The following is a 72,089-nucleotide window of genomic DNA, read 5'->3' on the forward strand; positions in this document are numbered from 1 at the left end:
TTATTAAGATTTCGAGTTGAAATTCGAGCTATTTTATGTCTTTTTGAGTTCGTAATTACATTTTCTATCGCGGAACAAGGGCTTCTGCTCGGGCTTCCGAAAAGAGGTCTCCGGGATATGCATACTAAATAAACAATGTTGTCGTATACAAAACGCAACATAAGAGTTGAAATAAAGTTAGATGTGGTGTGATTGCCAATGAGACAACTATCCACCAGAGTTTAAATGCAGTGGATGTAAGAAATCATATCTAGGCAACCGTACAGCCTTCAACACTCCGTATAGTCATCTACAAAAGGCCACCAAGCACTATGTGAAAGAAAATTAAACGAAAAAACTAACGGTCTATTTTACAAAAAAAAACAAATATGACACATATGTATACAACGACAGCAATTGAACTTCATGCTGCTGACTTGGGGCAGGTACATAAAGAAAGTGCACGTAGCGGAGTTTAACATGTATGTGAGCGAACATCGGACTGTAACAGTAGTGTAACAGCACAACACAGGAAAAAAATGTAAACTAGACAAAGTGACGCCCACGCACTCAGCTCATTTAACCGCTTATACCCCAAAAAGGACAAAGTTCAATACATCAAAAGAGGAACAATAATAAAAAGAAAAAACCCTGACCACATGCACACCTTCAATACATGTACAAACAGCTAGTAGAGTGATAAATTCCTAGCATTCAAACTGTAGGAGTTATCTGGAAACGCCCTACTTATACAAGTAAAATTCCCAAAAATGAAAAAGTTCAACTTTCTCCCAAAAGAGCACATATTAATTAAAATTAAACCCTGACCACATACAGCACACCTTCAATATATGTACAAACAGACAGTAAAGAGAAAACTTTCTAGGATTCAAACTGTTGGAGGAGTTATGCGGAATAACTATATACCCATAATGGAACGGAAAGACGGACGGACGGACAGAGGTTAAACACTATGCCCCCAACTTTCAGTTTCGGTAAAGTTGCGGTGGCTTAAAAAACATTTTCAATTGGCTGACTCAATAGATCGGTATGACTGGGTAATTTAAATCCACCGGGGTGATCTCAGGTTCCCCAGAAAGGTAAGGAGATTCTGCTCAACGTGTGGCACCTGTCGTGTTATTCGCGCGCGAAATTACAAACCGAGTGATTTGGTTTTATTTGGAAGTTCACATTCGAGCAAAAGATGAAGGTATTGTGGTTACGACAACTGAAACATGTTCGTCGTCACATGTGAAACAGATATTCCAAAAAGTTTATTTTTCAATTAGTGCGAGATAGATCAGAGAATACAATTGATTAAAAGTAAAAGATTGATATTCGTATATATGTTCAAATGATCATTAACGCTAAAAACAAATCGGAGAATTCTTATTTTATAGTATTGATGCTTTGTCACTTAGTCCGAGCCCCCCTCCCCCGATTTTCCTGTGACTTAAGTGTGAGTTGATTTGAAGTGTCTCATTTGTTAACAAAAAAGTATTAGTCTTTTGATTTGTGTCGAGCCTGCGACATCAAAGTAGCGGCAGTGAGACACAACAACGTCGTCGAAAGTGGCGTCATTTCGGGACCTTTTATAGCTTACTATGGGGTATGGGTTTTGCTCATTGTTGAAAACCATACAGTTTTGTTTTAGTTAAATAAAACCGAATTAAACTGTTTTGACATGATAAATTTATTACCTCCATGAAGTGTTTTGAAACTTGTATAGGAGTTTTTCCTCAATATCAAGAAAAAGCATCTACAGAAAAACATTTTTTATTAATTTTTTTGACCGATGAATGTACAGCCGATCAACATTACGCTTTTACACTGAAAGCAGCAATATCAGGCGAGACACAGCGTTCCGTGGACTATTTTACAAATTTATTATAATACTGCTTCTATTTGAGAACTTCGGATCAAATAACAGGACCAAGTGGTTTGGGGATATCCCAATTATGTCCGAAATACTGTAAAATTTTTAGGATTTTATTTTTGTATTATTGTCTGCCGTTTCCCCTTTTCATACCAAATAACTCTGAACAACCACTCGAACTTTAATTTGAACTTTTTTTACCGGCGTCACACATCGGCGTATAGCTCCGACGTACACCGGGCGTGTTACAAAATCATGTACGCTGCAAACATGCTAGTAATTGTGGATGCATTCAACCTGTCAATCATATCTGTAACGTGTGCACAACGAGCTTTAATCGTGTATTTGGCGAACGATAAGCGTACCTAAGCGTTTATCGGGCGTTCATGAAACGTATGTTGGCGTATGCCTGGCGTTTGTCTAACGTAGATGGAATGCACGCTTTGAAGGAAAAAAGTTCCTTGAACGTATTTGAGACGCGTCCCGGTCGTATCTTGGACATTATAGGGTGTTTGTTACAAACACACCCGCATACGTTTTAGTTAAAGTCGAACGACTTTGAAGCGTATACAACGTGCCCTAAACGTGTCTCAAACTTATCTGTAGCGTTTTCAACGCGTTTGTATCGTATGTATTACGTGCGTGTAGCGTACAAGTATACGCTAGACACACGCTTGGGTTGGATGAAAATTGTTATGCTGCTTAAAAATTTCCTCGAGTTGTAACGTTCATCAAGCGTGTAACTTTGTATTTCGACGTACTTCAAACTTAAGCAACGCGCGATTGCTTAGCGTTCCTCTGGCGTGCAACTAATGTATACCGACATTGTCAATTTTCTCTGTACGTTTGGTGCACGCCGGTCTATACGCCAATGTGTGACGCCGGCATAACTTTGGCGATACCCATCCAAAGATGCATTAAACAAACCACATATTGAAATCTGTTAAAAAATAGATTTTTTTTCACATAGTGCATGATGGCCTTTTGTAGCTGACTATACGGAGTGCTGAAGGCTGTACGGTTGCCTATATATGATTTCTTAAATCCACTTCATTTAAACTCTGGTGGATAGTTGTCTCATTGGTAATCACACCACATCTAACTTTATTTCAACTCCTATGTTGCGCTTTGTATACGACAACATTGTTTATTTAGTACGCATATCCCAGAGCCCTCTTTTCTGAAGCCCGAGCAAAAGCCCTTGTTTCGCGTTAGAAAATTTAATTACGAACTCAAAAAGACATATAAAATATCTCGAATTTCAACTCGAAATCTTAATAAATCTAAATGAGACTTAAATTCGAATCTTACTCAAATTCTACCTCAAGAAGTGACTCAAATTTGTTTCTCAATCCGTTCATGTCCGTTAGACGTCCGTTCTTATCCGTTAGACGTCCGTCCATATCCGCATGTCCGTTTAGCGTACGTTTTATCCGTCGACGTTCGTTCTGTCCGGTGGGAAATTTTAAGCATGTTCAAAACTTTAAACAGACGTCCAACGGATAAAATGTCCGTTGAACGTCCCTTAGGTGTCCGTTTTGTACGGTTCTCGTCCGTTTCGTTTCCGTTTTGTATCCGTTACGTGTCCGTTATACATCCGTTGGAGGTCTGGCGGATAAATTCACCAACGGACGTCTAACGGATAAAACGGATGTTGCACGAATGTGAAACGGACTTCTACCAGACGTATAATGGATAGAACGGATAATGAACGGATCTGAAACGGATTGGTCCGAGTACACAGTTATCGTCCTTTGATTTTCGTTTTACGGGACAAATAATGTCCCTAGTGCGGACAGTGTGTTACTTGCCAATTTTTTGTATACCCCATCCAAATTTATTTTGTCATGTTGTGTACCTCAAATAGCAAGTAGGGGGATAAAATTACACTGTAAATAAATTTGGGTCATGAATTTGAAAGTCAAGTAGTGATTTGGTCCAGCTAAAAAGGTTTTAAAAATTAGCATTTCTGAAGCTGTCAAAAGATTTCAAGACCCCCATTAACATAAAATTGCCCATATTTTGAGTTAGTCATGATGAAGTTTTCTATGATTTTGATATAATTTCCTCAAAAGTAGTACAACATACTGTAAAAATATTATTCAGAAAGCGCAGGTGTGATTTTTTTAATTTTTATTTATTGTCTAAAGGAAATACACTACGAAATAACTGTGGTCTCGGACCTACCGATTGAAAATTTCGCGTCAGAAATGCCAATTAGATTTCTCAAGGTTCATGAATTCTTATTATTCATAATCTATCTTAGAGTAAGGGCACGTCTTCACAATCAAGCAGCTCTTAATCAGGCCAGACACTGCCCTTTGGCGGCATTTTGAAGAACAAACCAAAACCAGTTACACAGAAACATTTGAATATTTATGCGACTTACATGTATTATCATGAGGGTGGTAATGCCCTTTACCGTCAGGCGGCAAACGGTCATTTTCGGCTACCGTTAGCGTCAAATTGGTTAACATTTTACCGTGATTCGTCAAAATATCCTTATCGTGATTCGTCAGATGTCTCAAATAATTATCGTTACCGTTAATTTTGGAAACAAAATAGCGTGATTCGTCAAATTCAGCTGGGTTTTTTTTTTTTCGTCTTAAAGAAAATGTACATTTTATCGTCTTGCACTAAACATTACCGTTAACGTCATTTGGCAAGAATTTTTACCGTTATACATAACGAAGGTACCCCCATTACTACCCTCTATCATTGTCGCCTTTAATTTTTCCGTATATCTTGTTCATCCGTTTTATCCGGTACGCTTCCGTTAGGTGTCCGTTTTATGCGGTACTCGTCCGTTGGATGTACGTTCGACATCCGTTCTGTCCGTTACGTTTCCGTTTCTCGTACGTTGCATATCCGGTGTGTGTCTGTTATGCATTCGTTACGCGTCCGTTTTATTTGGTCAGTACATCAACGGACTCCCAACGGATAACAATTTTGTCAACGGACAACATCTATTTTCTTCCGTTAGGCGTCCGTTTGCGCTATCCGATAAGGTGTGACCGAGGCTTTTGTAGCTGAACAATACCTCTTAAATATGACATTATCAAGCATCTCTTGTATATGACCTCACATCTCTCGCTGTTTTGGCAGAACAAAAATAACAATTTATATATTCGTAGTAGGTTTTATCTTATCACATACGTGAGAGATGTGGTTCTGATAAGAATGCGAGTTTTTTTTTTTTTTTTGTGAAATAAGGCAAATGTTTTGTTTTGTCATATGAAAGGGAAATTTTGTTCTGTTCTGTGAAAGGGGTATTTTGTGCTTTTATATTATAACACAACTTCTAACTTAAATAACATACTTAACCTTTCGCTTACATGACTGAACTAGACCTCTCTCTTGTATAACAAAATATAATTCTCAATTACATGACAGAACAAAACCTGCCGAACCAAATCGCTCGCTTACATGACAACACACAAACCTCTCACTTTTATAATCTACTCCAGATTGTTCCATTTTGACTGAGTACGGATTCGCATGGCGCGTGATGCGTGCAAAGCAGGAGACGTTTAGTCTGTCAACGCACCGATGGGTATCCCTTTTGAACTGAACGCGATTCTCTCAGTGATTGTTTTTACCATGACTATAAAACCAGGTTAAATCCACCATTTTTTTTCTCAAGAAAATGTCTGTACCAAGACAGGAATATGACAGTTGTTATCCATTCGTTTGATGTGTTTGAGCTTTTGTTTTTGTCATTTGATTAGGTCCTTTCTGTTTTGAATTTTCCTCGGTTTTCATTATTTTTGTGAGTTTACTTTTTGTATCTTCTTAATATAATAAATATGAAATTTGATCATCTGTAAACAATTGATGCCTAAAATTTATTAGTGCAAACAACCTCACACTTAGATGACATAACAAAACCTAAAATGCATATGACAGTTGGAAGTGTTATTCTGTTTATAGTATATGAGTGATAGGTTATGTAATGTCATATCAGTAAGTGGTCTTGATCTTACATATAAGTTATAAACAAAAGACAAATTTGTTGAGTGAGGAGCACAGATGGTTCTTATTATAATACAATATTTCCTACCGTTCTGGATGCTAATTTTCAATATAATTAGTATCAATGCAATGACCTCACAGCTTTAACCCATTCGGAAAGAATGACTGTCTTCTTTTTTTCGTTTAGTTCAATGACGGAATAATTATCAACTGAATTAATTAGTATTTAGAAGATAGTTTGATTTCAAATTGATGAATTCAGGCGAACAATTATAGTTCTGGACTTTATATAACACATTTGCAGAGATATGTTATTTATGACAGACACATAACAAGATACAGGTGATAAACATGCTATGTTTGCTCAACCTTACACTGAGCTTAAACAGTGGAGTAATAACACATCATAAAAACTAAATTAAGTTGTACAAATCACTGTAAAAGAAATATGCTAGCACGATTGGCAATAAACACAAAACCAAATAAACAAAAGACAAACAATACAAAGTAATGACCCAAGAATATTGAAATTTAGAATGGTGATGTGGAATGTGTCAAAGAGACAACTACTGCAAAGAAGTTAATATACTGCAAGAAAATTATAAGCCCAATTTGACCTAAAAATAAATCATGTCACATTTAAGCTAAATTTAAAAGAACGTTTGTTAAATCAATAGCTTTCATCAGATACTAATATGTATGTACTAACGGTGAACGTACTAACATCAATAATTCGCAATAACTTTAAAGCAATTAGATATGAACATTATTATGTGCCTTTCATATTAAGCCGGTATCTGTTCTTCATCAGTTAAGTATCGTGTATTAAATAATGGTTAAAATAATGTCTTTTGTAACAATTTCTAATCTTTCATTATATCTTTCTCCTAAGAGAATGTTTAATGAGAACGTTCCTTTATTGATTAATAACGTATGTGTGTATCTTATACTGTATATTTACATTATTCAAGTGTTGATAATGTTTATTAAAATAAATAAGTTCTACAAAAAATGAGATGTCTGCGCTTTGTTCACAAGATATGATTATTTATCTTTGTGTGATTTATGTCAAAAAAAAAGGGGTAACGGCCTTGTCATCCTGCATCACTTTTTGTTATGGATTTATTTTAATTTAAGATATAAATGCAGACATTGTCTCATACAAACAATGCATCCACATATTAAACATGAAGAATAAGAATTGCGCCTTCAAGTACAAAATGTAAATGATTCAATAATGCAATGAACTTTCGAAGCTTGTATCACGTATTGATCAAAATTAGTGTGCAAGAATTACTGTCCATAAGTTTCCGTAAGAAAGGCATGTCCACAAAATAAATAAGCGCTGCGTATAGTTTGCGGATTTTACTTTTTCCATCGTAAATCTGCCCTTTAATTTTATTCTAGATGGCACACATAACCCCTAAATAAAGGCAGCAGTAGTATACCTCTGTTCGAAGTCGTAAATTGATTGCGATAAAACACATTCGGGTTACAAACTTAAACTGAGGGAAACACGTCAAATTTAAGAGGAAAATAACGAAACAACAGAAATACTTAAGTGCAACAAAAAACCAAATGACAATGCAACACACACAGAAACGAACCATAAGAAAACAATTGCCATTTTTCTGACTTGGTATCGGACATTTTAAGAAAAAAAATGGTGGGTTGAACCTCGTGGTGGGGCTGGCCAAAGCTCTCGCTTGTACAAAAGCACAAATACTCCCACTTATGTGACAGACAAGATTATCCCATTTTATGTGACAGCACAAATAAAGGCAACAGTAGTATGTCTTAAATCGATTGGAAGAAAACAATTCCGGGTGTCTATAACCGAGGGAACTTTGAAGTGCTATTAAAACAAACGCAAATATACATAGAAACGAAATATTTGATAACAACTGCCACGTTCCTGTCTTGGCACAAAAAAAGAGGTTTGAACCTGGTTTTATGGCCAGCCAAACAAAACCTCACTTTAATTATCGTACACAACAACTCACTTAGATTGCATAATATAACCTGCCAATTTGTATAATAGGACAAAACCTAATTATATGACAGCTTTCACTTTTATGACTGAACAATTTATACCTCTCTTTAATATGGCATTACCAAATATCTCGTACAAACGTCTTCACAACACCTCTCACTGTTTTGGCAGAACAAAAGTACAATTTATGTTATCGTTGGTGTTTGTTATTCTTTCACATACGTGAGAGGTTTTTTTGTTTTGTTATAAGGATATGAGTTTTTTTTTTTGTTCTGTAATATATATGCAATATTTTGTGCTTTTATACTAATATAACAACACAACCGTAAACTAATATAACATTCTAAACACTTCATTGTCATGACCTCTCTCATTTATTTTAAGACAAAATTACACGACAAAACAAAACCTGTCGCAACAAGCATCTCGCGTACATGACATCACAAAAACTTCTCACTTATATAATCTTTACCAGATTGTTCCATTTTGACTGAGTAGGAATTGGAATTGCGCATGATGCGTGCATAGCAAGAAACACTTAGTGTGTCAACGCACCTTTTGGCTATCCTTTTAGGAGTGTATGTGATTCCTTCAATGTTTGTTTTGCCATAATTTGTATCTCCTTAACAGAATTAATATGAAATTTTATTGTCTGTAAACAATTGTTGTCTCATCTATATGACCGCAAAAAAATCACACTTAGATGACAAAGCAAACCCTAAAATTTAGATGTAGGTTTTATCCTGTTCATAGTATGAGTGAGAAGTTAAGTAATGTCATATAAGTAAGTGGTCTTGATCTTAGATATAAGTGAGATGTTTTGTACTGTCTGAAAGGTGAGGTGTTTGATGCATTCGTATTAATGGAAGATTTTGTTCTGATATATATATATATAAGTTGGATTTTGATGTTTCATGTGAAATAACAAAACCTCGTTCATATGTGAAATACCAGGCCTCTCACTTATATAACTGATAAAACAAAATTATGTCTTATATTATAGAGAGGTTTCGCTAGCTATAAAACCAGGTTCAATCCACCATTTTCTACTTTAGAAAATGCCTGTACCAAGTAAGGAATATGACAGTTGTTAATCATTTGGTTGATGTGTTTGAGCTTTTGATTTTACCATTTGATTCGGTACTTTCAGTTTCAGTAATTTTGTGATTTTACTATTTATATTACAGCACTTTACCTCCCACCGTCATATGAATGAAAGTTTTTTGTTTTGTCATCTCAAAACTTTGTGGTCAAATAAATTAGGAGGAACATTAGTTTTCCTACGATCAAATATCACAAATCCATTAAGAATATGCAAATATCCCTCTAATATGACAGCACCAAAACTTTCCCTTATATTACACAAGAAAACGTCCAAATTATAAAGTAAAACATCTCAATTATATGACAAAACAAAACTTTTCACTTTTATAACCGAACAAAACCTCTCTCGCTTAATGTATTGGTTTTATCTGTAGTATGGTCGTCTCTAGTTCAACTAAATATATAACCAACAAATTTGTTGTGTGAGGAGCACAGATAGTTCTGAATATATTTCAATATTTCCTACAGTTCTGGATTCTGATCCCGTGGTAAAGTGAAAACGCTGTCATAAGTAGATTTTATTTTCCGTTAATTTCACATTAGTGAAACATACTAAGCCGGGTTTTGTCCCTCTAAAAACGAAAATTCAAATAAATTTTAACAAAATTTTCACAACAATTTTTATTGACATGTTTAAATATTTACATACATTTTAATGAAAAGAAAGTCATGATATACAAATAACATCAATAGTAAACATTGCCAAATTTGTTAAAAATCTATATACAAAACAAAAACAAAACAAACAGCACGTGTTGTAAAACAAATGTATATTGTAATATAATTATGCCCCGCGGAAGCAGTGAGGCCCTGTAAAATAAATAACTTACCATAAACAGACATACCAACTTATTAACAATTACAATCTCAGTGATTAAGTAGGAAGATTATTAATTGCGGAAGTGAACCAAATAATTATGACTTAACTCATTAAAATTCATAATGAACTTTGGGTTTAATTAACAAATCCAGGATGAACTTTAACAACACTTACTATATTCGAACCCAATTTGGGTGAGCACAAGTGGTGTTCAGCTATACATCTACTTAGTATCAGAGACACCAGGAGTAGCAAAAATGTAGACTCCACTTAAATAACAGACGTATGAGACATACACAGAAGGCATACAATGCATTTTGTATCGTAAAACTTTTTTCTGGACAAGGGGAGATGATCCAACTTAAAAGAGATGTAAGATCGATTACAATAATCCTGCGTCTATGCCTAGTTTAAAATGATCTGAAAACGCTCGGTTCTACTTTCTGTTTAAAAGATCTTTCACAAACCTCCGTTTTGCCTAATTAATACACATCTTGAAAATTTGAAAGCTGTAAATTCATTGGCTGATGGAATAATTACCAAAAACCTAAATTAAAACGGAGCGTCACAAAGTTTCAGATACTTGTAAGCAAAGATTTGGACACAGAACATGTATTTTAATCCGATTGTATCGCCTATTACAAATGCTTCTGGTATCAATTATCGCGATTAGTATAATCTGGGACTAGTTAGTATAATAGTCCCAGGTATTACTTACAAGTATTTATACAAAAAGAAGATGTGGTGAGATTGCCAATGTCTATAAATCTATATAACGTGTAAAAGAAATGAAAAATTATGAGTTAATATTATATACGGATTGCATAATTTTTTTTCTAACAGGAACTTTTTAATTGAGAGAAAAAAAATGATAGTAGAAAATAAAATGACATGATTCATTTAAAATAATGCACAAATCTGTCGTTGATCCAATGCACTGATGCAGTAATCCGGGACTTTTAAGTCACACATCACCATGTAAGTACGGACAGTTCATACGTTCAGTTGTCTCTCTTTTTACTAAATGTTACATGAACAAATATTAGTTTCCATCGAGATTCATAGAAAAAATATAAAAACAACAATTGAGGTATTTTATCGACACACATTTAAGTGAAGTGTTTTGGTACATTCTTTACATTTGACATAACAACACCAATAGTATTTACATTCACATCTTTCCACAATTTCTCTTGTGAAACTTTTATAACCTCTGCCACAACAAAGGATATCACAGCCGCCCCAACCTTGACTACCTTTATCGCAGTATCTAAAAGAGGAAAAAATCGCAATTATTATATAATCAGAACAATAACTTTCACTTGTTTCTATGATTTTATTGTTTTTTATTAAGGAATTAACATCTTTTTCTGAACTGATTTTTAGTGTCAGTTTGTTTTGCCTGTGTTTAAAATAAAGCAAATGCATGGTCCGAAACCTGAAACTGTTTTTTTTTTTAATTTTTGTCCTTGAATAGGTAATGTGCACGTGGTGTTCATGGCATACCTTTAATAGTATTTTTCAATTTTAATCATCGATATTCTAGATCGCCAGTTCTAAGCATAAATTATAGGAATTTGTATTGGAATGTATTAAAATTTTTAAAAAGAAAAGAAGTAATCCCTTCCATTTTTTTCATTTAGAATTTGATTTAAAGATTAATTGTAACCAGCAACTTTCATCCAAAAACAAATCCTGATAGGAAAGCCATGTTCTGAAATATATTATCAATTCAGTGATCAATAATTTACTAAGTATTAAGGTGTTGTTGTGATATTGCTGCATGTTAATGAAACTTTTACAATTCAAACTATGTAGTCACCTCACTTGATGTATTGTTTCGTACTTAACTTCCCTCTTCGTAATTTTGAGGTATAGCAAACGGTACGAAGCAGGTCTATCTTAAACTATGAAAATTATTCAAAAGACACTTACCTTCCCTCTGTACCCTCTGCCCCCGTTTTGGGGTCGCGACTGCAGTAATCTGGAGATTTTGTATAATAAATTAACGTGTTTGTTGTAACACTTTGTCTATGTGGAAATAATGGTACGAAAACTTTCTTTGATTTTTTTCTTTTTCTTTTTGCTTCAACAGCGGCAATATATTTGTCTTTTAACATCAGCCCTACAGCTGAAAAGTTTGGCATTGATCGGAAGCATGTCTTTATTGCGCATGATCCTGAAACTCCATGACACTTGCACGCTATCTTCAAACTATCGGAAACTACCTAAAATTTAAAGTTTACAATTTAACGAAACAAAAATTGGTAATTTGGCCGTTGGTTTTTTTGTTTGAATTGTTTTACATTGTCATTTCAGGGTCTGTAATAGCTGACTATGCGGTATGGGCCTTGTTCATTTTCGAAGGGCGTATGTTGACCGATAGTTGTTAATTTTTGTGTCATTTTGGTCTCTTGTGGAGAGTTGGTGGAGAGTTATCTCATTTGCAATCATACCACATCTTCTTTTTAATATTTATCGACGATGATCGTGAGACTCGTGTTCTTGGTGAGATAGGGTTCCTAAACCTTTTACTTTTCGTGTAATATTTTGAGACTACTTTTTTTGTAACATTTTGGTGACTATTGTTTTGTTACGACTTTTCAATGCCCGTTTTTACACTTACTACTAATCCTCCCTACTACGTTTTGAGGAGTTATTTAAAATAGTTCCTACTGTATAAATCTGCATACGCTCTTATAACACTCCATCATTTCATCAAGTATTGCAGAGATTTTTAGTTGAAAAATGGGAACACACACACATGGCTATTAACCAAATTGTTTTATTTTTTGCTATCAAATTTCATTTTTTCACTGTGAAGTCGGACCATATTTCATAACCAGTAAAATTTAAAGAAAAAATTTAATACTTTGCAATGTTTTAATTAACGTTTCAATTTGACGCTTAAATCTGCAAATTGTATAATAAACATGTGTTTTATATTAATAAGAAAAGAGCAACTCTTATCCTTTTTATACCATATAATTCACTATAACATGTCACAAGTGTTTGATATGAAATGGTTTACCTATTGTTCTTTTGAAACTTTGACACTTTTATAATTCAGCTGAAGAATACAATCTGTTTAGGAATATTATTACATTTCATCGCAACAAATTCTAGTCAATGTTCATACATATTTTATCAATGAATAGACTATTTTAACAGAAAAAAAGAAGAAAAGATAGATTTTGATATGCCGTAATTTGAGATTGAGTTAATTCCCTTGTTCGATATTTTTATGGGGTAAATGATTGATTTTCTATATGAATATCAACATTGAAGCATGTTGTACAAACAAATCTCATTAAAATATCATATCGTAGTGATAAATTAAGCAAGGCTAAAAGAGACTAAAATTGTTCGGATCGCAGCATTTTTTAATGCCTAGAAGTCTGTCTAACAAGTTGAATTTGGTCGATTTAAGAAGGAATTTGTGCATGTACACCTTCAACATGGCGACAAAAAGGGAAATAACATTTGGAAAAATTGCGTCAATCAAAACACTGTCTATAGTTACGTACCAAATTTCGACATCAAAAAACGTGTAAGGCTATATATAAGGAGGGGGGACAGAAAACTGAGCAGAAATCTTAAAGTTATTGTTCTGCTATGGAAAATCTCAGGTTATCAGATCTAGGACTATCATTCAAAAGTAAAATACATATGAACATGTGGTAATGTCGCAATTTTTCTTGGAACTTCAGATGATAATGAGGTCCACACATGTAGAATACCTGTGCTCCAGCTCCGTTGTTATGTCGGTTCATGTCCGCTTTCTTTGATGTTTTTGGTTTTCCTTTCCGTGTCAGTGAAGCCTCTGTGAAACTCGTCGTTAAATATACACCATATCTCACATTATCACTACACCCTCCCCATTTATGTTGATCATCAGGCGGTTTGTCAGGAAGTGATCCACAACTACATTTTGTGGTAACACCCAAACTACATGCACGTGCAATGGAATGTACTAATGCAGAAGATGCTATTGCATAAACGTAGGACTGTTCTCGTGTACCTAAAATATAAATAAGGGTTTGCATTCAATAAATTACCCACATTAAAAGTTAACAGTGTCGTAGTATTCATACCTTTAACGATTTTCTTGTTTCTTAAAGGTAACAATAAAATTCACAGCTTGATATTGTTATCTGACAAAGTTTTTCAATAAATGATGGAGTTAAACAAGGAATTCTATTGTCAACATGAATAGCTACATATATTGAAATGACTAAACCTGACAGAACTTTATGATTGATATTGTTCGAATTCAGGGAGGTCTGAAATACGATTTTTATATCTTTGCGTTAATTTTTACGTTTGGAAGTTAGTGATATCATTTCGCATGGTAATAAAATAAATTTTTCACTCCTGGCGACCTCAATTTGGCGACATAAGATTTTACGATGTTCGTCTATTCACAAATACAGCCTTGATTAGATGTAATGATATTAAACACTTCGTTGAATTTATTTCTTTATTTTGGTGAAATTTGGAGACAAGACACGTTTTAATGGGATGTAAACCTTATATCACCGAATTTTACGAACTGTCAACCCATTTTAAATTGTATGTACTTTTTAAATTGTAATTTTAAACATTTTCGTTCTTAAAGGACACTCTAAACAAGGTCACACTCATCACTTTATTTTTAAAAACGTTGATGGTTTGTATACATGCATACACTTACATTTGTTCGAAATTAAATATTCTATGACGACATGTGAAATTGCCAGCTCGCTTTCGCTGACTTAAATATATAAGACGAATTCTAGTCTCTCCAAAAGCTTAAGGAATACTGGCTTTAACTTGGTTGACGTCTAGTATCATTTAAAGAGTTTTACATTTATTACAATGTACTAGTTTTGTACAAAAAAAATATAACGAATAATACTCACTTTATCTATGTTGAGAGACAGGCACAGGAAAATGTGCAAGGGGAAAAGGAGGGGGGTTATAATCGGGTTTTTTGTTTTGTGATCTAAATCCCCTCCCATTTAATTGATTTCTTTAAAGGTGTAATATGCTTTCCATACTATGCCAACCTTTATCGTCATCGTATAACAGAATCCATAATGAAAGATATGTCAGTATGTATGCAAGATATGTGACATATTTTAACATAGACGAATAGGGAGACAAATTCCCACAGTAGACAAATGAAAATATATGGATGCAAGACAAGAAAACATATTGATGTTGTGGGTTTTTTTTTTTTGTAGAGAAAATATTTGAATACAGATGCGAAATGTAGTAGTGAAGATCTATTAAAATGTCATCAATAAGAAGTAAAACTTAAAAAAAAAAATTATAGCTCGCATTAGATTTCAAGTCTGTCAAACCTAGATCAGATTGACAGGAAAAAATACTGAAACTGTATCGTTATCAATATTTAAGGTTGTAAATTAAAAAAAAAATAGAAGGTTTTTATGTTTACGAGTAATGTATACTATAGTTCAAATATATTCGTGTTGATTTGAACGGTTTCTAACTGATTAAATACATTTTTTGTGACTTTGGCGAAAAAAAATTAATGCCATGAGAAAGGAGCGTTTACACCATGCTCAGATATATTGCTGACAACCAATGCATGGGCATTCAAAATAAGGCTATGACATAACCCAGATTCTGATCATAAAGATTCTACAATTCAGCAAAGCAAAATATCATTCTTCTCATCAGGCCAGTGACTACTAGAATGAATATAACAAAAATATCATAAAACTATAAATATTAATTTTGCATTTTAACCATTTCCCATAAAATTACAAAATCTGAAATTAAGAAGACTACCGTAATTTTTTGCTTCTGAAATTTTCGCTTCATTTGCAATGGCCAAAATATTTTTGATTTATCAAAGAGCATGAAATTATATATAGAAAATTTAACCCTTTCTTCTTCAGTAAATCAAGAACAAAGACGATGGGAAAATTTAATGTGTTAAGGTTTAAATGAGAGATTTGACTTAAACCTTGATTATTGAACTCCAATACATATTTCTCCTTCTGTCAGACTACAAACGTTAGAGCATGTTTTGGAAAAAGGAACGTAATTATATAAGCACAGCTTACATGTACATAAAGATCAAGACACACACCAATGGTTAGAGTTTAATAATGTACATAAAGCACATGTGTGTGCATTATATTCGTATTTGTAACAATAACAAATATCGTTACACAGACGTCACGGAAATGTCAAATAGCTACAAGAATAGATACAAGGGACCGTAGTACATTTTGTAATATCGACAAAAGGTGGAAAGTGGATTCTGCTACGTATAAATGGAAAGTTAACCATTTGGAAACCGAAATGATTTTTATCGTCATAAAGTTTTGTTCTCAAACGACCCTCATTGTCAATTGCTATATGAAAGTTAGATATGAGGTAGACTTAATTGTATATGTTGTATCCTTTATTTAAAGTTCGAAGCGGTCATCATAGTCACCAAACTTTGAATTATTTCATGAGAGGACATCATCTTCATAGTAAAAGGATATTGCTAAGAGTCGGCCTTGTACACTAAAGGAACAAGTCGATAAAAAATGGAACACAGTTGGTTTTCATGGGAATGCCAATTGTTTGTTTTAAGAACACGTCCTCCAAATACAACAATTCTGTTGTCAATCAAGAAAAGAATCTTGATAATGTCAGTTTCTTATCATACTTTAAAAAAAAGAAGATGTGGTATGATTGCCAATGAGATAACTCTCCACAAGAGACCAAAATGATACAGAAACTAACAACTATAGGTCACCGTACGGCCTTCAACAATGAGCAAAGCCCATACCGCATAGTCAGCTATAAAAGACCCCGAAATGACAATCTAAAACAATTCAAACGAGAAAACTAACGGCCTTATATAGTGAATTTATACAAAGTGTTTAAAAAGCTGCAAAAAATGCTTCTAGCAAATGTTCCACTAAAAAGCCAATTGGTATTTAGTTTTGTTATGATGATTATGTTAATAGATGTTTTGATTATTATAGACTATTCAGATTCATTGAATGGCTTGCGCAAGCAACTTTTAGGACCAATGTCTTACAACAGATGGGTATGGCGTGTCTCTTCTGACGATAATATTACCATCATAAATAAAAAAAAATCGTATAGTCTTTCAGTAACATTTAGTTTTGTGATAATGCTTATGTTAATAGATTTATTGATTATTATAGACAATTAAGATTCATTCGATGTCTTGCATAAGCTGCTTTTAGAACCAATGTGTCACGAAAAGTGGGCATGGTGTGTCTATTCTATAGAAGATGTTACCATTATAAACATATTTTTTTTTCGTATAGTCTTTTGGTAAATTGTAATTAATGCACATTATAAGGTCGTAGAAATTCCTATTCAAATTATAAAGCATAGCAGAAGTTGCTCAACCACTTAAATTAAATGAACATTGAGTTTAGATAGAGATGCCTACAAAATAAAATCATTTTAGAGGTTTAACTTCCAGCCTTTTGAACAATGTCATCTTTTTCACCATGATATACAAGGTTAAATGTACTTGTACTTATCTTCACATTATTTATATTTCTATTTGTATCACATCATGTTGTAGTCTCTTTCTGAAACAGGTTATTCTGGCACAAAAACTAAACGAACTTACCTCGAGATAAATCACGTGATAATTTTGGTACTTTGAGCAGAGAGGAACAATTCCATCGTCTATCGGCAAATTGTTCTTGGCATGTTTTACTAGCTATATATGCTGCATGTGAAAATGTTCTCATTAAATCTAAATTAGTTCTACATAATTTCACTTGTTTCTTAACTAGTCCTAATGATTTTGAACAGTTCTGATATGTATTCCACTCGGAAAATCTTTTTTCATGCATTGCTCTGAAAATAGAAAGAAAACCAACAATGTCATGCATAATCAAATAAAATTATTATGTATACTTAAAAAAGTTTTACTTTATTTTAATAGGGATAAATTCGTTCCTGTTTATTTAGATTATTTTCTGGTAAATATATAGCTAATTGAATTCTTGATCAAACTATTCTATCAACACGGTGACACAAAACTTCAGTCTGGTATATATTCAGTATACTTGCGACCTTTAGTGAATTCCAACTGTATCAAACAACCTCCGACCTTTCATGCTCCTTTATTAGTCTTCTATTATAATTTTCAACATTATTACCAACACTTCTTAAATTCGAAAAAAAGAAATCCTCCATGCAACCACCCCAATGGCATTTAATTAATGGTGTCAGCTTTATATCAGCATTTTGTTTCATAACTTCATCAGCTGATCTCTTTCGTTGTGTATCTATTGCAGTCTCAGATTAATATTAAAAAATGTTTAAACTGATAAAAAAAAGTTATTTAATGACAATTACTATTATAAGAATTAGTTTTACCATTTTATGTACAAATAGAGAGTGGAAATATTTGGCAATCTGAACATTTTGAAATCTATGACTGATTTTGTAGATATTGAACAATTACCTGCATTTTAAAATTCCTACGTTCTATTTTTATTCAGAGCAGGATGGCCGATGAACGGGAATAAAAGTTAGCAAATTTGAAGCGAGATACCAATTAGAAATATAAGATTTAAAAAAAATATGGTTTTGTAGTTTTGAAGGTTAAAATTAATGGAAGGTGATGTCGGACGTCAGGTGTCAGAAAGGGTCATATCGCAAGAAAACATTTATATATACATGTATATAAATATTTGTTGAAATTACAAAAAACGTGTCTGTTGTCTGGTAAAAATATATAATAAAATATCATTTCACTTGCAACATTAATGTTTACGAGGGGATGATTCATTTAAATATTTAAGGTGCTTGAAATAGTATATACGTATATATAATGTGATATCTTTCATGAATAAGTATTGTAACTGTTACACAATAGAAGTAACATAAAACAGTTTAACATTTTGAGTGACAATCGCGATCAACAATTTGCTATCAGATCTCGGTAATGACGAAACCACGCGAGATAACAATCGTTATGTCTAACCTTGCTGTCAAACATATATGCACATTTACGAGATGTGCACGAGACTTCACAGAAGTGACAATATTTTGGCATCGAAACAATAAATGTAATGAGATTGTCGTTGAAAAATAGTATCTAAAAGTTTATTCATCTCATAACGTTATTTTATATATTTTAAGTGACATTTATTGCTGTTCATTGCATCGTCTGCCAAAATAACTGGAATTCAAATGTTCAGTTATCTTCCAATTTTTATTAGGTAACTTTTATCTTTTTATCTCACCTAACATAATATTTTGTCATTATTTCACGCAGTCGTCCATCGATCCAAAAAAAAAAAGTCACAGACACGAAGGAACTATATGCACTAAATGCACTTTTTTTCATGTTGACTTATGTGAACTGTTTTTGCCACATTTAAATGAACAACATTTTATAAAAATGTCAAAAAAGTTCAGCATGTAACATAGGTAGACGTCTTAACGCACTGAGATTTATAATATCTATATTTCATTTACCATATTTCATAAAACGAGAAAATATTTCTCCCTGACCCTTAGGTTTCCTAATTATCTTTCACTGCTGCTGATTCTGATCGAATGTAGAATCATAAAAATCAAAATGATAAAAAATAATAATGAAAAAAATTCTCAGAAGTACGTCCCTTTTAGTATGTCTCTTCCAAAACATATAAGCACTTTGAATTAAATGTCTTTTTTGTGCAAGTGGATGAAAATGAAAAACGTAAAACTGATTCATCAAAATTTTGGGAAAATACATTATATTATATTTATGCAATACTTAATGCCAATCTGGTTTTAATACGTGTTTTATAGACACTTTCAGTAATTGCATTATTTAACTCTACGTACATAACCCTTATTGTTATCAACGCATTTCATGCTATTACACTTCTCTTTTGTGCTTTATATAAATGTGCTTTAAAATTTGGAAGACTTTCAAGCTTCTTTCTTATACTAGTAAACAATTTCGAAATTGATTATTTATCCAATGGTATGCCTCATAAGAAAATACTGAAAATAAAATTATGAACTTACATTATCAACTTGCATCAACCGCTTTGAACTCTTTATTATTTTTAATTATTGGTTTGCATAAGTTGCAAACCAGCGTATAGTACGGAAGCCGATAAGGGCCATTCAAAAAAAATAAATTATGTCGTAATTACGACATAGCATGTCGTAATTTCGACATAACATGTCGTTATTACGACATAGCTATGTCGTTATTTCGACATAACATGTCGTTATTACGACATCGCTTTGTCGTTATTTCGACATAACATGTCGTTATAACGACATCACTATGTCGTAATTTCGACATAACATGTCGTAATAACGACATCACTATGTCGTTTTAACGACATAGCTGTGTCGTAATAACGACATCGCTATATATATATAAAAGAATATGTATTATGATTGCCAAGAGACTAAATGACACAGAAATTAAAAACTATAGGTCATCATAATTCCCCCATTAATTAGAAAAGCCCCCGCATAGTCAGCTATAAAAGAGGGACGAAAGATGCCAGAGGGAGAGTCCCCGAAATGCTGTGTGGCAGACAGTGTTATTAATTAATTATTAGTTCCCTTGGTAAAACTCCAAATTTCATATTTAATGTATTTCATTGTTAAATAATTTACATGAAGCTTAATAAGTATATATTTGTTAATTGTATAGCTTTTGCTATTTGAATTCATTGGTTAAAGATATTTATTTATATTGTAAAGTTAAATATTTGCATCGTCGCAAAATCTTTGGTTACCTTTTTTGGTTACCTTCTGTGATAAACTTATATATTTTATAGATCCTATTGAATTAATAAAGTACCGAATGTGGCAAGGCTATCTAGCCTGTCAAGGTTGATAGGAACTTCTATTTGTTGGAAGAATAATATGTGGAACTGATAAGAGGACTGACATTCAGTCCTACAGAGGCAAGCCAAGCTTTCCACCTATTTTAAATAAGCGCAAACTACATGGCTTCTTGTAATAAGGATGAATTGAAGTATTGATTGCTTTATCTCTACTTTCAAACGGTGGGCACGATGTTCCTACAACACCTAGGATTTAAAACGGAATCTTCGAAATTTCATCCGCAAAACAAAATAAAAATGTTAGAAAACACGAACCAATATTAAAACAAAATCAATATATTATATGTTTTAAATTATGTTTTTACAGCTCTTGATCATATAGTAAGAATTACCTAGTTTATTTGAGGATTAAAATAACAAAGCTATGTGAAAAAAACGGATGTTCAACGTTACATTTATGAAAAACTGTTTCAACTCTTATGTAAATTAAAGTGATCCTATTTCTTATTTTCTGATCTTTTTGATTCTTGGTAGGAACAGCGACATGTGTCGGTTCTTTGTGGCGTTAAAGCCGTTATTTTGCCAAATTTCATTTGACTCGGTGGTTGTATATTAAGCTGGAATAAGAAAAATGTCCAACGACGTATTTCGTTAACTCAACGACTGAAAGTGAATTTTATAAGAATATATAGCAGAAAATGAATAAAAAGAGTAAGACAATAATAATATCTAACAAAAGTACAAATATTTGCCTCATTGTTCGTGAGTTCAAATATTGCTGATTCAATAAAATCTTCTCTACACAGTCGTTTTTCAAACGGTAGCCATTTTGTCCCAGTTGATATTTCATTTTTCAAAGCAGTTAACGCGTATTTTTTATGATTGATCAAAACAAAAGTTAGATAGATACACGAAGAGTAAAAAATGCCAAGATTCTTTTCTTATTAACTACATATTTGGGTCTTAAAGGAATAAAATGATTCCACACATTACAAAACGGTAGCCAATTTGTCCAAACGTCTGAAAACGTCTAAAATCCGAAAGACGCTAATTTCCGACGTTACATGTGCAAAAGTTTCAATTAAATGTTCATGATAATTAACAACAAATCGTGTTATGAAATTTGGAAAAAGAGGTTGATGATTGCTGCCGAAAAAAAGATAAGTGCATGTTGCTATAGACTCCGCCCGGGGACATAGGTTCGACACAGGATAAATTTTGCAATTTTTATTAATCGTTTATAGCTTTTAACGATTTATTTAAAAGAATGGGGAAATGTCTCATTACATGAACTTCGTCCAACTTTTGCAAAGACAAATTGGAGAAACCAAGACAGTCCTCTAAATGTAAAATGCGAATTGAAATTTATGTTGCGGAAGTACTCCGAAATAGACCATTTAAAGTCGTCACTTCAGTAAGGTGCAATCTCCAATATTAAAAGACTTAAAACCAGTACACGGAATGTTTTACTTCGCGATTTGTCCTGCTATTCATGTTATAACTGTCGTGATGAAAGTAATTCATGTACTAGCGAAGCCGGAACTTTTCGTCAATATAAAATTGTGCATGAAATGGAAGTAATTGAAAGACGAATCCCAAACAGCGACGAAAACTGTTTCATCGAATCAATAAAAACCCGGGATTATATTAGCCGTTTTCGAGGACGATCCAGGAGTAGATTACTATATTTTAAAATGTATATCAGAAGTTGAACACTATAGATGACTTGGGAAATAATTCTCAAGCCAAGGTTCAAGTAATTGAAGGGGTGTATTTCGACAACTTGTGTGCCAGGGAAAATACAATTCTATTCAAATTTAACCAATTAAGGGTAAAAATGTTCGATTTACTTGCAGTGTCAGATATATTTGTATTGGGGTTGAATTAAGATATAGAAATTTTACAATGACAGATGATATGCACCTTGAAAGTTAAACATCCTATGATAAAAGTTTTGTATGGAAAACCGTATACATGCACTTCCGTCCCATCTTTCCTTCCTACATTACTTGCGACAGTTCTGCATTTTTTGTTGAAATAACTTAAAGGGTAAACATTATTAAATCGATTTCCACAACTTGAGGTAACTTATGATAAAATTACATCACAAAACGAACAGAACCAGAATCAACCAACATATAAAAAACCGAATAAAACCCTTTTCGACGCCGCATTTTTTAATTTTAAAAGTGTAACGTGGTGTTGTAGGAACATCGTGCCCAACGTTTGAAAGTAGAAATAGAGCAATCAATACTTTAATTCACCCTTATTACAATAAGCCATGTAGTATGCGCTTATGAAATGGGAGGTGGAAAGTTTAGCTTGCCTTGGTAGAACTGCATCCCAATCCACATGTAATTCCACATATTATTCTTTAAAAGTTTATACCGTCCTTGACAGGCTGTATATGCCCTTCCACGATACGTCGGTAATTTAATGAACTTCAATGGATCTATAAAATATATAAGTTTCTCACAGAAGGAAACCAAAGAAGGTAACCAAAGATTTTGCGACGATGCAAATATTAAACTTTACAATATAAATAAATATCTTTAACCAATGGATTCAAATAGCAAAAGCTATGCAATTAACAAATATATACTTATTTAAAAGCTTCATGTAAATTATTTAACAATGAAATACCTTAAATATGAAATTTTTACCAAGGGAGCTAATAATTTATAAATAACACTGTCTGCCACACAGCATTTCGGGGACTCTCCCTCTGGTATCTTTCGTCCCTCTTTTATAGCTGACTATGCGGGGGCTTTTCTAATTATTGGGGGCATTATGATGACCAATAGTTGTTAATTTCTGTATCATTTAGTCTCTTGGCAATCATAATACATATATTCTTTTATATATATAGCGATGTCGTTATTACAACATAGCTAAATCGTTATAACGACATAGTGATGTCGTTATTACGACATGTTATGTCGAAATTACGACATAGCGATGTCGTTATAACGACATGTTATGTCGAAATAACGACATAGCGATGTCGTAATAACGACATGTTATGTCGAAATTACGACATGCTATGTCGTAATTACGACATAATTATTTTTTTTTGAATGGCCCTTATCGGCTTCCGTAGTATAGTCCATCTTATTGAGCTGGTTGTTTAATTTATAGGCTTACTTTTGTCCTTGTTCACTCAAGATATATCATTAGCAATTGTTTCACACATGATTAAAAGTTTGCCACTACGTTGTATAGTATCCACATTGTTAACCCAGTGATAAAATAACGTCCATTACTGTGCAAGTATAAACATTTTTAAGGGGCCAGCTGAAGGACGCCTACGGGTGCGGGAGTTTCTCTTTACATTGAAGACCCATTGGTGGCCTTCGACTGTTGTCTGCTCTATGGTCGGATTGTTGTCGCATTGACACATTTCCCATTTCCTTTCTCAATTTTATTCATAGATATAGGAAGATGTGGTATGAGTGCCAATGCGACCTCCATCCAAGTAACAATCATATAAAAGTAAACCATTATATGTCAAGGTACGGCCTTCAACGCAGAGCTTTTGCAGTTTGTTTCATTTTTTCAGAAATCTGATGTATTCTTTCTATGATAACAACAAAACGGATTTAGTCGAAATCAGTTTAATTTTCATCGGCAAAATTTTTCAAAAAAATCAACTTTCAATCTGAAAAAAAAACATAACTGTAACCTTTAATTTACAAACTGTAGACTCTTTAATCTTTTATAAACTACGTTTTATCTTGCTTTTATTTATTTAGATGTTTCGTTTTCTGGAAAATCACAAGAACCTTCATAAATTGAACAACTATGGTTTTAACTGGGTTTTTCATCGTAACTTACAAAAATTGAGAACAAACATGCTTACATTCCGTAGTAAAATGATAAAATCTCGGATGATTTGGACAAAGTGGCAAATAACAAATACAGAAATCCCTTGAGAGTCAAATGCTTTATTTGTGACAAGATTTTATCATAATTTAGAAAATTATATTGAACAAAAACAATTACTTTAATTAAAAATTAAAATTTCAATTAAAAACTTACTTGAAACTAACTTCAAAACATTTCCTATACATCGTACACAAAACTTTCAATATGCATTTCAGGTTTAGGTTTACAAACAATGACCAGTTTCAGTCTTTCTTTATTATAAAAGAAATTCGAAAGAAACACAAGGGGTTCAAAAACAAACTGACAATGCAAAGTTAAAAACTAAAACAAATCCAAAAGGTAAACAACAGTATACAACAACAGTATATAAAAACACAACATAGAAAACTGAAGACAGGTCTTCACTAACTTTGTAAATACATTATTTTCTTTGTCTGTGTTCGAACTTGAGATGTAAGGTTCCCTTAACCAGGATTTGCATTGTTAAAGTTGGAAATTTCAGTTCACAGTTTAACTTCTAAGGGTACGTTATACTCCAAAGTCTGCACATTTTGAAAGCATTGTCAAAATACATATACGGTGATTGTGTGCATTTTTCTGACCTTACCGCAATCTACGATCCAAAATGTTCGTTAACGTTTAGGTACCCCTTATTATATTGTATTCCTGGACATTAACATTTTCTGGATCAGGAGCTACGGTCAAAGAAATTTATGCTGAAAACTGTAAAAAAAATATGAAAAAATGAACAAAAGCTGACGTTACTACACAAGTTATGCATAATTAAGGGGTCATTGCTTCGTTATTAGTAATTTTGATGTTAGTTTGTATAACTTCTATTCATATTCGTAAATTGTAATATTTTTACTTGATTTAAAAAAAACGATTGAAAATTGACCAGGCTATGGCTAATAAAGAAAACAAAACCAAACAGACAGACAGACAAACAGGCAAACAATAGTACACAAAACACAACATAGAAACATTAACCCCACCAAAAACTAGATTTAACGGCTTTCCGTTTAACAATCATTTTGACTGATCGAGTCATTCGTTGTAAAACAGACCATGTCTGGGTTTAAGTAACTAACTGTAACAAAAAGTGTGCCTTACTGATAAGTTTAAAAAAAGTAGTGTATAAATCATTGAAGCATATCTTAAACAAGAATGTGTCCAAAGTACACGGATGCCCCACTCGCACTATCCTTTTCCATGTTCCATGGACCGTGAAATTGGGTAATTATTATAATCTAATTTGGCATTAAAATTAGAAAGATCATATCATAAGCAACAAGTGTACTAAGTTTCAAGTTGATTGGACTTCAGCTTCATCAAAAACTACCTTGATCAAAAACTTTAACCTGAAACTCCCACTTTCATTTTCTATGTTCAGTGGACCGTGAAATTGGGGTCAAAAGTCTAATTTGGCTTAAATATTAGAAAGATCATCTCATAAGCAACACGTGTACTAAGTTTCAAGTTGATTGGACTTCAGCTTCATCAAAAACTACCTTGACCAAAAACTTTAACCTGGACGGACGAACGAAACCACAGACGGTACGACGATCGGAGCCACAGACCAGAAAACATAATGCCCCTCTACTATCGTAGGTGGGGCATAATTAAGGAGTTTCATAAAAGTCTTCTTAAATGAGAAAGTTCTAATATTCAACCATACGTGTTTTTTTTTCTACATTGGTTAGATGTATAGGGGAGGGTTTAGATCTAACCTCGCCGCAATTTTGCGCCTGTCCCAAGTCAGGAGCCTCTAGCATTTGATAGTCTTTTATGATCTTTAATTTTAGTTTCTTGTGTATAATTCTGAGTTTAGAATGACGTCCATTATGACTGAACAAGTATATATACATATATTAGGGGCCAGTTGAAGGACACCTCCGGTGCGAGAGTTTATCGCTACATTGAAGACCAATTGGTGGCTTTCGGCTGTTGTCTGCTCTATGGTCGGCTTGTTGTCGCTTTGACACATTCTCCATTTCCATTCTCAGTTTTATACACATGCATAAAGAAGTAAACTCTCTAAAATTGAACTGTATGACAGTGCATATCTTTATTCAAAGATAGTATATCCTTGTTTTTGTTTAATGCATATTGTGTTCGTTACCAACATTCATCATGACTATATATACAGCTTTAACAATTTGAAGTAGATGTAGTAAAAACTACAATAAATATTCATGCAGAAATGAAATCATACAAATGAATAAAATGTTTGAAATAGTGTTCATTGAATTACTAGTAACTTGATTCGCTTTTTAAATTTTTAATTGAAAGTTTTAAAAAAATAATTATGTAATTTTGAAAGACGTATTTATATGTATATGCATATACAATTCTATATTTGATCACCTGGCTCATCGTTCATCTACTCTCTTAGTTTTTTCTCCGTTATATTTTTGACTTTTTCGACACAAGATATCATGCAATTAATATGTATATTCACAGCACCTATACCACAAAGTGTTAAATATCATAATAACATTGTGCGCTTAATAGCCATTAAGTCAAAATAGGACAACAATCTAACATTATGACTCTGCAAATTTAATAAATAAAACTTCGCTTTGACGCCATGTTGAATGCACATACTGACTGCCAAGTTCGGACCCACCAAGTTGTATGGACGAGAAAATATCTGCACATCATTATATTGGTGACATCCTTTTGATATAAAGACAAAAGTTCTGTTTATTTTTATGCGGTCATTAGTAAAAGATAGTCGAAAAGTTCCACAATACACCACCCCTACCAAAGATCCCGATTAAAGACAATGGTCAAACTTCATTATAGTATTTTGATAAGTGTTTAAATGAAATGTAAGCGGTTTGGTTTCACCTTAAAGGTCTATTAGTCAGATTCACAAGGGATATCTATTACAATAATCAGTGAACTTTTGTTATGAAAGATTTGTAAATTGATAACTAGAAAAATAGTTTATTGCACTGTGTAAAGTGATAAGGAGAGAAGTAATCGAGCATTCCCTTCGTTACACTATCATTGTACGTAGTAATCTTCCTGTTTAAAATGTTTAATTTGTCGTGCAAACCTCCCTCTTTCATCTTTCCGACATCTGGCTTTATATATTTTTGTATGGTAAATTACAAATTGTCTGACTTGGTTAATTACCGATGTATAACAGTTTCATCATTTGTTCTAACACATTTTGTAATTTTACAAGAAGTGGCAGATTAAAAGCGTCTCATAAAAATTACACTTTAAGTAGAAGATTCTGTTGTTAATCTTCTAAAACTGATATACACACAAATTTAAAAGACAGAGAACACCAAAACCAACCAAAGGCGGTTTAAGGGGTTAGGCTGCTCGCTCTCCCTTTTGTGGAAACATTTTGCTGATTAGAAATGGAATCGGTAAAGCAAGACAGGAGCAGGCCTCCTCTTTGGTAGTCGGTGGGTCCCTTCTTATGAAATTTTCTGGATCCGCCTAATGAAAAACAATGTGTCAAACAGATAGAGAAAATGAACAGCAAAAACTCAATGTTAAACATTAAGCTAAAATCAAAAACAGGGGCCTGGTTTTCGAAAGTATCTTATGACTAAGACATGTCTTATGATGGTCTTAGGACATGTCATAGTCGTAAGATATGTTTTCGAAAGTGTCCCAAGTTACGATTTGTCATAACTTTTGTCGTAAACTTAAGACCTCTAGCGACATGACTTATGTAGTCTTATATGATTGTCAACTTAAATTTTAATTACTTTTCATGTATACTTTCATGTTAATTGCAATAAAAATATTTGTTATGTTTCTCAGTTAGCTAAATAGTAAAGATTTTACTTTTCTCAACTACGTGAATTAAAATTTGAATCTCCTGCGACATATAATTTGGAATTCTTTTCTAAATCATGTTTTTTTTTTATAGTAAATGTACATATTATTTCGTTCGTAGTATAGTTCACGTATATGCACGGACGTTTCGTTAAGCGGGTACTCGATGTACCGAATCTAAAAAGTATTCACAGTTAAATAACAATGCATATACGATAATACACGAAAGCGAAGTTCAATATTTATTATATATTACAAACTAAATTTAAACAAATTATCAACTCATACATGCATCGTATTTCAATTCCTTTTTGTTTAATTTCATGTTCATTATAATGAAATAAATAAAATATTCGTAAATATTAAGAATGGTACTAATTAATATGTTCATACTTTTCATTTTCATTTTATAATTATCAATTTTTAATAATTTATTTAAAATAATAGAAATTATGTTTGACAGTCATAAGAGCATCATAGCTATGATTCTCTTAAGACAGCTTTGATTTACATCCTATGACATATCATATGATAGTCATAAGATGATCATAAAATATGTCCTAAGATATATCTTATGACATATCTTATGATACTTTCGAAAACCAGGCCCCAGGATTGGTGTAAAAGTCGCAGGAAGCGCAAGTATTGTATCATGTTCTAACTGAAACACTCGTGTCAGCGTATTTTGAGAGGTAAGCCGCTGATAGTATAGGATAGATAGTAGATAAGATCGACAAAGTCAGGTGAAACATTCAGGGAACTATATATTCAGCATATATAACAACCTCTAAAACATAAACCAATGCGTGATGGTTACCGTATATTTTTATCGTGATTAAATCACTCACTGAACAATTAATGTGACAGCTAGTGAGTGTGCATTTTAAAGAAAAATTATATGTATCATTCATTGTATTCAATTAATAGCATTTAATCTTTTTTTTTTCTCTCAAAATCTACTGAATTGCATGTTTAAAGATGTTGGCTTAAGGGGACGACCATTTGATATTCTTGGGGGGGGGGGGGGGGGGGGGGGATTTTGAAAATAAATAACTTGGCCTTGATTATCACAAAAATAAATGTCTTGTTCTGTGGTAGTTTGAAAATAAATTACCTGACTTGCAATGTATTTAAAATAAATAACTCAGCAGGCCTAATCGAAAGTATGAGATGGCACCAGATTCTTCATAAATTCATCTTTTTTCCCAGAAAAATCAAAAAATCTTCCCAATTTTTTTAGTAATGAAAGTATGAATATTATTTCAATATACCTGAAATGTCTGAAAATTGGTTTCATTTAACTTAAGGTATATTGTCTCAGGAAACCTTACCTCGCTTTTATTTTAACAGGGCCGTAACTACATTGAGACAAATGCCTCATGTAGGAAATTTCAAAACCAAACGCTTATCTCCATATCAAATTGTGTTCACAGTGAGTGCCTTGCAAGAAGCAAGTTCTGTTTTCCCTCAGACTTAGCCCTGATTTTTCGTGATCAATGTTTCTTATTTGTTTGTCTTTTGTTTATTGATTGCCCTTCTGTATTCTGTTCCTGTTGCATTCCTTTTGTAATCTAGTAATTTTGTTATGAACTTTATCATGAGTTTAAAAAAACCAGCAGCCACAGACTTAACTATGAATTCCATTTTTGCTTTATCATGCACATTAATCTATTGATGTTGTTCCTAGAGACCAAAATATTGTCAAAATATTATTAAAACAAAACTTGCATTTTCAGATTATAAAAGGGTCTTCGGAACACCAAGAAAGCATGATTTTGCATCATTTGTTCTATAGCTTCTTGGGCTTCAGTGGCTCCAAAACCCTACATGCATGTATGTACGTGTTAATGGCTGTTTTTTTTTACCAAAATAAAGTGAAATCCAACCTTATCAGACCTGTATTTTGGAATAGACTTTTCAAACATTACGTTATTAATTTGACACGTTATGATTATTTTTTTTTTGTATATATTGTAAAAGGTCACAACATATATTTTGCAATACAGACACATCAAATGAAATATTGCAAACAAATGCCTAAAAATGTGAATCGGAGCTTAAAATACAAATGTTATTTCCATTTTAATGAAACTGACAGAAAACAACGATAAAATATGAAATTAAAATCTGGCATATGTCGTCTGCGCTTGCGTGTACGTTCCATAGCATCAATTATTATCAATTGATGCCATGTAAAAAAGTGACGTTATCCAATCAAAATGAACGTTACAAACGTTGTTGCATCAGAATTTGCATTTACAGACCATTTAAGGTACGCAGTTTTCTACTATGAAGTGTAATTCTTTGTCGGGGTATTTATTATTACCGAGTGCATAAAGGTTAATGCATAAGTGCCAATCGTTAGACATAGTTATCTACCGGAACTCTTTGAAATTGTTTTTGTGAATATTTACGATTGACGTTAATAATTAAGATAGGTTTTGATTTTATACAAAAAATAGCTAAGATAAAAGCCACGAAGGAACGTGAACCTATTAACGAGCAAACATTATTTCATATATCAAAATATAAAGAATTTGCCAAATAGCGGTGGTTCTTTAACATATATACAGATGCAACACGCTTGTTATGCAATTAGCAAAGAAACATATTAAGTAGGGTCTAGATTATATTTTGATTATACACGATCCGAAACGGCTGCACAGTATTAAGAATATGTTATGTAAATATCTCTTGAACATTACAAAGAAAACCGTGATTTTCATGTTATCATTTTCATGTTATTAACTGATGCTTGAATTAGAAAAATGAAAGAAAGCTACATTTATGTTAAATAACTGTAAAAAACCTATATTTAATTACGTTGCTCCATATCTTACCTGTGCATATCATCTTCTTACAATAAGAATGGGGGAAATTTACTTCAATTATCAGATTATCTCAAATAAGTCCGTAAGATTGCGTTTGAACATCTTTTTCTTTCATTCCTTTTTATATATACAAGTACACCCCCGTGATATCGCTGGTCCGTAACTGAATTAAAGTATACAACTATGCCTAAGCCTTATTTTAGTAATTGGTATTGTCATCTGATAAAGTCATGTCAATTATAAGATACACAGTTTTCTCTGCTTTCAAATCTTTCTGTTTGAACCCGTCGACCTAAAAATTTGACAAAGATTGAATTTAGTAGTGTCGGCCCTTTGATTATGACCCGTGTGTATAGCAAAATCCTAAATACACCGTTTGGTGGTGCGCCTGTCAAATGCGGAACGTACCCTTTGATTATGACCCGTGTATATAGCAAAATCCTAAAGACACCGTTTGGTGGTGCGCCTGTCAAATGCGGAACGTACCCTTTGATTATGACCCGTGTATATAGCAAAATCCTAAATACACCGTTTGGTGGTGCGCCTGTCAAATGAGGAACGTACAGATAAGGTAATAGGTAACAGGTGAATATACTATTGGTATCGGTATCGGATTCGACCCGGAACTTGTTAATTATTGGCAATATTAATTATGTGGAAAAACAAAAGGGTCTGGAGTGGTGTAATTTTTAATCTACACCATTGTCCTATATTAGATATATATAGAGTTGAATTCTTTGATTTGTCGTTTTTACCCGATGACGGCTGACAAATTGGGCCTCGTAATTTTAGTATTATAGATACGGCATAAACTAAATTGTCTGGGTTCTTCTTCTTCTTATGGTATCCAGTTATCCATCAGATTTTTGATGATTACTAACTGCTGCGCATGCGTAGGATAATAATAAATAAATATTTACAAAATAAGAGTGCCAAAAAATAAACAAATACTAACATGACTTGTGGTTAAAACTATTTACATAACTACTAAGTTTACTGTTCTATATTGTAGAGAACAGTAGGTGTCAACTGTTCTCTAAAAATATTTAGAGTAGGAGAAAGTACTACCTTTGGAGGTAGTACATTCCATTGTGTAATAGTATACGGGAAAAATGAATATTTGTAACAATCTTTAAATGTAAGTATATGTCTGTAAGTTTGTGGATGAAATTGTCGGGTTCTATTGTCTGTTGGTATGAGTAATGTTGATGGTACAGCGACAATTTGGTGAACAATTTTATAAAACATTATAAGTCTTGTTTTAAGTCTGCGTTGTTGTAGAGTAGGCCAATTTAAAGTATTGAGCATGTCTGTAACGCTACTGGTGTTATGATGACGATTACAGGCATATCTAGCAGCCCGACGTTGAACCATCTCAAGTTTATTGCATTGTTCAGCAGTGTGAGGGTTCCAGACCGAACAAGCATATTCTAGTTTAGGTCGGACAAGTGCTAGATATGCTTGAGACTTAATGTTTGTAATGGATGTTTTCAGATTTCTTTTTAGAAAGCCTAGGCTTTTATTAGCATTACCAATGATGTTATTTGTATGCTGTGTCCATTTTAAGTCTGATTGCAGTGTTACTCCAAGGTATTTTGCAGAGGAGACAGATTCTAGAGTGTGGCCGTGAAGAATGTAGTCGTGTTTGATGGTATTTTTCTTGTTTGAGGCAGTGAGAACTGTACATTTGTCTGGATGGAAAGCCATCAGCCAGTCTTCTTCCCACTTTGCGGCAGCATCAAGATCTTCCTGAAGGCTATCACAATCTTCTTGAGATTTGATGCTTTTGTATATGATGCTGTCGTCAGCGAACAGTCTGAGTTTACTGGATTTCAAATATTCTGGTAGGTCGTTAATATACACCAGGAATAGAACTGGACCCAGAACTGTTCCCTGTGGGACACCAGAAGTCACTGGAGCAATGTCTGATGACTCTCCATCCAGGACAACTGTTTGTGTGCGGTTTGATAAGAAGGCAGAGATCCAGTTAAGTGTTTCATTTTGAATACCGTAGAAATGTAGTTTATATAAGAGTCTTTGATGTGGGACTTTGTCAAAGGCTTTGGCAAAGTCCATAATCACAAGGTCTGTTTGGGTGTTATTGTCTGAATTTGAAGCTAGTTCTTGTATGAAAGATAGAAGTTGTGTTTCACATGATCTAGAGTGTCTGAAGCCGTGCTGAAGGTCGTATAATAGATTGTTTTTTTCTAGGTGGTTAATTAGGTGTTTAGTAATGACATGTTCCATTAGTTTGCAACTGATACAAGTGAGAGAGATTGGTCTGTAGTTGACTGCATTGTATTTTTCCCCTTTTTTGTATGCTGGTGCGACATTTGCATGTTTCCAGTCGGATGGTATACAGCCAGTTGTAAGTGATTTTTGGAAAATAATGGTGAGGGTTTTATTGATGTGCATTAAAATGCCCATATGTGTTTTTATCTGTGTGCCTATTTCATTTTAAATGGGAAGTTGGAACTATCTCGAAACTCTTCTGGAAACGACCACTTTAGTGTGTTTATTATTTTTGCAGAAGTGTAATGTTTGACCATTACAAAATGTATATTTCGGATAATTGTGTCCAGTTCTCACATCTTAACATTAACCAGAATTATGCACGAAGATAATATTAAGCGTTTTATGTATCCTGCTGGTGGATAATCTTCTTTTATCCATAACCAGTCCACGACAGTACCATTTGTCTAGTAGCCAGTGCTTAATTATGTTTTGACACGATTTTAAAAGTTATTCTTTTAGTTTAAGAATTTATAAAAAAATTGCTACGGATTGCAACCATGAATCATGATCAACCATCTTGTTACTTTTCTGTTAAAGCCGTTTTTGGTTTTTTATGAGTTATAATTTTCATATTCTTGTAGATTATTCCATAAACACGCGTCTGTTGCACATAAATCACCATACCATATGTGTTTACTATCGCAATGTCGGTACTGCAGCAAATGGTCTATTCATGCCCAAAGGTATGACATTTGCTCAGAAGCCAGTATACTAGAATATATATTTAATTCTCAAAATTGACCATGAACGATTATGCATGGTTGTTCCATACTGGATACTGTTGTTTTTACGCTAACAAAATGTTTGATATTTCTTAAGCTTTCCATACGTTTAGTTTCCATTGTACCTGATAAAGGAAATTTTAAAAACACGAGTTCCAGCATCGAAATCATAACATGCTTTTTCATGCGACTAGTGTTGCACAAGAAGCAGGATGTAGCAACAATCTTATACGCTTGATATTTCGATATCAATTGTACGGGGGTCCATAGAGACCTAAAGTGGTGATACATGTAAATATTACAATTGTGTTACTCTGTAAACTATGAACTATTTCTGCCTTTCTATGTTAAGCACAATTATGTGTTCACTCTGGCTTGATCAAGTATGTCGATTTAACCAAAATGAAGATTTGAAGGACACATTCTTAAATGTATTAATACGATCAACATAAATAGCTGGGTCTGAAATACCACCTATATTGCATTCCTCAAGTGGAATCATATTCCCATATCAAACGGTACCTTTATATTTGAATAATATTTAGAACAAAATTTGATCAATCTCAATAACGATAAATTGTAACAGTTTCAAAAGATTTTAAATAATGAAAATATTAACTTTCTTAAATAAACAACGTCACTTCGTGTGAGCATATTTAAGGAAAAACATTCATTTTCAGAAAGACTTTTATGCAAACATATACACAAATCGATAGATTGATTGGCTGTTGCTTGTTTGAAATCACGTTCGGTGACAAATGTCTCATGCATAGTCAAGACGAGATCAAGTTAACCATCAGTTCGATATAAGTGAGTTCTGCAAGGTAAGTTGACCGGGAGGACAGGCGGGAAAGGTTGACTACGACTGAGAAATTTGGAATATGTTTGATAGTAACAGAACAGCTACTGACCCTTAAGATAGTTGTGTAAGGCTTTTCTTATGTGCCAGGAGTGGCATTCTGCCTACTTGAGGTATCGAATTAAACGTCCCTATTCTGACCGGACATGGCTGCAATTTTATCCATCTCGCACATCTTAGCAGATACTTTAGCAAGAGTTTTACTGCTGTTATTGTGGAGAAGTCTAGGTATTATTATATATCGATAGTCAATCCTTGGCGGTTGTGCGTATATCAAGCCAACCAAGTAATGTACACAAAATGAGGAGACAATGGGACGTCGTCCTTAAGGAGGGAGAGATAAGAAAAAAGAAATGAACGTTCTATGCCACCAATAAGAATGGCATAGGCGGTCCAGGGGGTACTGGGGGTCCGGGACCCCTCCCCCTTTTCGTAGAAAAATTTGGTTGATTATATAGGGATACCTGAAGCATGACTGGAGCGCCCCCTTTTTTATGAAAAGTTCTGGATCCGCCACTGAATGGACATATACCATTACAACCATTGCATTATTTAACAATTTTAGTTGTTCGAATTTGGTTAGCATTTTAGAAACATCTTTTATATAGAGAGAGGCTGTAGGGAAAACGGTACTATTTATTCTGCCATAGGCGACAATACTAACATTTTCTAATTTTACCACTTTTTATAATAAAAACCTGGACAAAACAGTTATGTGTGGTGTTAGTACTATATTACTCTATTTTAAAAATTGAAGCCAAATAGTATCATGACCAATTTCCAACGGAGCTTGTTTATGTTATCCATGCCCACCGTCATTTTGCAGCAAATTTATAAAATTTTGAAAGCCTTTTCGAATAATTCTCTAGAAAATATTTCAATAGGTTTTAAAATTTATATTGTAAATATAAACACTGCAGTTATTCATAGATAAATAAAAAAATATATTGTACCCTTACATCCAATAACGGCGCTCCTAAGTTGACTTCCTTCACCTGTCTTGGGTACACAAAAGGCCAACCTAATGCTAGGAAAATGTAATACTACCGTTTTCCCTGTATTGGAGTCCTAAAGCATTCCCATAATAATTATCGCGATCAGTGGCAAAACAATGAGTATGTTAAGTATTTTAAGTACGGACAATAAAATTCAAACTATACAAAGCATTCAGTTTTATTTAATAGTATATGTTCATCTGCATTGCACTTCGAGGACAATCATTATAATTTGACACAGAAAAGCCTTCACCATATAACCTAGTATTACAGGTGATGGGCCGACTTAATAACACAGAAATTGACACCTAAATAAATTTCGAACATAAAGCCTAATTATATAAATAAATGTTGCACATCGAAATGTGCATATAATTTGTATCAGAATATAGAATTTCTTAAAACTATAATTTATTATCTGAACACTTGATAATTTTCAAACGAGAATATCGAACTGGTTTTTATCATAATTTGATTTGTAGCACATAAAATATGCTAAATACATATTTTTATGTACTCCGTTTTCAGAAAAAATTCAATGGCAATTTTTGATTTATGACAAGTGTTGATTTAAAAGATCAAAAGTCTAGTTTCAATGACATTTAATTTTGTTTGGACAAAATCATATCTTCGTGTTTATCTGTGTGCATATAAACATTAGCATTAACTTGAAATATACATCTGAAATTTACTACCTCCAAACTTTAAATGTTTTACTATTTTCTTTATCCTTAAACATAATCACTTATCATAAATTACCATTCTTTTGATACACCTTGGAGAACGCCACTCGAAGTTTCTGAATGAAAATGGGTATAAAACTTCAAAGGGTGTAGATTGTCGACAATACTCCATAGTTCATGTTTATATGTAATCTTAGCGTGCAGAACAGTCTTGTTTATAGCGTCTTAAGCGAAGTGATCTTTTCAACAACTTGAAATTTTCTTAAGTTTATTTAGTATGTTTCAATTGTACAACAGATTAGCCTCATAGTATGCATAGTTTTACCATAGCAAGTTGGCATTCTACAAATAAATGGCGTGTATACCTTTGATTTGTCCTCGTGAAAACACAAATTTTATAACCCAATACAATAAATCTTTGGTGTAAATACATATCGTGTTGTTTATGATCTTATTGATTACTCACATAGAGGAGGACTATGTTAAGTCTTAAAACTGCAGTCTTCCTTAAACTTGAAGCATTGATCAATTGTAGTTTTAAATATCTGTAACAAATTGAATGCATAAGACAACTTCTCCATTTTTACAGCCATAAACTGCGTATGAGGGAAAGACAAAAAATCACATGTAGCTGTATCATAAGGACAATGTGTTCGTGATGCCGAGTAACAAGATCGTGCTAATTGATATAGATTTACAAAAAAAACCCAAAGTATTGCTCTCTTGCATAACATTACCTAGATGAAAATCTTAAGTATGAAACTTTTATTGCTTTGGGTGCAACACTGCAGATTTCTGCTAAGATCTGAACCATGAATGCAAAATATTGCAGATTACTGCTAATGATATATCTTAATAGTTAAGCGTCAGATTGAAAGATTATAAAAATCAGAAGAAAAGATGTGCTTCAATATAAAATCATGTTGCATGCTTCTTAACACCAAGTACAAATAATCATTAAACTTCACTATCTGGATGCATATCAATTAAAACAGATTAATATGTAAAATAAAAAAAGAGAATAGGGGTAACCAATGAACTAAACTTTTGAAAAAAATAGTACATTTAAATCCTAACCTCTCACTTATTTTCAAATTGGGTATTGCTTCAGAAATGAACGTCCACAATCAAACATGACTGTTTGTTCATTCTTTTTATACAGTCAGAACGAACACACGTAGCTGGGTGTTTAATTTTTGTTAATATCCTGTAAAGACATACAAAAAGGTACACGCCTCAACGAGATTAAAAGGGTTTTTTGGCGTCCAGAGAGTACGGGCACTTTCGAATAAAAGTAGCGAAGAGGCTTTTCCATGTTTTTTTATTTATTGTTTTAGAAATCTGTACTGGAAATTTACTTTTAATATTTAGTACTATTTCTTTACTTTATAATTATTGTAATATTTAGGTACTTGTATTTTCCAGTACTTGATTTGTACTTAAAATATTTGTACAACATTAATACCAACAAAAATCACAGTATTCCATGTTTGAATATCATAACTTCATGAAATTTGAAAAAGACAAACTTCAAATTGCTGAAAATGTAACCGTGCAACCAAAAATCTATAGTACTTAAATTTCAAGTACAAATCAAGTACTGTAAAATTCAGGTACCTAAATATTACAATAATTTTAAAGTAACAAAATAGTACTGAATATCTCAAGTAGATTTCCAGTACTACAGATTTTCCAGTACTACAGATTTTTGGTACAGAATAGTACCTCTGCAAAAGGAGCTGTGTACATAGAAAACTTAACGCTGTATTCATATTAATCAAGAGATGACTTTAAAAAAATGCTTTAGAAGAAGAAAATTTAAATAAACATGAATCTATCTTATCTGTCGGTAGAATATGAGATTGTTTATGTTTTGATATATATCTGAGGAATTAGATGTTTTATTTTGTTTTTAGCTTTTTCTCTCAGCCTTGTACAGGTAATTGCTTTCCACAGAATTTAGTATGATGAGCTTTATCGAAGATTTATGATAAATGTCATTCTGTAATGTGATTTTCTTGGTCTGTGTTTTTTGACGTTTTGTCTGTCGAATTCAAAAATAAGTTTGCTCACTCCCTTGCAAAATCATTTTTCAAACTGTTACACATGAATTTTGCTTATACAAATATATTTCTAACAATGCAATCTTTTCTTCTGTAGGAATTTGGTTACTGACGATGCCAAGATAAAATTTAAATGTGTATAAAAATACCTTTGTGATCAGACAAAACAAAAACAGCAACGCTTTTATTTCTTGCCCTTCGTCTGAACTTCAATAGAAGGCACCATCACGAAGGTAAGCCTTACTCCTCAAAATAACATCTAGTAGATGTGTTTCAATTTCAAGACATATATCATTTATTTTACTAGTATACGTATAAATACATTTTAAGCAAAGTACGCTAAAAATCTGAAATCAAGCTTATATGTGTTGTACTCAGGGGCAAAACAAAATCTTTCAAATTGAACCATTAAATCATGATGTTTTTCCCCTCCCAAATGCAACTTTTATTTGTAATGAAGTTTGAACTTGCATCTTATTCTTACTGCAACTTCTAATTTGGATTGTAATGAATGACCAATTGGAATGCCGTCAGGGAAATGGTTAAAAACTAGAATATGGTTAAAGTTCACATACGAAGAGTGTAAAATTTCAACTAAAGCCTTTTAATAAAATTGAGTTGAAAAAAATGAATGTTCCGTATGTATTATGATATGAATAATAAAAGAATTGGGGGATTCGTCAAAAGAAAGCAATGCATCCATACGTGACATCTAGAGGTCAACATAAGTCTGTCGAACTCTTGCTTCATTGATGATTCTGTAATTGCTTAGACTCAATTACAAATAACATGCATTAAAATCATGTTTAATTAAATAAACGTTAAATAAAACATTAAATCAAACAAAATTCTTTTCAATAATAAGGTTGCTGATTCGAGATAATTTGATTTTCAACATCATTAGTTTTATATTAGGAAGATACCTGCTTTGGATCTTTTTAATTCAATTCAAAACTACATCAAACATTAAAGAATAACTATCTAATAAACTTGAAATAATGAAACAATTTTCTTTGAAAAGCCCTGATTAAACCATCCCCTACCTAGAAACAATCCCGAACATGCAGTATTGTTAATATGAAATTCCTGAGACTGATGATTGTTTCCGTATTTAAGACGGTATTTTATCACCAAGTTATATCATACTGTAATATTTTTATGTTGTTCTGGGGTGTAATGATCAAATTGCTACAAGCAATTATTACTAACAAGACTTGCCGTCATACAGTGACATTATAACAGGAATGCAATGTTCTCAACTTATCGGGTTGTAACCGTTATCTGTACTGACTTTTATATCGAAAATTTGGTGCGGGGCACGTGTACAATTCGGATACAGGAGTGTCGTTTCTTTGATTTTCGTACTTAATATCATATACAATAATGTGTTACTTTATTGTATAGGTCAATTGTGTGAATCTTAACCCTAAAACACACTGAATTAGTTATAACATTGTCCTTATCACATAAAATCTTGCTGTGTTCATTATATCACTTCTGGCATCAGGTAGAGACGAGAGTTCAAAGAAAGCTTAGTTTCAACTAAAAAATATATATATCGACAAGAGTCCATGATTGTGTTAGCCGAGATGCAGCAAAATTAAAGTCGGCTCATTATACGAAGGTAACTGCCGGAATATCCACTAGTGTAGACGTTCTTGGTTTCGGAATAAAAATCTTTTGAGCCATGAACGATATATTTACCAAACTGAATGGAATGAGGGAGGACCTTATTGCTTTTTAATTCAAAAAGTAGAAGCTTAAGGTCTGGCTTAGTAGCTATAAAACCCATTGGCAAACATTCCCTCAACTTAGCTGGAACATATCCTTAGAAAAAAATAAGAAAATGCATCATCAAAACCCTAAATATAAATGTAGCCGCCTTAAAAAAAATGTGTTTCTTTTACAAATCCAAGACGATCGCAACTCGATTGATGCACCAACGGTGCTTCTAGATTTTGTTAAATACTAGTTTTATTTACTATATAACATACTGTAATGTTTTATATGAAAGCATGCAAACTTAAATTATGTATAATGCACTATATGTGAATGAATAGTTTACCAAAGGACCGCATATCGCATAAATTACGTTCTCGATTAAACAATTACATTTTTTGAATCAATTATATACTTAAAAATATGTAGGCTATGGGGACATTTGTCCTTTTAATAAATGAATCAAAAGCTTAAGAAAAGTACTAACGTATTCATTATACGTGCTTGAGGCGGTTTTAAACATTATGGAAAGTTGCTTGTGTTCTTTGGCGTTCTTATCTTCTCTCCTTTTCGTTGGTAAATTAAAACATTCCTGTCTTGTATCATAGTTCCCATTCAAAACTATCTGCTGTTCTAAATGTTTTACTACATGAAGTGTAATTAACTGTCCGTTTTGATATAATATAACCAGACCATTCAATACACATTAAGCAAATGTTCTGAATTAAAAATATAAGTGAAGTCTTACCACACTCCTTCAATAGCGTTTGATTTTACGCTGAATTTGAAAATAATGGGTTGTAATTTGTTGTAAGTTAAGTCGAGACATCAAAGAGAAATTGTGCACTTTGATTTGTAGCCTATTGTTGAGTGAAGCATTGTGATTACAACTTTTTTGGTCAAGGACTAACTGATTTCTTGCTTCTTTTTTTTTTGTAAAATAATTCTAAAAGTACATGCGATTTTCAAACGTTTAAAAGGAATAAAAGAAAAATGTTAAAGCAGTAATTATAATAAAACAATTCGAAATTTATGCTATTCTATCAATTCGAATGACATTTCTAATTAATCTTTCTGCCAAAACTTTCAGCTTATGTAAACAACATAACTTTTAATTCCAGATATCAGTGGTATTTATTTTTTCTCTTCAGTTCAAAAACTATAGTAATTACATCGCTTTGGTATATTCCAAATTTCACAAAATTTCTTCACATAATGTGATATTTAGGTAAATCGAAAATTTTAAAATGTAGTGATGTGAATGACTTCCGTATTCATTTTCAGAATCACGTGTACGAGAAAGTAGGTTGATGAAAATGATTGACATGAAGTTCACTTGTTAAAACTTTAAGGTCTGATTTTTTTACGGTCATTATTTTGAAGTCTCTGCATCAGACACGACAGACAAGTCTGCTCTTTATATTCCGTTTGCAGCTTTAGTGCCTATGGTTTCAAAATTATCAAATTTTCATTACCCTCATTGAATTCTGCAAATATCCAAACAATACCTAGAAAACAAAGTTTTTAGATGTTTCTAAATAATCTACATTATTTTGAACGTCAGTATACAAACCTGAACCTCGAATTTTACCTTTGAAGTTATTATTCTGTTCTCACAATACTTTTTTATCTGACAAAAGAAGTTGAAATTGTGCGATTGGAACTCTCCATGCGACCTATTCTGTTTGGGTAAGTATTCACCTTGATTGTTTTGTTTGTCAATGTTCAGCAGGGATTGTGATAAATGAACGAAGATTACCAACAAATCACTTCAATTTATACACTGAGATTGATAAATTTCAAAAGTAAACAGCTGGCTTCTCCTATGATGGAGAACTTGAGATGAACTTTTTTTGAAAACATATATCACTGTTATTTTGCAAACATAAAATAGGTAATACACAAAACATCTGGAGATCATTGGTATCTTATATCCCCAAACAGGTGAATTCATTCTTTCTATGTATACCTATTCTTTATTACTTCCTTAGTCAGCGTTTACATATACATACAGAAATACGTAACTTTTTACGCAATTGCATGGACAATGCATTTACGCCCTTTATCAAATTCAAAAAGTAAGTTTGCTTCAAATTCAGAGAATTGTATACAAATGCTTTTAAATGCAGTATTCCGTGTGCCATATTTTGAATGAAAAATTCTGTAGAACCGGTAAAGTTGTACACTATTAGTTTTATATAGCTTATGGCAGTTACGGGAATCTTCAGAGCGACCTTGCGAGGGCTGAATAGCAAGTCAAGGTCGTTACAAACTCCCATCATCAGAATCTTCGGACTGGCCAGTACTCACTGATGGTACTCAAAAACTTATTCATGTTATGCAAATTATTGTTGTCTAAATGTACAACGGCGCGTGACTTTTTGTACTGTATCATAATTCTCAATTTAAAGATATGAGCATTTGGCACACGCATGAGGTTCTTTTTAATATTTATCCATATTGAATGATGAAACTTCAGTTTTACATCTGCTATTTTCTTACACGCAATATACAATCTTTCAGAATGTACTCATATAAGTTTGAACTACACCATATGTTTCATTTCAGATCGAGTCCAGTTTTGTATTACATGTACCTTCCAATAAGGTAAAAGCCTGGGAGTGGACGACACAAAGGACACAGTCAAATACCACATACAAGCGGAAGAACAACAGACAACACCATAGTTCAAAGGACAAAACAAACCTGCAGAAAAACAGAAGCTCTACCAACATTTATTGTATTGTATTCTGAAAATTCTTTTCACATGCGCTGTGATTCCGATGAGATTTCAAAAAAAAAATATGATGCCTTTATTTTTTTATTTTTTTTACTTTGGAGTTGTTTATACTTTTACACTTCAATTTTTTTTTTTTTTTAAAGGGACGGTATGCTCATTTGACTTTTACAATTCTTTAATCAATTTGAAGATATCTACCTATTTATCGTCTTTATAACTATTGTGAAATGCAACGGGTGTATCGTGTGAAGCAGGATTGTTATATACATGTATTTGCACTTTAATTTTGGTATCATAAGCTTTTTTCCTCGACGTGTTCTCTTTTTAGCACACACCTTATCTTAATTGCATTTATTTATGTCTGCTTTTGTTTGACTCGTTCGGGTTTTGTATCTGTTTATATTTTCTTCAGTTAAACGCGGTTGCTTGGTTAGTGTACTTATTAGTGAAAACAATACGTGCATTGGTCTTGTTATTTGACGTCACTTCTTTATACCGTACATAAAATTGTCAGAATATTAAATAATTGTACCCCCTGCATATATTGTAAACTTTCCGCCTAGATAATCATATAATTGTAATTCCTTATTAATAAATATGGCATTTCCCATTCATTTGAAGCAGGTTTGTCGGATGTCTAGTTGGTATTCGCGTCTATTGACGATCCCTGTTCTCCACTTGAACTCCAACTTTATTTGAATGGACGAAAACATCGCGGTTTTCGTAATTGCTCGATAATTGTTTCAGTTGTATTATTATCATTTTAATGTCCCCTTTTATTGTATAGCAATTCACACCTTCACAATGTTTGATACCTTTAATCTCGAAATCAAATCTAAACAATCAAAATTGAATTTATGACATTGATATTGCCCCCGCGGGGTACAAAAAGCCTTTTTATTTCGGACGCTATTGCCCTAATGCGAAACAATTTCAAGCAATAAAATAACTTGTACCCAAGTTAGAGCCATAAAAGGCGTGTGTTTGTCTAAACATTTTCGTGAACAAAAGAAACAAATGAAGGATAATAGTATGTTTGGTCAACTTCACCTAGGGGTATTAATGTTGTTGAAAATGTGAGGGGCGATGGATTTATCCGATTCTTGCTATTTGGCTCGTTAATTGCCACATTCTGGAACTTTGTCGTATTTTTCTGTCTGGATGTGCATTCTACTAAAGACAATTTTTTGGGGAAAACATTTATTTTTTATTAAAAGGGGGGAAACGCCCTGGCAGAAATGCTCGAAGATTGGATACAGTTGGTCAATCTTATAAACAAACTTCAATATTAAATTTTAAGAAAGTATTATTATTGGATTTTAAAAACATATTCTAAATGTAATCTAATGTTTTATATTTCAATATAAATTAGTAATCATAATTGGTAAATCGTTGATGGTTATTTCTAGTTTAACTTGTTTAGTATATTCATTTTAAAGTATGACTTCTAATACTTTTCATAAAGATTTTTAAAAAACACTTAGTGAAAAAAACTTTTAAAAAGACTTTTAACACTCTTTTACATATAATTCAAATGAAGGAAGGGCTATTGGAATAAGTTTATAATAATCAAAGTGGAATCCACCATGTCCACAAAATAAACGTTAAAATCCAAGAATATCGAAATATGAATGAAGAACGACAAAAATTATAGTTTATCTTTATAAAGAATTTGAAGTCCAAAATCAAACACTGCTATGCTCATGTTCATGGTCCCCGTACTCTGGTCATTCTAGAAATTTTCAAATATTTTATAGAATTTAAATATTTCGTCACTACATCAGTTATGTAATCGATTAAATACTTTCTATATACTACATTGAAATGTATAAATGTGCCTATTTTAATATACCTAACAATAAGTAACACCACGAAACGTCACTGTCTTTTATCAGTGTAGGATTCTTCTCAACAAATCCTGTCTATAGTTTGTACAATGAAAATTGAAAATAATTTCATTATCTACCCTCAACTTTTTCACAAGTCAGACAAGGCCCTCGGAATGAACTTTATTATTTGGACAAACAAAATACCTTTTTCTCAAGTAGGGAACAAGTGTTTTAAATCTTGTCGTGCAAATATTCAGTGAGATAATTAAACAGTCTAAGTGCTTCAATTTAACGAATTTTTCCTCATTACTTATAACGGAATACTGTGATGTTCGTTTCCTTTTCAGGCTGACTCCTCCCCTTTCTGTTATATCCCATTGATTTTCATCTCTTCTATTTTTTCCTCTCTATGGTTTGAATTAATGTACCCTGACTGATTTTGAAGGCAAAACAAATTAGCTTTGACAAAAGATCAAAGGATGGTTCATTTCTGAGGTTGTACAATGGGTAAAGACTTTATAATACAACTGCATATTTATCATATGCTGTAATTTATATGATGTCACGATAAATTACTTAGGAAAAGAACCGTTTTAATTTCCTTTCAAAAGAATGTCTCAGAGATCTTCAATTTTCGTTTAATTTGAAAAGCATCACTATTTTACTTCTTTAATTTACTAAAAATGTTATTACCTCAATAATTATCACAGCTTGTGATAAGGAATGTGGACACTTCTATTTTTTCGTCAGTAAACGCGATCTGATGTCGATTTGGCTACAAAGGGTGTTGAAATTTCGCCCTTGCAGAACATGTCGATTTTAGGCTTTCAGTATGCATAATTCTAAACCAGGAGAAAAGTTAACCTTATTAACGTGATATGATGCTTATGTTAACATTTTCCTGGGTACAAAGCTGTTAATTCCCTTATTCTATTTCTTGAGAGAAAATGTTTGATTCCTTTTTGTATCGATTCTTTGATATAAAAACATTCATTCAACAGTTTTCATTATGATGACATTACAGTTTTATATATTCTAAAATATCTAGTTATTGTTTTGTGCTTAGATTTGCTTAGCTAGTCAAGCTTTACCGTTACCTTTGCTGCATTTCTTGTTAAAGCAGATAACAAATAGACAATTATAAAAATGCAGAGACCAGACCATGACAAACGGAAGTCTGGAGTAACAATATTAAAATGCATCTCCAAAGTTTTTTCCCCTGTCATGTCTAGATTTAATTCCACTCTGCTGTCATAAAGTAATTACATTTTCCAAATAATGCAGTCAGGTTTTCTAATGCTTTTAATACATGTAATACCACTGGAGATTTAAGGCCTGAACCCCAGTTGGTATCGCATATTTTGATCAAATTGGTAAAGTACATGTATTTTGTGGTCACTATCAAGATAACATCAGCTCAGTGAATTAACATTTCTCGTGATGTACGAAACAACAATACTAAAACTTGTCACAAATATTATACATGTATTGATTTTTATTATAAATGACTTCAATATTTTATTTTCTAAATAGTTAAACATTTTAAATTACACGGCAACGAAACATTTTCAATCTCTTAAACAAATTATTAAACATCTTTTTAAGGTCATAGGAGCATTATAATTAGTATTATCTCTGCAGTAGGGTCTACTTGTCAAAAAAGATTTCCTGATAAAAAGAGTTATTTTCATATTATTTAAATTTACCGTTTATTTGTAAGTCTATATTTTTTTTTGGACAATATAGGGCCAATGCAATCTTAAAACCATTGATAATATATAAAGAAACCGTTTCATTCTTTTGTCTGATGTTCTTAGTTTGGTTTGTTTGTATTAAATTTCAAATATACATTTTTTTTATTCATTTCAGGTTCTTTTATATATATCACTGTTATCATATATATCCTTACACTGCCCATGATCTACGTTTCGTGAAATAGACAATAGCAAAGCTATTAACCACAAAACCCATATGACATGATTTTAAGGAACCTTACCTGAACATGTAGATACATGTATTAATAAAGAACAAGGGGATATCAAATAAAAAACGAAGCAAAAATATGATTACATGTATGCAATTGTTCCACTAAAACTCGTTAAAGATAGCATAACCATGGCATTCGATGTTTATTTTTTTAAGCAATAAGACAGAAATGTTTTCTCTTTTTAAAGCTTGCAGTAGATGTTTATGTACCACAAAATTTCCATGTTTCATCCTCCAATTTTTTATTATACCTCTGCTCACATATAGATCAGATGACCTAGCAACAATGAATTAGCGGTCAAATCAATTTTTCGATCGCGTGTAATTAATTAATGATCCAAACTTGCAGATTGTCATCTTCGAGGTAACGGGTTGTCGAGATAAGACGATTTACACTAGAATTAAACAAGTGATAACATTTGGTATCTGGACTTAAGTTTATGTTGTTTTTTAAATGTTTAAAATTTCGAAGGAATTCATATGCTTAGTTGCACTGTTAATTTGTTCAGCGCTGACAAAATTAAGTCCATCATTAAAACAAACGTTTTATCAGTTGTAAGTTGTATAAAAAGCTGAAAATTTATTGTAAACCACGTTGTTTAAATCATCATTAAATCCCTATTAAGATTAGATAATTTTGATTTACGAATATTATGAATTATTTCAATTAAATTAAGATTAACTATTTGAAAATTTCAAGTCGCCACTGAAACTGATGAGAGCAATATATCTGCACATTTTGCATTAGAAAAGTATATTTATTTTAAAATACTTCTTGCAAAAGTATTTATTTATTTATTGACAACCGTTATTGTGTAATTTTATTTAACATATGTATAAAAATAAAGAAGTGAAAACTACTGAATTCTTAGAATTATAGTATAACTCTTATTCTTAACAAAATAAACGTAAATATGACGTTCATATAGTATTTTTCTGGGTATTCTGAAACACTTTTGAACTACCAGAACAGGTCTCATCATTATAGAAATTATAATTGGAGCAATGTAATTTAAAATGTTCTACTTACAACCATTTTACTCCGACCGAGTTTTGCGTCTGTACTAAAATCAGAATGAGAGTTGGAACGACTATAAATCCCGTCCGGATAACTCCATCACTATTCCTCATCCTTGGCAGAATCTGACGTAATGACGTCACAAACACATAAATTTTCCACAAAATAACTCAATTTGAAACAAAATCAGCACTCCGATCATCTGCTATTTTAAATCCATCGTTTTCCATTTTTTTCTTATTTCATGGTTATTTCTTCATCGTGTGATCGTATTAATATTTTTTGGAAACTTCACTTTGTTTTGTTGTACTATGCTATGCACAAAATCATGAAAAATCGTATTGCACCATTTTTTTAAATTCTACAGCAAAGTTGGTATATCCAGTCAAAATTGAATTTCACGATAAAATTTCGAACGTTTTCTAGACTGAAACAAGAAAAGGTATAAACATAATACTGTCATGATCAGCCAATCAAACACCTCTCTCTGTTCGTCTATTCATACCAACACAGCAATAAAATACGGATATAATTTATTGCCACAAATCAGAAATCTTCCATACACTTCGATATCTCAATGTAACATTTTACATTCTAAATGTGTTTTGCAAATGAAACAAACGACAATTCCCTATATTTTTTTTAAATGGAGAATGTCGTGATGTTCATCGGTAACTGACGACGTGATCTGAACGACTAAAATTCTTAGTGTGTACTTTGTTCAGAATTAAAACTCATTTGTACCAGCCCACTTAAGATTTACAATCGAATTTTACTGACACAGTTAAATTGGAAGTTTTCGCGACTCACTACTGCAGATAAAAATAAATCCCCGTGCCTTCTTTTAAACTATCAATTTTCTCATTGTAATTGTTTGCAACTGCTTATTTCTTCCGATGCAAACAAAATGAGTTGGCAAAGGTTGGTTTAATACCGAAACTTGATGATACGTGTGCAATTTATCAAATAAATTTGGCCATTATTCTTACGAGTAAATGATTTATTGACAAATTTGTTCTCGATTATTACCGCAGCATTATATAAATAAAAAAAGATGATACAATTATATCTGTATAATGCAGTTTTTTAATATTTGAATGTGTTTCGGGTTAAGATAGAAAACTCCATCAAATTATAAAATACAGATATACCTGACATAAAGAATTAATATTTTCAAGTGCATTCTTTAAAAAAAATCGTAGTGATAATAATCGAATAATAAACATAACATTGACATTAATCTAAATGTTTGAAATGAAAAAAAAAACTAGTAAATGCTTAGCGAATGTAATATAAAACAAGTAATATTTGAAATCTTTTTTTAGAAAGTTACAAATCTATATGCAACAGCTTTTCATCAACCTCTTGAAAATATGTATTTTGACTTCCATCTTATTTTTAAAGATGGTGTCGAGATTACAGCCTTACCTGAACTTTATGAAAACAAAGTCGAAATACATTGGATGATGGGAAAGAGAAAAAAAAGTTAAAGACTGAACAATAGGCGTTTTTAGTAAACTTGTTTTTGCCTATAGACATTTGTAACACACTCCAACTGTTTTATTACCCGATTTTCCAATTATCTATTTATTTGGAAATAGAAAATCAGAAAGGTTTCATTACAAAACGAAATATTAACATTATATTGTTGATAACACGTTATCAATTAGCACGCCTTCGGGGTACCTGTTAAAGTCATTTGCACAAATTTGATTGTCACCTTTTTACAATTACTGTCAAGGAATTTTTTAGATTAGCAGTTAAATACGTTACGGCAATGAAATTTGACATAGGAAATGAAAACAAACAATACTAAGGTGTTAAAATTATGTATGCGATATCTTAAACTTGTCAATTTAGATTACAGACAAACTTTTATTTACCACGGTATTAAATAATTTACATATATTGTTCAAGATTTTGTTACATGTATCTCAGACCAAGAAATTAAATAGATTTTTTAGTGAAAATGTATACCTATTAAAAAGTTTAATTTAGAACACTTTAAAAAATAAAGTACACCTAGAAGGTTGAAAAAGTGATGTGTCAAACATTATGACAAACGAAAGGAAGGAATTTGACAATAGTGCAGAATACTTGTTTTTAAAGCGTTTTGTTTTGGCTGTTAACGTGCCTTGCACGTGTCTGTTATATGTTGGGAACAGTTGAAAGTGTGAGAAATGACGACGAGAACGTCCTCTATTTCCATAGACATATATGTAACCTCGACGTTTTTTGTTTGTAGCTTAATTAAACTTTGAAGAAAATTAATATGAACCCACTAACCCACTAACTATCCCCTAACTCCTAAACGTTTGGGGGGATTATTTCAAACTCAATGCCAACCTTTCCTTTATGATATGGATCCTTGTGGTACAATTTCATAGAGATCCTTACACTTACGCATAAGTAATTGGTACCATAACCTTGAAAATCAATCCCAACCTTTCTTTTATGGTATTAAACCTTTTTGTGAAATTTAATAGAGATCCATTCACTTAAACTAAAGTTCTTGTCCGGAAACCAAATGTGTCTTCGGACGACGACGCCGCCGCCGACCATACGAAAGCAAAATATTTTTTGCGATAGCATAATAAAATTGAGAAAGAAAAAATGGATTTGAAAGACTTTTACATCGGTAAATTACCATTATTTTGTTCAGGCATTGTAATGGTTAAAATTTATCTGGTCAAGAAAGCTTAATACATGTCAAAAATGGACAAAGCAATAACTGTGGTTATAAAACAAATGAAACATGAACTATATAACATACGATTTTCCTGCTGTGACGATGAGATAAAAATAGTAATGACTGGCAAACGATCTAAAATTAAACAATGATATTGCAAATATTAAGCCGTGACATATTCCAGGTTTAGTTTGATTGATTGTTAGTTGTTTAACGTCCAGTGGCTAAGGTGTAAACATCGGTAATGATCAATCCTGAAACAACTTACAAAAACACAAAGGTTACATATCAAATTTGTTTGGCCATGGTTGTTTCTAAATGTGTTTTTGCAACTTATGGTGTTTGATTGCATTGGTAATTCATTTTCAAATGTTATATAAAAAAAAATAATAATTAAAGAATATCAAAAAGTCAATCTTAAGTGTGGTTTTTTTTTCTGTTCTTTTTATTCGAATTGCGTGAAGATTTGATTTTTTTTTTTATTTCTGTTGTTGAGTTGCTGTCTCATTAAATTATACACTTACTCTTATTTTAATTATTCCTATTTTCTTGTATATAAATTGTTAAAGGTTCACGATATAGTCGTTATGCAATTATCAGCAAAACAGAAAAAAACATCACAAACGGATCCGTTTCTGAGTTGATAATTATAGATGCGAAAGATACCAGAGGAACATTCATTCAAACTCATATATGTTAACATGATTTCAAAACAAATCACTGAAATCTTCGGCCAAGTTTAACTTTTCGTAAGTCGAAAATAAATTAGACAACGGCAAAAAGAGAAACAGACAAAAAGAATAGCACACACAAAACACAACATAGTAGACCAAAGACTGAGCAACACAAATCCCACAAAAAAATGAAGAAAAAATAATTTAGTTTGTTTTTTCACAATTCAATAATTTAAATTATCTTCCATCGATTAAGACAGTCATGCTAACATTGGAAAGATTTTTTTGGGAAAGTCGGAAAAATAGCTGTTTCTCCAATTGAAGTTTTTTTTCACACTTTTTCGAAAAACACTTTGTGCAAAATATATTCAAAACTTTCGGCTTATACAAAAAAGATGAGATAATACCACAAAGAAAAACCCAAAACCACAAGTCTAAAAATCGGAGTATTATTTTTGTTTACCAGTATAAATTATTCCTGTTAATACATTTATCAAAATTTTGTAATGTTTTATATTTGAACTGCAATTTTAAACAAACATATATCACTCTTTTCTTATAGATTTTTTCTCTTTAGAAATGGCTCAAATAAAACCGACGGATAACATCGCAATTAGCATTGCATTAGTGTCTTGTCAAGTCAATAATGTGATTTTACATACAATATATTTGAGGAGTTCGTTCGACGCCGGACTTTTTTTAATTCCAACTTATTGTATATTTAGATAAATCATATTCTTATCCTCATAGTATGTTATAAATGACCCCGAACTGTAATTATCAACACCATGAGCATTTATAGGAAATTTAAAATACATTAACACTATAACAAATCACATATTAATGATATACGATTTACATTATCAAAACATTTTTTTCTTACTTTATATCAAGCAGGAGACTTAAATACTAGATATAATTTGAACAAGATTACAAAAATTTATACTTGTTAAATGATGTACATGCTTATTTTTACGACGCTTAAAACGCTTCTAAAATAATGAAGGAACGAATTTGCTGATGAAAAACTTGAGCTGAAACTTAGAGGTATAAATCTTGAAGGTACAAGTTGTTCTCGAATTTGTAACTTCCTCTTTCATTTGTAAAGTGTTTTTTTTTTTAGTTTATTAGCAAAAACACTTTCAATGGGAAATGTTCAATTCAGTGAAAAAGTATTCACACAAATAACAAACTCCCAAAAGTAAATTAAAAAGGGGGTGGGGGCACTCCATGCCACCTGACCAAATCAAACTATTGACTATATCAACCAACGGAACACATGTAAAATAATTTAACGTGGTATGATACAGTGGTGGGTTAAACATGGTTTTGCAGCTAGCTCAACACACTAAAAAATAATTTTAGAATTTTATGACGTCAATACTAGGTACTTTGCAAAGGTGTATTTATACATATCGTGTATGAAATTGCAGTGAATGCTTTAATTAATGTTCTTTATATATTAAACCTCGCTCTCTATACGAATTGGCATTAAAGGAATAACAAAAATTCCCCCCCCCCCCCCCAAAAAAAAATACCCATAATTGAGCAATACGCATCAAACTAAAAACTGAAAAAAACTGTACACCCTTATATATTTCACAGTTAGATTTTGTTCTTGTGATAGAGATATCTGTATATTCCATTATATTAATGTTGTTTTATTTTATAGTATTCAATTTCTTTGGCATTCGGACTCTTGTGGAGATTTGTCTCATTGGCAATCATATTGCATCTTTTTATTTTTATATCAGATGCTCAGGAAATGGAACCAATTCCTGCTCCACTTGTGACAATCGGCATGTCGTTCATGGTAGTTAGAAATCCGTTGTCGAGTCGTGTTTTTGTGACTATAAATTTAAGCGTAGCTTCTTTGTGTGTATTGTTGCAGCGAATGTTGTCATATTTTAGTCATATTTGATATAGATATTCCTTCACGGTCAACCAATTAATAAGGGGTCCGCAAATTTTAAATCTTACCATTCGTAACCCTTTTTAGTAGCGTTCTTGTGTGCAGAAACCCTCTATCAGTGAAACTCTGACAGGAAACACAAGCTCTAAAATGAATAACGAGTTTTTAAAATGGATGTCTCACCAATTGACAGATAACATGTACACGTATAAGCAGCTGGAATAAGCTACACAGAAATGGCAAGTTGACAGTTGGAAAACCGTGAAGTTTAGATCATTCTTTTTCACTATCGATTTGTAGTTGATATTTACAAACCTGCGAAACAACCAATATTGTGTCTTGAGAAACGGGCCAGACAACGAATCGAGAGGAATATACACGGAATAAAAAATTCGTCTCTTTGTCGTAAATTTGAGTATTTAGGAAACCGGGGGGGGGGGGGTGTTCTCGAAGCTATCTTAGGATTAGGACGTGTCATAAGACTATCTTATGACTAGTCTTTGTCCTAAGTCGTGTTCTCGAAGCTCTCCTAACTTAGGATATATCTTATTTTTCGTCCTAACTTTACGACACCTAATTAGGTGTCTTAAGATCATCATATCTTCATCCTAACTTTGTGCATGCCTTTTTTCATTTTTTTACGTGAAGATGAACGTGAAAAGTAACCCACCATCGGTTATTAACTCGTATACAGAAATTGTGCATGATTTTCAACTTTGAACTTCGCGTTTTTACGATACGATGACACTACGAATTTAATATTCTCATTTCAAAACAAATTGTTTTACAGTTTATATCAAAATCCTATTTGATATTATTTTATTATAACATTTGAAATCATGCATTTAATTGAATACATGGTATTACAAAATTTTATAAACAATTTTATTAAATGGTTTCGTCTCTAATAAATGTTTTATCAAACAATTACTTTAACTAGTTATACTTTCGCACATATGATATGTTTAGGACGTCCTAACATAAGATGCGTTTGAGATAGCTTCGAGACGCAACTTAAGAGTGTCCTAAGTCGATCCTAAGTCCATCCTAAAATAGGTCTTATCTATGACTTAGGACGAATCTTAGGATACTTCCGAGAACACCACCCCGGAATATTCAAATAATGAACATGACAATTATCGCTGTTCATATCAAATTCACTTTAAGGAATTTCACTGAATCAATTTTTTTGCAGTATAATTTCAATTTTTAAGAGCAAAGATATCATCAATTTTAAACAATGATTAAGACGGACTGATACATAACAGTAAAGGAACAAGATTGTTATTAAATAGGCACGGTTGTTGCCCATAGGAATTCATTTATACCTACAACCTGTCGATAAATTGTATTGTCAAAACGTATATAGGTGTTATCAAGGACAAAATGTACAGATTCTATCATTTCATCACAGCACAAGTAAGTGTATCTAGCATAGTTTTGTTTTATTACAGAAGAAGGTATGGGGCCTGCAAATTATGGATGTCCATTATTTGACTCACCGTGGAGCGCACGGCCTTGGTTATTTTAAAAGAGTTGCTTGAAATATTAAGCTTGATACATTTTGTTCGAATTTTTAAAACAATTTTAATGAGTGAGACGAATTTATCAACGAATGAAAGTTTTTATTTGACTGACAAATCCTTACACTGTCCAAAATTTAATAAAAAAACAAACAATATACCATGAGAAAACATATTCTTACAAAACTGGTTAAGCTTCCTTAGTGAACCAATCTTTAATTATTCAACTAAATCACGATCAAATGCAAAAACATTTAGAATACTAGTACTCCACACAAACAATATCTAACAAAAACACTTGCCTTTTTAATTATCTTAAGCTTACTGATGAATCTAAAACAGATAAGTTAATGAGCCAAGGCTTCGTGTTGAAGATCGTACCTTTACCTATTACGGTTTACTTTTAAAAAAAATCATGAATTTGTTGCTTGGATTGAGAGTTGTCTCGTTTACACTCATACTACATCTTCTTATATCTATCAAGTTAATCCATTGCTAACAGAACTGTATTTATTTATTTCCTTTCTTTCCTTTTTTGTGCATTTTGTTCTTATATTTCAAACTTCAAGATGTGTCAAATAATTAATCAAACATTAAGAACTGTAACTTATATAGCAATTTTAATAAGATTTGTGTTGTTGATAACTGTTATGACTTGTTACATTTGCCAAAGTGTGTTCATATTCATCTATGCAGCTCTGATAAGTTATATAACCTTGGAAGATAAAAAACAACCGAAATATCTTTTTATGACCAATTACGCAAAATTGACGATGAAAATTGTAACATTTTCATTGTTTTAAACTCAAAACATGATTAGATATGATAAAATGTCGACAATAAACACGAAAAGCGTGAAAATTACCGCATCTGAAACAGATACAACTTCTGAAAGTTTTTGTTTTTGATATGAAGTTTATTTTATTAACTTGTTGACACCTTCATGAGAAGATCATTATAAATTATAACTAAAAATACCCAAAGTGAAGACTCACTGTCTTGATGTAAATTTAAGACTTTTCTACTACAGTGAAGTTTATTTTCTTTTCACTTCAAAGGGACCTACTGCAACGTTCTTGTGTAGCATTTCTGTATAATGTATAACTGTTGGGGAAAAAAGTAAGTTAACCAAGACTTACCCGTAAACTGTGCATATAAAAGAAGGTGTAAAGTAAATGGAACATACCAAAAGAGTTCACCGACTTCTTAACCGGCTTAGCAGCAACAAAACGAAAGGTTTTATCATTTACATCTCCCATTAATAAGTGTTGTGTTCTTAAAAATGAAAAAAACATATCGATCAATTAGTTGGAGGAGACGACATTCAATATAACACATTTGCTATTTAACTGAAGACATTTTTTTTAAATATCAAATAACGTATTAAGAGTTATATTCTTATCCTGTTTTGATCGCGATCGGCCTTAGATGTGGCAGTTAATTTTTGGCTGTTTTCATTATCATTATTTGCGTTCATGGCCTTGCAAAATGTATTTTATAAATGAATAGCAAGACCGTTTGCATAGTGTAAATTTAGAAGTCTACCACAAAAAGAATCGTAAAAAACGTAAATTATTCATATGCGAAAATTTCCTGATATATGAATTCTTTTAATTAATACCATACATTAGTAATTACTTATTCAAGAAAGCTGCCAGTGCATTCAATACTAAAAGCTATAAAAACAAAGATGCAACTAAATATACAGGATGACTCCCCTTTCAAAGGCGAACAGCTCTTAACTGTAAAATATAAAGGCATAAATCACAAGGACTGGGAGACATTTTTTGCATCCGTAATACATGAGTATCCAACCCTGTGTGTTTGATTAGATTGCAGTACTAGTATATTATCACAACTTTGGTAGTGAATCTAGGGATAATTGGTTTTTTTTTAGACTTTTCTTTGAAGTCCAGATGTCTAGTTCCAGTACAAATTGATATCTAGAAAAACTGTTAAAAGTGCAAAAATCGCTTGTTATGCTATGTAAAAAGCTATCAAAAGTAATTTTATGGTGCATGAAATTAAGAAAATCTCAACAGTCATAAAAAAGCTATAAAACGCATGTAAAACTTGATTATTCATATAGATAGTATTATAGAATTTTCCTGAAGTCATATACTTCGTTTGTTATGTAATAATTCATGCTAACGAGAGTCACTTAAGATTTGAAAGCACTTCAAAAGTAATGGTTAAAAGTGACGTATGTAAATTGTGTAGCAAAAGCTTGTATTTTAGTTAATCTTTTAAGTATTTAATACAGTTTATCTCATATCTATCCGAGGTCACATCATTGATCGAGGGTAAAGGGGAATTTTACAACACTCAGTTAATCTAAAGGGGAATCTTACAATACTTAGTTTATATAAAGCAATAATTCTTTGTTTGTACTGCATATGAACAAAGGAAGAAGAATAAGGGGTTCAATAAATTGAGAGAGGTTACATTCCACCTAAGCAATATGTATTAATTGAATCTCCCAATGAATTTATTATTATATAAAAGATGTCGAACAATTGCTACAAATCGACTGAAGTTGGGTTTCCCCCCTACATTGCAATCTCTTCAATAACATAAAAGAAAAATGTGTCTGAAAACGCGAATCCCCTGCTCAAGCTTTGCAATTTTCCAACCTAAAGAGGGCCATCAGTCTAGAACGATTATTGACTCACTGTCCAAATTCGAACTCTGTTTGCAAGTTGTTGTTTTCAGCATTGCGAATGAGTTTCGTTATATTTGGATGAGTAAACTTAAGTTATAGTGCAGAAACGAAAAAGAAATACAATCTTCAAAATTATAAAGCTTTGGTTTTGAGCATTGTGTTTGAAGTTCATAAATTTTAAATGAAGAGTTCTTAAGTAAATGTGCGGAAACGAAAACGGAGCACAGACGGTTAAGGATAACACTTAATGTCCCCGCCGCTTCGGCGACTGCGCGGGAGGGAGGGGGGGGGGCAAACATATGATACCAAAAGAAGATATGAACCAATGAAACAACTGTTCACTAGAGACCAAACGTGCCCGACCAAATAACAAGGCATAATCGCCAATGAGCGCACTAGTATGACTATATAATAGAAACACAATGACGAGATATGATTGCCAATGAGACAACTATCAACCAGAGACGAAAAAAAGATGTACGAAGTCAAATGAGATGACTTTCTACCAGAGACTTAATTGCGATGAATGATTGCCTATGCATTTTTAAAACTATCGACCAGAGACCAAATGACTAGGTATGATTGGTATTTTAGAGTAGGACCTTAAAAATTCGCGTAACATACATGATATAACTCACATCTATGCACTTTTAACAACATCTTTATTTTTGTTGATTTTTAACTTTGATTGAGGAAGAAATATTAATTGTTATAATTTTAATGTTATTTCAACTGATATTGTATCTTTTGGCTGCAGAGCTGAATCTTCCTTTACAACCAAGGCTTTGGTTGTTGAACTATAAACCTCAATTGCATGATACCTCTGTGGGTTTTCGTTTATGATGTATGTTTTTTCATTGATTTATATGGTTTCACTGGGCAAACAGAGTTTGGTTTAAGATATTTGTGTCCGTATCCATTATTTTGCAACATAACTACAGAATGCCTCTCATTGAAGTCCCATAGAGTGACTTCCTGGTTCTCACTCAAAGTTGTTCTTAAAGAACTCTGAATTCAGTTTGATTTGAATGAGATTGTGAGAAATATTAAAGACATTGTCCATAAACCTTTAAAAAGAATGAGGGAATTATAGTTTAAGACGGTTAATGTTTAATAAATAGAGAGGCTACGTTGAGATCGTAGCTTCTGGTAAGGTGCAGGTGTCTACTTAGTGAGTAAAATATGACACCCCCATAAAACTAGTCTCACAACTTTTGACAGTGACGCAAATGCTATGGTTATCTGACAATGATTCCTTTTGATTCTGACATTGATAGTGCATCATATGCACTTGCAAATGCATTTCGATAATATATATACGATACTAAATCATTCCACTTTTATTGAAGAATGCAACGTCTGCTCTTAAAGCCAAAAAAATAATGCCATAATAAAATCATGAGGAAAATATAGTTAGCATTCCAGATGAAATACACATCACACTTTCAAATGATTTTTTATTCGAAAAAAAAAGAAGAAGCATATTGGTTTTTGTACCGGATAATAAAATGTCTTATCCATAATTGCATTTCTTCAAAAGATCGACTTTTGCCATAGTTTTGGCATAAATCTGCAAGTTGAAGTGACGTTTACAACTATCTGGTTATATTTATTAGAGTAGGTTAAGACAGATTGTAGTATCCTTTTAAGAACGTTAGATAAAATGACAGTAAAAGAATTCATTATCAACATAGCATTCCGAGAGTTCATTTTATGATATCCCTTCTGAACTCATCGAGTTTAATGGTTGAAACTTTTCGTAAAGATACCGGAAATGCTCAAACTGGTAGAAATTTCACTTCAGGAATACTGAACTATTATGCACGTCAATTTACTATTACAGATTTTTTTAAATCTTTAAGACTAGATGGTTGGTAAAATTCTGCGAACATTCTACTTTTATAACACGTTTTGGAAGTCTAATGGCCGAAATTCACTAAAAGTAGAATTTACAAAGTGAATAGATAAAACCAACGAAACAAAAACAAAAACAAACACACCAAAACTTAACAAAAATACAAACACACCAAAACTTAACAAAAATAAACTAAAAACCAAAGCCAAACAACTAAGCAATGTTCTTCGCGAATAAAGTTCTCAAGATATTTGTATGTTGTAGCATCAATGATCATTTCTGTACCAACTATACTATAAATAGGACTGAGAGGTGAGACATTTGTTAAAAGTTCTTGACTATTATGATTCTAATACAATGATAGATGAAGACTGGTACTCTCTATTTCATGATACATATACAAAACACAGAGGTGTTGTATAATTACCAATCCAAAACACAGAGATGTTGTATAATTACCAATCCAAAACACAGAGATGTTGTATAATTACCAATCCAAAACACAGAGATGTTGTATAATTACCAATCCAAAACACAGAGATGTTGTATAATTACCAATCCATTAAGGACAAATATGTGAACAATTAAGGTTACCCATATGACCCTATTGTATGAGCAGGACCCATCAGGTATAATTTTATTAGCTATGAAAATCCCCGATATGACGACAAAATGGAAAACCAATGGGTCTAATTTATGCAAAAATGAAAGTAAAACAAATTATAAAAGACAACAACCACTGTCTTACAGATTTCTGACTATAAACAGGCACACGTTTTAGTTCTTAGTTTAACATGAAACAATCTAATTAAAAACCGATCTCTTATCGCTCCCGTTTTCTGATATGTTGCGTGGGAGATCTAACGAAACCAGCTTTGAGGTCACATGTGAGTGAACTAGAAGTTACGAATTTATAATGATATGTCAATGAGTTGACGACCTATTAATAAGCCAATCAAAAAAGTTTATGAATTATTTTGACTGACGATTTCGTCGTATATAAAATGAGTTACATCCCTTTACCTTACGATAAACTTTCAAGATCGTGGAAGACTCAATTTCATTGGTCGAAAAAGACACACCTACGAGGTCACTCACATGTGACCTCTAAGCGGGTTTCGTTAGATCTCCCACGCGACATATCAGAATACGGGAGGGTTGAGAGATCGGTTTCTAATTAGATTGAACATGAAAGTGAGCGTCCATCTCTAACATGAGACTTTGATGTAACTATACAGCGTATAAACAAAATGTACCGATCAGTTTGAAAAGCCATGTTTCAGCAGAAGATCGGTACTTCAAAAGCAATTAACTGTTGACACAGAGATATGTCTCGTCTATATGTAATCTGGTATCATAATGCAAATGTTGAAATTAAATAAATCATGGTGCAAGTCCAAACAACAACAATTGAGATGAAAATGCCAATGCCAATGTTTATAAATCTGCATATGAAATACTAATGAAAATTAAAACCACAAAAATACTGAACTCCGAGGAAATTTCAAAAAGGAAAGTCCCTAATCAAATTACAAAATCAAAAGCTCAAACACATGAAAACAATGAATAACAACTGTCATATTCCTGACTTGATACAGGCATATACTGGATTAAACCTGGTTTTAAAGTTAGTTTAACCTCCAACTTCTATGACAGTCGCATCAAATTGTTTTGACAAATTTGAACAAAACAAACAGACATAATAGGTAAAAATGTCAAAAATAGGGATACAGCAGTAAACATTGTGTTAATATTATCTTAATCAATATAAAAACAAACAAACATGTAACAAAGAAGCACAGAGTGGCATACAGACTAAGTACATTAGACAAAAATTAAAGACAAGAATATACAAATTTACCATAGTTCATTAACACAATGACGGGATGTATAAGTACAGAGCCACGTCATATATGTATCAAAGAAACATAAAAAGGCATATAGACAAAGCACACTAGTAAAAATGAAAGACAAAAATATAAAATGTTTTACAATAGCACAATAAGGGGATGCACAGAGCCACACCATATGTTTTAAAGGAACACCAAAAGGCATATAGACTAAGCACATTAGCAGAAATGAAAGACAAGAATACGAGATTTATAATAGACCAATAACACAATGATTGGATGTACAAGTACCGAGCAACATCAAATGAATATCAATAAAACCAGACTAAACAGTTAAAGTAATAAGGTTAAAGACAAATAAAAGAATAGTTTAACAGGTTAGTAAGATGATAAACAATGTCAGTACCCAGAATCTATACTTCAAGACCATCGTGTATTAATTGTGAAGTTGATACAGAATATTTACCAATAAGATCTTGGTACTTTCCGATGATTTCTTTAAAGAAAAATAACCAGACGTTCTTTGACATACCCCTAGTTCATCTACTTTCTGCTCAAAGACTAGTGACGTTTTACAAAGTCTGAGTAGGAGCTGCAAGCGCTTGAATACCGAATAAGCTGGATGTGTATTTCCTTTATGCAGGTGAAAGAAATTGATAACATCAAAATTAAAATCTCGTTTGTCATGGATTCTGGTACTGAGATGATCGTGTGTGTCAAATTAGAAGTATAGGTATAAATATTGTTTGACATGGGTAATTGTTTCAAGGAAAATGAGATCTACAAGTTCTTACACAACTGCATATCAAATGTCATTGACCCTTCTCTAGCGGTTTCCAATAAACTGACATACTCAAAGACTAAAACTTGTAAATTAAGCAATAGTTTCAAAGTCAATAGACCATGCATATATAAACTCTTTAAAATAAAATCGATGAATGAACCGACAAAGACAATATACAAAGTAATGATTACAATGCTAAATATGTGAATTTGAAGAATGATTTAATAAGAATGGTGAGTTTAAACTTTTTTGACGAGATTGAAAATACAGTGAACAGCGTTTTTATTCATATTTTTTTTAATGAGAAAATTACATAATTTTATTTGGATATTTCCCGAGTACCAGAGTATAGATGTTTGAATGTTTTGTAACATTACAATTTTATAGTCATGATTCAGTGCAGGTCTACTTCGGAACACTGAATGAAAACTGACGTGTTTAATGGCGCGGACACGGTAACGCCCAAAAAATATTTGTGTGAATGAAAATAAAGAAAACAAAAATAAAAACAAATATTCCCACGTTGGTAGATGTTAAAAGACGTTTATTTAATTTATCAAAAACATTTGCAATTTCAACTTCAAAGTTTGATAAGTTGACTTCATCAGTAATTTAAATAAATCAGCAATTAATTTTAAGAACCTTTAATGAAATCGACAAGCAATCTTTTGAAAAGAAAATAATCATTTTTTATATCCGTTAAGAGATAAAAGTCCAAGATAGGAGTTCATAATACTCCATAAAACATATTTTTACCTATTTAGCATTTTTAATTTCAAAATTAACTATGTGTAACCATCCATAAATATACAATATGTTTTATTAATGCAAATATAATAAATATAAATCTCGTAAATATGTGGTGGGGTTTTTTTTGTGTTTTTTTTTTAGAAAGTCAAAACTATATTCTCAAATGTTTACTACCCGAGAGAGAGTGATTTTTCCACAATTAATGACTTGCGTCTTTTAAACTATTGGTAGTTTTCGGTAAAAACTTTTAGAGTTCGTGTTTTCGAATTTCTTAAGCTATTTTATCGAGTAAAAAACGCATTTTATCTAATGGGTTTATGTTTGTTTGATCAAAAGATACATATATATTAAAATGTGGTTGCATTTTTCAATAATGCAACGGACAGAATTTCAAAATAATTCAGGCAAAGGGTTGTATATATTTGAACTATTTACGTAAAATATTTATATTGATAGAAATATGACTATTAAAGAAAAAACACAAAAACATGATATTAGTACAAGGACAATAACATAGGAAAAACAACAAGCAAGGCAAGCTGTACACTAGGCTTCATGAGAAGAAACTTACGCCAGAGTCCCAAAGAGTGCAAAAGCTAGCCTACTAAGCCATGGTAAGATCCGTACTAGAGTACGGTGCTGTCATCTGGGACCCATTCACCATCAGGGAAATAGATATGATAGAGAGCATACAGATCTAAGAGGCCCACGTTTCAACCTTCATTATTACAACTATGCTTTCTAAGCTGAAAATACAACCTCGCCAAATACGAAGGAAACATCAGTGGCTGACTATGTTCTACAACGTGGTTGAGGTATTGGTGCCTGCTATTGATCTAACTACATACAAGAAATCAGAAACAAACATAAAACTTTAGTAACTTACAATACACAAATATCGTTGAAATACAAGAAACCCGAAATATAGCAGATCATTCAAATTGATTGACTGCAAAACAGACATTAGAAAGAACTCTTTTTTCCCAAAAACAATAATACAATGGAACCATCTGGAAGAGAATATTGCATGCCAGAAGACCGTTGAGGGTTTCACGGCTGCCATCCAACAGTTGGACAAACCAACCAGCTCTCCTTCTAGTGCGTATATATCCACAATCGGATACTGCACTGTGTAACGTACAGATACAGATAACTCCGTCCAAGAGTCGATGAACAATTTTAGTTATATTTGACTTATTTGGAAAAGAAGTAGTACGACGTTAGTCGTAACTTACATTTTTTTTTAAATAGACTCACAATTGACCGAAAAGGATATTTCTGAGAAATTGCATATTCGTAAGAAAAAAGAGCGCATATAGTTAGAAAAGAAGTTAGATTGAATGGACATTTTTAATTGAAAACTACAGAAAGATAGCAATACTTTAGTATTCGTAACCAATCATACATGTAGCTAACTTGACTAGCTACGAACATAGAAAATTGTAATAGATTACTCAAGCGCTTGAGTAATTATTTTGCAACAGAAGTTTGTTTTCATGTCAATGATGATGTAATATCCTTCTTAAATCAGGAAAATACACTCATTGCTCTTTTAAGTATGCACAAGAGGTCATTTACAATTGCCCTGATATGATATTTAATGAAAGTTTTCTATTGATCTTGGTCCTATATGCCACAACCATTTTCCCCGTGAAACCCTGTTTGAATATTTAGTTAATGTCTATTGAAAGCTTCAAGTGTATTGACTGTCATCGTAACAGAAAGAAGATCTTTTTAAACCGTCTATTTCCCCAGGTTTCTTTATTGTTTTTGGTTATTCGGATTTATCTTTTTGAAAGCATTCTCAATTGCACATAAATACATATCTGCATCTTATTATTACTTTACATGCCTTATATAGTAAAATAATTAAATCTAGACTATTCACTGCAGGTGTTACAATGAAGTTGTGATGACAGTTGAATTAAAACCCACATTTAAGACTATAATTACAATTACAAAAGCATAAACTAACCTAACAGTAAATATTTAAAACCCTGTACATTTGATATCCCTGTTTACGTGACACAGAATCAATCAAATAGGGAGGCCACACAGTGTGAAACCAACAAATTAAGTGTCAGATCTCAATTTTTATTTGGTGTTAAAATGGCTATATTCTATGTTGAACTTAGCCCACTCAAAATTATTTTACTGGAGTACCGTCAATCTTGGCATGAACATTTAAAATATTCTGTATGGCACACTGTTTACGGGCATATCAACAGATATTAATAACTGGTCGTTCATTCTATTCATTACAGTTGTATGTATAATTATTTCATTTTGCATAAGTCTTATCCATTTTTCGACCAATTTTTTATATATCTACATATATCTGTAAGAAAAACATTGTTAGTGGATTGTGAAGCCTTATCAATGACTATAATTTTAGCAACACGATGATTGTCCCCTGTGTAGTATCCAATGCCACCCCTTCTATTACCCATACGTTCACCTCTCAGTTAATTGGTGGGATTATGTGCTCAATTATAAGTTTTCTTATAGTGTATTGCGAACTGTTGTTTTGTCTTCACCGATACGACGTATGTTTCAGTATAATGTAACAATACCTTAAAGGGGAACCGGAATAAAGAAATCTGTAAAACTCTTGGTAAAGTGGGCGTTCGTTTGGACCTATGGGAAATAAAAGTAAAAGAAAGAACCGAGATGTTCCAATTTTGCAGACTACTTGACAGAAAATTATGTTACAGTTGAATCTAGATTTCAACCAATATTATGGGCTGAACAGCCATTTTACAGAAAGCGTACAACAAATGGCCCAGAATCTTTCCATGCTCACTACAATGCACAGTTTTACATGACTCATCCTGCCATTTTTATATTTTTGAAGAGCATTATTGAACAACAGTCAGTAAATTATATTAAAATTCGGTACATTGATGAACAGGCTTCCCAATCAAGAATTGAGAAGGAGAAACTCGATCATTTATTTGAGATGTGGGCTGTAAGTACCAATCAGGACAGATAAAAAGAGCAAAATTTGTTCACTCATTGGGCTTCAAATATCAAGCTAAAACTGACCTGTAATTGTGATGGGAAGGAAAGTCATAAATATCGAAAATTACAAAAGCGCAAATGTCCTATGTTTTGAAGCGCAAGTGTCCACAAAAAAAAAAGCACAAATGTCCTATGAAAAAGCGCAAATGTCCCGTGCCGAAAAATGCGTAGCCACGTCCAGTTCAACTGTGGACGTTTTATCCGATTCCTCGACTGAATGCGATAGCCACAATCTCTGCAGATTAAAACAACACATGCAACAACTCTTTTAGGGGTCTATATGTAACTTGTTTCAAGGCAAAATAAGAGAGAACTATAAAAATCAGTTGAAAAGGGTTTAACTCATCAGATAGACGAAACTACAAGTGGACGTGGCCGTATACTTGTACATCCCAACAACAAGTAGACACTAGGAACAGATCTGAGAGTACTCGCAGTTAATTGACAGCTAGTTCAAAGCCACTAACAACTAATAAAAAAAATCATGCATCTAAGACTTAATTACCAATCTGTACACATCCAACATCCAATGGATTTAGTGTATAGACGTCATAAAGAGTCAGAGAAAAAACATGACCTTGTGCAATGCCAAGATACAGGTATCGACAGATTGTAGATCCATGATGTGTATATGTATATATTATTAATTCGTATATTTTAACAAATTTGATTCGTTTAGGGATAGTCACATGTTAAACTATATTTTCGAAGGTAGAGAGAAAACGGCGGATAGCAAAAAGCATATTGCACAGAGCATATTGCACGGTTATTTTTAAACAAATGATATCTGTGATCGATTATTTGACGAAAACAGTCTTCAAATACCTAAGATGTCAAACAAACAAACAAAATAATTAAATAACAACTAATATGTTGTTATTGTCAAGGAGACAATATGATGTATAAAATTCAAACAAAAGCAAATGACGATTTTGATACAAATATACATAATGGTCTGAAATTAATAATATAACAAATATTCCTCCTCAGTCAATATACTTCTTTCAGGTCAATATATCCTTGTATCGACCTCATACAAAGGCTATATTTGTATAATAACATACTAGTAATATTTAATTTGCCTTTAATTTACTGATAACATAATCAATATTTATACCAATAAATACAATATTCAATGATCTTATTACAGTGTTGAATTGGTAATCTTTTAGAAGAAGTTTATTTAAAGGAGCGATAAAATTTTTAAAAAAATGTTTAGATGTTTGATGCTTTTTGATATTTTCATACGTTTTTTTTAAATTTTTATTTCTTTAAATATAATACTAGAATCAAAATTGATTTTGAAAGGTTAAAAAGAAGGAGTTAGGAAGAGAGAGACTAATGGTTCCAATGCCTCTACAGCTTGAAGTACTAACACGATATGTGGTAGGCCATTTTCAAAGGAAGGATGTGATAGCAATGAAATTAATGTTTTACCTGTTTACAGTAGGAAATGATAACAAGTGACAAATCACTATCTTTGTATATACACAGGACGAAATAAATTTAGAAATTTACAACAGAAAAATTTTAAATACGCAATTCAAATAAATGAAATATATGAATAAACACTTCTGTTTGATAATTTCGGTCTGATGTACAACATACTACGCAGATTGACTTAAATTGTCAGCATTATTGGGGAAATTCAGTAAATTAGTTTTCAGTTAATGTTTTTAGAAGTATAAAGATATTTGGTTTTATTTAGATACTGTTGGATAATATGATGAAACTGTTTCGTCTTTATCTAGAAATTAACACAGACGAACGACCGAGACCGTTATTCGTGTTATACGTGCGAAAAACAAGTATTCTCTCATTCATACTTTAATTCGAATTTTGTAATGATAAATTGAATAGTTGGCTGGTTCCTAAGCTTTTCCTTCAAGACGAAAGTGAACTTACATCATAATCGTAATTAATACGGAAAGTTAAACACTAATTTTAATAATAAACCAGTGAAAATTTTTGTTATTCATGATCAGAATTCAGAAGAAGAAAAAAGGACAAATCGATATTTCCTGTGGGATCTTTGATAAGAAGTGTTATACTTTTTAGGACAATCATTAAGTGTAAGTTCAAAGACTGGTTGTGGCAATGGAGCGACTTTAAAGGTGTCAGAATACCAATTCAAATCCTATCTATTCAACCAAATTTTGCAGTTTTTGCAGCTTTCTCAATATTTAATCTTATGTCTAACTTCATAGAAACAGTGTATATCATGAATATACATGTATCACGTTTCTACATGCAAATGTTTTAAAAACAATGTTTAAATATAAAAAAGAACATGTGGTATAATTGCAATGATACAACTCTCCACAAGAGGCCAAATGACACAGAAATAACAATTATAGGTAACCATACGGCCTTCAACAATGACCAAAGCCCATACCGCATAGTCAGCTATAAAAGGTCCGTCTACTTACGAAGAGCTACCGTTCAGAAGCCAAGTACTACTGTTTTTTTTTTTTTTTTTTTTTTAGAAATTCTTAACTTAAAATTATGTGGAGCGTATTTATCCTGAATTTTAATGCAAACTCATGGAAAAATAAGTTTTGAATAAAATAGTCTAAATATATTTATTTTCCATCAAAAGTTTCATTTCTTCAAACTGTTGTTTAACTTAAACAATCACATCAAAAGTTCTATTTTTGGTCAGGGAAGGGCTACTTTTGCATGTTAATTGGTGGTCTGACACATAAAGGAGTCGACTTGTCCTATATCCTTAATGAAAATTCAGATTCAAAAATTAGTCTGTAGACAAATTTATTTTTATATAACAAATTTCAATTTAAAAAAAGTTAAACATCGTTTGAAAGACCTATTCGTAGTTTGGTCAAAATAACCATCTCTCATTAGCAGGAATCAAGATAAAATTATATTGATTTATTTAAATTTTACATAAATATAGAAGTCTTTTTAATTTGTATTTATTTTGTGTGGTTGGGGTATTTTGAGTTGGTTTTTAATTGCTGCTTTATTGGCGTTTGCCCATATCTCCTTTTGTACAGATATATCAGGTAAAAGCATAAAGAATAAGAAAACAAGATGTACATCGCTGAGGTAAATACGACACTGACTTTTGTCAGTCAGTAATATCTACGGCATATTTATTATCAAAATGACAGAGAAACAGCGTGAGTGCATTAAAGATAAGTCAAAACCAGTGTGAAGTAGAGGCATTTGATTCCAATAACCTGTGCTTATAGACATTTGTGGTAGATATTTTAAGTTTATTAGGTGATAAATAAACATAAATTGGTAAAACCATGATTGAAATTTGCAATAAATATCTAGTTAGAATGGCAATCAACGCTTTTGGTGCAGACACGATGCAAAAATGCACCTGTGTATTGGCTACAAATTATATTTGAAAACTAATCTATATCAATCTGGAAATAATTCGGTATTATTTGGTATTAAAATGCCGCATTAACATTTCAATACTCGGAGCAGACTACATTTGCACTGAAAAGTAAACAAAGGCAGATCCCTTAATTTTTCATAACTAACCATTTAGTCCAATAATTATGTTCTGAACAACATTCTCACCCTCTATAATGTAAATACCTTAGCTCTCTCATTTCTATCATTTAATTTTGAACCTGTTTAATACTTTTAACAAGCAATACAATGCCCCCTACAGTCAGGAAAATTGAAAATATCTTTAATGTCTAGCAATGTTCCATGTCAAAAGCCAACAAATTCTGCAAAATTTCACTATGTTCTATCTTTACGGGTGATTGGTTTTCTATACAATTACTATCTCATAGCTATAGGTTTACTTTCGTATATAAATGCAATAGTAGTATATCACTGTTCAAAAGTCATTAACCGATTGAGAGAAAACAAATCCGACTGAACAACTAAAACCAATAGAACACATCAACTATAAGAGGAAACAAAATGAACAACAAGAACACTTTAATGTGCAACAAAAACAAACGACAACATACATAGAAACGGACTATTTGATAACAACTGCCATATACCTGACTTGGTACCGATCATTTAAAACACATGGTGTGTTTAATATAAATTGGAATTGTATGATTGTCAATGCAATGAGGCAGCTATCTACCAGAAACCTAAGGAAGATGATGTAACCAACTTATTATATACGGATTATGAAAACTACCAATTATGGTCCAAGGACACAGTTATCGTCCTTTGGTTTTCGTTGTCTGAATATAGTCCCTAGTGTAAACAGTTTATAACTTGCATGTTTTATTTGATACACTTTCCCAATTTATTTCTTGATATCAAATGCATGAAATATTAAGTAGGGGGATGTAATTACATGTTAAAAAAATTTGGGTGCTGAATCTTTATGTTAAGTAGTGATTTGGTCCTGTTCAAAAAGGTCAAATTTTATCACGTCTGAAGCTGTCAAACTGATTTTTACACCCTCTTGACACAGAATGGTCAATATTTTGAGTTAGAGCTGGTCGAAGTTTCTATAATTTTGATATTATTTGTCTCACTGGTAGTACACTACACTGTAAAAAAAAATTTGAGAAAGAGCAGGTGCGATTTTTTTAATTTGAATTTATTGTCTAAAAGAAATGCACTACGAAATAACTGTGTTCTCGGGCCATTATGATACAAATATCTTATCAGCGTTACAAAAACAAGTACGAAATAGTGATATTTTAAAGCATTTTTCTTTTTGTCAAAAGCCGCAACTTCCACAAAAGTCAACATTCAGATTTTCCTCCTGGAAATGGCTAGTTATTCTAAATAAAGACAGAGAGTCTTTACTGTAACTAAATGTTCATGTTAAATATAGTCGTCATGTTATATTTGTGTTAAAGGCAATATGCACATAGAGAGAATAAACATCCGTTTAATGAAGATATTTTATAGGAAGTTCACCTTCCTCTTCAGGGTTCAAATATGTGAATACCTCACTAAATGTCATGTTCGCCTAAACCTTGTATTGTTATCACTTAAGATGTTCTAACATTTATTTGCTTGAGGATGACAGTTCATTGACATGACATCAAATAGAAAATGGCAATGACGTCAGGGTTTGCTGAGCTTCTTTCAAACTGTTATATACAACTATACATGAACATCATTTTATACACTTAGTGACCTTTATTGTATTGTTGAATATAGTATCAGAATGCATATTTAACAACTGCGTTAGTCTGGGAATTCTTAACCACGCAATAAAAATAATCAAGTTTAAGCATCAGTGTTATATGTGCAGGGATTCTTGCATGAAATTATTCTCCTTTTTAAAGTTGAAAGCCACTGATTGCAATCAGACTCTTAAAAGATCACATTAAAGACTAGCATTAATACTACCATTTTTAATTTTGGGAATTTTAGAATCTTATAATTTTGCAAAATCTTATCAAATTCGAGGGAAATCAAACATAAATCTATCTTTTGATAGACAAATTAAAGCAAAACGGACTAATTAGTCATCTCTCAACTCCCGCCCCAAAACAACCCCCGAAACAACATTGTAACTACAAGGGATCACACGAACTTCTTAACTCTGAGTGAGTAGATACATTGATAAGATTCCCCGCCATGCTAATATGACAAAGGTTATTGGTTTACATGTAACATAAACAAATTAACTTGTAATTATCTTAAAAGTAAAGTACTCAAGAATTTGTAACAGTGTGATCTTACAAACATTTCTAGAATCACGCTGTTTAAAAATCTTTCAAGTTTCATTAAGAAATACTTTGTGTTTTAATCAAATGTTTGATAATAAATCACTTCAAATGTAAATGCGGTATGTTAAATATGACAGCATTGTTTCCCTTTCCCAAGTCTTGTATAATGTCGAGACTCTCGTGATCTATGACGTTTATAACGTCAAGATGACACACGCTGAGAGTGTGCTACACTATTGTCGTAGTGCATTATGTTAATATAACATCTTTATATAATACAGAAGCAGACTAGTCACTTCACGAGATGCATAAGTACATTTCGTGTACTTTTGTACGGTTGTAAAGTAACAAAAACTATATAGAAATTCTTAATATACATATATTGTTCAGTCATAATGAATTGTTTGATATTATATATACAGAAAACATAACTTACTTTTTCATAATTATAGTCAAAACAAAGGTCGGCCAGACATTCTGCAGTTTGTATTTTTGGCGAAAGCCCGGGTCGAGGATTACAATTTCACACAAAATAAACCTTAAGACAACAAAATTCTTCATCATAAGATAGTATTCATATTGTTACTGGGGATTAACAGTATGATAGAGTTATGTTGTTTTAGATAAAATGATGGGTAAACGTCTTCCTCGACAAAGAAAACATTATAATGCATCTAATCTTGTTGCTACAACTCGGAGAAATGTCGACATTAATTTGCCTCATTTATTTATTAATAGTTTAATCTGAGTTG

General features: G+C 32.2%; 1 protein-coding gene across 3 annotated transcripts; it reads right to left on the reverse strand.

Annotated features, from left to right (window-relative positions):
- Nucleotides 1-9,530: 9,530 nt before the first annotated feature.
- Nucleotides 9,531-53,336, reverse strand: LOC143068103 (protein Wnt-11-like). 3 transcript variants are annotated; one of them, XM_076241874.1, is made up of 6 exons: nucleotides 53,322-53,336; nucleotides 47,991-48,405; nucleotides 17,363-17,595; nucleotides 13,485-13,765; nucleotides 11,680-11,972; nucleotides 9,531-11,014 (listed from the first exon to the last, which is right to left on the reverse strand). In XM_076241874.1, the coding sequence occupies exons 2-6, from the start codon at nucleotides 48,089-48,091 to the stop codon at nucleotides 10,840-10,842; spliced, it is 1,083 nt and encodes a 360-aa protein (XP_076097989.1). In that variant the 5' UTR covers nucleotides 48,092-48,405; nucleotides 53,322-53,336; the 3' UTR covers nucleotides 9,531-10,839. The 3 variants fall into 3 exon arrangements, with proteins under 3 accessions (XP_076097989.1, XP_076097990.1, XP_076097988.1); XM_076241875.1 differs by lacking the exon at nucleotides 53,322-53,336 and adding an exon at nucleotides 49,407-49,470; XM_076241873.1 differs by lacking the exon at nucleotides 53,322-53,336 and having other exon boundaries at nucleotides 47,991-48,950.
- Between the last annotated feature and the right edge of the window lie 18,753 nt (nucleotides 53,337-72,089).

This window comes from Mytilus galloprovincialis, chromosome 3 (assembly GCF_965363235.1).
Source record: "Mytilus galloprovincialis chromosome 3, xbMytGall1.hap1.1, whole genome shotgun sequence".
Lineage (NCBI taxonomy): Eukaryota > Metazoa > Mollusca > Bivalvia > Mytilida > Mytilidae > Mytilus > Mytilus galloprovincialis.

Bases quoted from the DNA above. Each gene is read 5' to 3' on its own strand.
- LOC143068103 (XM_076241874.1), bottom strand. From the start codon at position 48,091: ATGAGGAATAGTGATGGAGTTATCCGGACGGGATTTATAGTCGTTCCA. The intron at 13,766-17,362 runs GTAAGTTCGTTT...TTTATATTTTAG, and splicing joins ATCACGTGATTTATCTCGAG to GTACACGAGAACAGTCCTAC. The intron at 11,015-11,679 runs GTAAGTGTCTTT...TTCCTCTTTTAG, and splicing joins GCAGAGGGTACAGAGGGAAG to ATACTGCGATAAAGGTAGTC.